The sequence below is a fragment of the Hippopotamus amphibius genome, chromosome X, assembly GCF_030028045.1.
Source record: "Hippopotamus amphibius kiboko isolate mHipAmp2 chromosome X, mHipAmp2.hap2, whole genome shotgun sequence".
NCBI classification, from domain to species: domain Eukaryota; kingdom Metazoa; phylum Chordata; class Mammalia; order Artiodactyla; family Hippopotamidae; genus Hippopotamus; species Hippopotamus amphibius.
In genome coordinates, this window is record NC_080203.1 from 101,286,384 (window position 1) to 101,358,185 (window position 71,802).

The following is a 71,802-nucleotide window of genomic DNA, read 5'->3' on the forward strand; positions in this document are numbered from 1 at the left end:
TCTGCCTGCTCCTCCCGGAAAGGCAGTCACCAGCCCAAAGACAGATGAAGTGGAGGGCTGTTTTTTTTTTTAAAGGGGGGGGCAGAGGTCATTAGCTTGGAGAATGTGTTATATTTGACATACGGAGGGTAGTAATTTGAGGCTGGAAAGCGCACTCTGGCCTGGGAGATGCAGTCCTCAGATACTATTTGCTGGGGAGAACAGGCAGGCCCTCAACTAGGAGAGTGGCAGAGAGTGAGATGTGTTGTGGAGGTCTCCTATCCTGCCAGCCATTCACAGCACCTCTGTCCATCCCCCCACCTTTCTGAAGAGGATACATCTGTGAACTCTCACTTCTGCCGTCCCCGGCAGCTCTGAAGTCTCATGGGACTGAGACCAGCACACAGTGACCTGGGTTGTAGAGCTTCCAAGACAGCCGTCGCCATCCCTGCAGGCTATTTGTTTTGTTTTTTTCTCCCGCGAGCCAGACTTTACTTGGTGGTGCCAGGCTGCAGCCCCATGGCCAAGGGTTTTGGGGACAGTACCTTTGGTCATAGGGCTGGGCGCGGGGGAGGGGGCGGTGACAAGGGAGATCTCCAAACCCTCCTCGGTTCCTAGGAAACCAGCCTGAAGTGCGCATCCCCTCTGAGGAGCAGGCAGGGTTATCTGCTGTCAGGGGACCCCTGGGCACTGTGGTTCTCCCCAGCTCTGGAGTGAAGACAGCCAGAGCTGGGGGAGAAACTCCTAGAGCACATGCCCATCTCGCGGTCCTCACCCACTCCTGCCTGTCCCCCAGACATCGGTTACAGATGGGAGGATGCAAGGGGACAGCCAGCCAAGCCTGTGGAGAGCTGGGCGAGCTGCCTCGGATTGCGGCGCGCTGGCCCTGAGCGCCTCGTCGCCCGGGGCCCTCTGGATCGAAGGCCGGCTCCTCCAGCCGCACTCAACTTCATCCACTTCTCCGGGCTTTTCCGGGCCTTCGCTTGGGCCGTGCCCTCAGCCTCAAACACTCTCATCTAACTCCTACCCTTCCTTTCACTTTCAGCTTAAGCTCCAGGAAGTACGGGCAACCCCCACGGTAAACAAAGCCAAACGTTTTCTTCATCTGGAGCCTTTACTATGCTAATGTACATTGTGAATCTTGGCGGGGTGGGACGGAGCGCCAATCTTTTCCAGAGTGTTTGGCCACAAAAGGCCTCCGCCTACCCCCTCATACCTATTAACACTCTCCCCGAACCGGGTGAGAGGGAAGAGATTGGGAGAGGGTCCTCTGAGAGAAGCTGAGGTCGGGGAGGGCCGTGGGTTTCTCTGCTGGATCCTACTTCTTAGGTAGTGGCCCAGAAACCTCGCTTTCCCCTCAAGATGCCGGGTGGGGAGAATAGAGTCCCAGTCCCACGGCCTAAGCATTCAGCTTTATTAGCGTCAAGGTAAAATCCACACCTGTGCAGAGGCTTAATTATAGGCATATGTGTAGCTAAGACACGCTCGTATGTTAAGCATAGGTCAAGTGCGTGGTCTTGGACAGCTCTTCTTTGGCTCTTTGGTGTATCTCTGCCAGGCCACTGCCAGCCTGCTGTCTCTTCTGCTGGGCCAGGCCTCAAGCAGGTGAGTGGTCTCTGGTGCAACCTTTTGGGGCCTGCAGCCTGGTGAGGGCAGCACCATTGAACCCCTCCCCCACCCCAAGATCTGCTGTCTGTGGATCCCAGGAGGCTGCTTCTTGTGGAAGTGGCCTTGGCCACCTCAGTTGGATGCCCTTGGCCACTGACTCCCGGTTGGGTTAAGGTTTGGCCGATGAGGTGCACCAATGGGCAACCTGGCTGGCACGAAGTGCCAAGAGGAGGGAGTGTTTCTTTCCCTGGCTGGGCTGCAGTTTCCTGGGGGCTACATTGCTATACCCACATCAACCTTCACCTATAGCTCTTTCCTGTTCTGCTATCATCCCCCACCCCTGGCCCCTTCAGCCCAGGGCCTGGTAGCAGCTTCCCACGGTTGCTGGTCTCAGGGCACTTCCCTATCCCTTGTGGTTTCTGTAATCTGCCCACACCTCTGTAAATAGCCCCTCCGCTAAGCTCTTGCCAATTAATCCTCTTGTTGATTGTGCCATCCGCTCCTGCTGGGGCCCTGACTCAGACAGAGAGCGAGAGCTGTGCTGTGGGCGGAGTCAAAGTCATCTCACCAATCACAGACAAGATAGCTTGAGTTCCCCATTGGTCAATTTGAATATGCAAATACTAGGCGTCAATTACTTGGGGTAAAAGCCTTCCATAGCAGTCTAGAGCTTGGCCGTGGACCCCCTGACTCGTCCCTGTCGTGGCAATTAGCACCGAACCGGCTTATCTGTGCAGGGTCCTCACTCCTGCGTGTCTAGATGAGGTTATGGGAGGGACATGAGCCCTTCCTCTCCCAACTCTCTCTTTTTTTTTTTTGAGGTGGGGGAGAACATCGTCATTTTGGGGGAATGTGATAAAACTGTCCAAAGTACATGAAAATTGGTTACATAAATTATGAACTTAAATTCTGTTTTCAGCAGTGTGCTGGCAAATGCTTAGCTGGCTGCCCATCCACCTTTCTGATCTGTAGCATCTGTTGATTTTCATGATGTAAATACTGCAACCCCAGCCGGTCTCAAGCTACTCAGGCTCTGGCTCTGACTGTGGAGTTGGGGAGAGATATGCAATAGCACACCATTAAGTAGCATTTCCACCCCACAGATACAACGGATTAGCTAATCTCAGAAACACAGATACTAGAAAGGGCAACAAAGTCATCAGGAAGGCTTGAGTTTTGAGTATTTATCACCTTTCTTTTTAATATAGTCTATTCCATGTTCTGTTTTTAATTATTTTAATTGGAATTTAATTTTAGTGATTTTAATTTCATTTGTATTGGGGGCTGTGTTTAACGATTGACTTACAAAACTCCTGAAAATTTAATGATCGGCTCTCACAAACCGGTCCTATCCAGCTCCAGCACACCATGGAAGGCTTCTATTTGCTCTGTGGCAGTGGAAAGAAAAATTAATTTTCATCAAGATAGAAAACAAAAACAAAGAAAAGCTACGAGTATTTCAATTGCGCCACCTTGTGGCACAACCTAACACTACCACACCCCCACTGTCTGAACTCCCCCCACCTTGGTAATGTTGGATCTATACCTGAGGTGACCAAGGGTCCTGGTTTGCCTGGGACAAGTCCTGTCTTGTGCCTACAACCTTGGTTTAACTATTAATCGCACACTATGTTCTCAAAAGTGTCCTGGCTTGAACAATAAATGATGTGGTCACTCTCCCTATGTCCCGCTAGACTGTAACTTCCTTGAGGGTAAGGGGTTGCCTTGTTTGCCACTGGCCCCGTAAGTCTTCGACTGGGCTCTGTGGAATGAGCAGTGAAAGTCAGGGCTACAGAAAAAGTTGGTTTGTTGGTTCCATTGATAGTGAGTGGGATTTGGAAATCTTTTCGTTTTGCAGAGATTTTTATTGTAATGTGGTTGGCCCTGTAATCTCTGACCCTGCTGTCCTCCGCGCATAAAAAGCCAGGCGGAGAGACGTCAGAGTCTCGTCTCCCAGGGGCGTGTGGCAGCCAGAGGGTGTTGGTCTGGCCATCTGGTGCAGGAACAGTGGAGCCGTGTGGGAGCCCAGCTGGCACGGGAATCCTTGGCTGTCCCCGGGAAACAGCATGGGGAGGAGAGCTGTGGGATCAATAGTAATTTCCTTCAGAAGAACGGCGATGTAGCGTGGCTGGCAATGGTACTGGGCTTTCCCTGGCACGGAGGTCTCTAAATGCACTTGGTCCTCTTAGCTAGGAAATGGACTTGCAGCGGAACGCTGGACAGGGAAGGAAACAAGGACAGGACTTTCTTGGCCCGAGCCCAAGAGAGATTGCCAGGTTGGCTGTGGAAGCAAGTTTTCTCTGTGCCTGCCTGTCACGGGCAGAAGCCACGCTGACACTTTGAGGCATTGACAGAGTGGAAATCGTGGAAGCTAGAACATTCCCATGGACCTGCCAGCACCTTCCATGCAACATCCATCTACTCAGCACTTAGGAAGAGACTTCTGTGTGCCAAGAACAGTGCTCTGGGCTCAGGGGGTCCCTGGGAAATAAAGGCGATTCCTACTTTTCACTGTGTAGACACGGAGGGTAAGGAGTCATCTGACTTTTCTGAAGCAGGGCGATTGGTACTGAAATAGAAGCGAGTCCTAGGCACCTAGGGAGTGGCTAGAGTCTGGCAAGGATGGGGCAGGCTGGACTTAATGGAAGGATGAGCAGGTGTTTTGAATAGGGATGCGGTAGTGGATGCGGTGGTGTACCACCCAGATCCCTGCTTCAGAGGTGGGGGAGGGGAACTGCTGCCCACTCAGAATCGCCCTTAGCTGATGGGTGCTGAGCTGCCTTACCCAACGTAATGCCCCACCCCTGCCCCGGCAGAGGCCAACTTGTATTCAATAACTGGTCTTGGAGGGAGGGGGTACAAGGGCTTACCTCCTTGCCTCCATTCAAGATATCTCTGAAGGGCCATCCCAGCTCCAGAACTTTCCATAGGGTCGGCTGAGGCCTTTACTGCGGCTGCACGATAGTTCAGCTTCTCTGCCTCATCCTGTGGCCCTCGCTCCCTCACAGGTGTTATTCCCGAGAGCACCCTCCAGCTAACCTCCTGTACACTGGTCTCCATCTGGGGGTCCATCTCCCAGGCAACCTGACACAAGCCTGGGAGGGAGGGAGGGAAGGTGGGAGGGAGGGACGGACAGTCCTTCTGAGGGAGAGACACCGTATGCAGATGGGCACGGATCATGAAGAGTAGGCGTTACCCGGGGCAACGCTGGAGAGTCCGGATTTCTCCTGTGCATGGGGACCAGGTCAATGATGGGCTAGTGACAAAGACGGACAGTAAGTCCTAGGAAGGTCAGAGGAGGGAGGGAGTGTTAGGATGGGCATAAGAAAGATTGGGAAGGCGCTGTGCACACAGGAGATATCAGGAAAGTCTGCAGTGCAAATAGAAGGAAAAAAAGATAATCCTGGGAAGCAGATTCTCGATCCCTAAATTTTGGTGGTCAGTGAGGATTCATGGCCCAAAGAGCTTGCATTCCTGTGCTTCTGACCGAGGTGTGGCCTGTAAGCATTACTTTTAGCTGCCTAGTCAGACTTTGGGCTCTTCTTTTTAAGATTAACCTTTTTTTTTTTGAAAACTTTATTTTTATTTATTATTTTTTGGCTGTGTTGGGTCTTCATTGCTGTGCACGGGCTATCTCTAGTTGCGGAGAGCGGGGGGCTACTCTTTGTTGCAGTGTGAGGGGCTTCTCATTGCGGCGGCTTCTCTTGCTGTGGAGCATGGGCTGTAGGTGTAGTTGTGGCGCACGGGCTTAGTTGCTCTGCGGCATGTGGGATCTTCCCGGACCAGGGATGGAATCTGTGTCCCCTGCATTGGCAGGTGGATTCTTCACCACGGCGCCACCAGGGAAGTCCCCTGGGCTCTTCTTAATGTAATCTACACATTCCTGCAATGAGTTTTTAAGCCCAGCCTCTTACTTTCTTAGGTGGCTGCCATGCCCAGTTTGAACTGGAAAAGTGAGGCTTTGAAAGCAGGTAGGTGTGGGTCCAGATCCCTGACACTACAACACAGTAGCCCTCACGGAACTGGGGGCAAACGCCATAGCCCTTCAGAGTCTATTTCCTGCAAAGTGGAGCTAATGCCTACAAACGCTTAGGGCAAGGCCTGGCACATGATAAACACTCAATAGTTACCTTCATTTTCAGTCCTGCCATTTTGGATTCATTTGCTCTACTTTGTACTCCTTTATCAGAACTGTTTGGTGTGTAGGTCGGGGGAGTTGGTGAGGGAGGGGCAGAATATGCACACAGACCCCTAAATAAGTCCTTTAGCGATCCAGCCCTCTCCCAAAGCCATCTCACGTGCAGGGCAACCTGACAGGGGAAGCAGGCTTGTCTTTATCACCTCCATTTTCCAGAGGGGAAGACTGAGGTCTAGAGGGAAACTGACTTGGGCAGGTTACAAAGGACAGCTGGAAGCCTTGAGCCCCGGCCATTTAGGGCCCTGGTCCTTTGTCCATCAAGTCTTGTGACACGCTGTGCAGGTTTCTGTAATTCCTGGAGGCTTACCCTCGCTGTTTCTACAGCTGGTTCTCCCGGTCTCCCCAAAAGCTGTGAAAGAAGCTGCAGCTTTGGGGCGTAGGCGGGGCTCCCCATGGAGCCAGGACCTGGGCCAGGAACTACTCCTGTTTTTGCCCCCGAGCTCACCAGAAGGACACCTCCCTCCTCCCCACTGATGTCAGCCCATGACGTCTGGGCCGCATTCAGGCCATGCTGTCATTTGTCCCATGCCCATTCAGCTGAGTAAAAGTCATCAATTGTTTTTTAAGCCAGCAGCAGGCGAGCCACCAGGCGCCATTTGTTATTGCTCGGCCATGCTGTGAGATGCTGTTTAAACTCACGGAGCAGAGCTTTCGTCAACCAGAGGCCAAAAGCATTTTGGGGAGGAAAGAAAATAGGAGAGAAATTGGTGGGCCCACATCTCTGCCAGAAGGAACAATCAGGCCTGGCAGCTGAGGGGCTGGTCCCCCTTTTAGCAACTCCCATGCCGTTCTTTTCAGGGCCTTTCTTTTAGGGCCAGAGCCCCAGGGAGCCCCCTTCATCTCTCTTCCCGGCAACATAATCACCGCTGTGGCTTACAAATGGTTCACCTGGGGACTTTTTACCTTGTCGCCCCACCTCTGAGTTATCCGCTTGCTTTTTGGCCAGGTTAATGTTCCCCAAACACAGCTCAATGCCACCCCTGCTCCAACACCTTCAGTGGCTTCCCATTGCTTCTGGATGAGGAGTAAACCTGCTGCCTCGCACGAAGACCTTGCCTTCTCCACGGGGTCACCCAGGTCCCCGCTCCGACCTTCCCAGCCACTGCGCTTCAGCCAAGTTGCCCTGTTCAGCCTCCCCCAGACATGACCTTCGCATGGCTGTCATTGTTTGTACTGCTCCATCTATGTGAAACGAGGCACCTCTTCCCCACTCCCCTCGAGCCACATATCGGATGCCAGAGGGTCTTTTGAGGACTATTTTGGGAACCCATCTCTGTCCTGGTATCTTTACTGAGGTCACAACTCCATGTCTTCTCCCCTCTCCCCCCCACTTCAAACACGTGCAGCAGGTGGTACGCGTGCCTCACCCCCATCCCCTTGCGCTCACCTTTTTTTTTTCCAGCCGTACTGTGGCATGTGGGATCTTAGTTCCCCGACCAGGGATCAAACCTGCGCCCCCTGCATTGGAAGCGTGGAGTCTTAACCACTGGACCATCAGGGAAGTCCCTGTGCTCACCATCTCTGTTCTCAGCTGCCAGCACATGTGTCCCCACATCTGGGGGCTGTCTCTAGCCACCCAGGAACCAGGAAGTGCCAGGGGATTAATGCTCCGTGAGAGCAGCCCTCAACCAATGGTGTCTGGGAGCTGGTGGATAAACACCCCGGCTCCCTCACCCCGTGGTGGGATATTCTGGAGTGATTGTTCTGTGCCGGCTGTCCGAGGTCCCTAGTGGGACTGAGCCTCAGTTGTCCATAGGGTAACCTGCTCACTGGCTGCCTTCACTTCCTTGTCTCCTACCAGATAAACCACTTGTCTTTGTCTCAGTGGCGGCTACTGGGGGACCCAAATTCAGATGACATCACTTTGTTCTGGTCCTTTGTCCTTGTTTGGTCTGTCCTCGTCCTGCTGAACCCACCTCGGATCACCTGCAGGTCCCAACATGGTGCCTGGCCCACAGCAGGTTCCCTGTAGTAGGTGCCTGGTAGATGTTGAGTGGCTCCAATCTGTATCAGAAAATCCTCTAAATGAAATAAGCAAACCCTGTTTTTCCGCGGATGGTTCTCTCTGCTCACACAGGCCCGGGGCATTCCCACCATTGCCGGGCCCTCCCCTCTCAAGTGAGCCTACCCCGAAAGCTCTTGAATTGCTATTGAATTTAAATAGAGCCATTCAGTTTTGCCCTTGCCCCTTATTTGTCACACGTGTTAATTTTCTCTCTCCTCTGGGCTCTCCCATTCTCAAGGGTGAAGGCCCACAATCCCAAGGGTTTCCTGTTAGTCACTTCTTCTACACCCGCGAGGAATCAGAAGGTCTGACTCCCTATGAATCAGGGAAGTTCCGTGTCATCGGCAGAAACATCTGTTTTTCCAGCCGTAGCTCAGACTTTTCCTGAGTAAGAAACTTACAAGCCAAGGCAAGGCCAAGGCCGAGTTGGATGTCCATGGGGGCAGGGGAGGTGGGATGCAGAGAGACAGGAAGGAGGAAAGGGTAGAACAGCCAGTGGCCATGACCTGCCTTGGCCCCATGAGAAGTCATGAGTCCCAGGGTGTGGGTCTATCACCTGGCTGAACGCCTACCCCCCACCCCCACCCCAGCTGTCTGGCCAGAGCTGGGCTGGATTAGGCAGAGCAGAAAGCTGACAATCACAGCGGAGAAAGCCTTACATGGACAGAGAGGTTCCCAGGGCTCACCTGCGGGCCTCCCCCTTCATTTCCAAGTTTCCTTATCAGATGGGGGAAATGTGTCTTGTTCAGGCAAGGAGGACACTGATGTTTTATCTTCGCACCAAGGTCAAAGGGGCACAGTCAAGCTCTCCGGGCCTGGAGTCGCTCAAGCACCTGGAAAGAGCATTCTTTCCCCTTCGAGACACGGTTTTCATTTCCACCTTGCTCCAAACAAAAGCCAGGCGGCTGGCTTCGAGCTCCGCGGTGGAAAAACAAACTCTGAGCGGGAATCCCTCTCACATCTCTGCCGACTTTTCCAGACCACAAATGGGGACGTGCTGACGGACAAGAATGGGTGGATTTATGGTAAGACAACAGGAAGAGGTATGGGAGGCAGGAGGTGTGGCCTCAAGGGCACCGGGACCGGTGGTGTGTCCTCACCGTGGATACCAGCTCTTTGGTCAAAGACCAGGGGAAGTGTCCCTTGGGCTCCAGGCCTGTGTTTCTCCCCAGTGGCCTGGACTCTGAGCGGCGTGCAGGACAGGAAAGGCCTTGCTTCCTTAGTGTGGAGCTGCTGTTACCCTGGAAACGGCCCTTCTGGCCTACAGGGCCTAATAACATTCCTCAAAGTTTTTAGGAGTTGTGAGTTTTGGAATGAATACATAAACGTGGCTTTGTGGGCGCAGAGCTCTGCACGGGTAATACCCTGCCTCTGGAGTTGCGAAGAAAAACACAGCAAAACAAAGGAGAAAATGCAGCCTTGTGGTTTTGAAAGACTCTGGGGTTGCAGAATCGTAGCTGCCGGATGGGAAACTTCTATGTGTTTTTCTGCGTCTGAGACGGTAACTCTTTGAGGTGCCTTAATGCAGTCGGAACTGGGGTACAGATGTGGGTATTTTTTATTTTTGGCCATGCCTTGCGGCACACGGGATCTTAGTTCCACCCATGCCCTCTGCAGTGGAAGCGTGGAGTCCTAACCACTGGACTGCCAGGGACGTCCCCAGGTGCGGGTATTTTAGAATGGCTTTGGCCTCGTGCAGAAGCTCCTTATTCTCCAAGCGTTTGCTCTCTGGATCGCTGCAGCTGTATGATTGGGCAGGAGAGCAGAAGTTGTTGTATTAGAGAAATAGTCGGTAATGAACTGACCACATGAAATCGGTCCCCTTCTTAGCAGCTGAGTCCCTCCCGAGTCCCTGAATCTCCAGGGTGTAGGCTACAGTCCAATACAGTGCAGTGCAATTGCAAAGCGAAGTCAATAGCTGCTGGATTTCTTGAAGTCAACGAAAACGATGCCAGAGAATTGCTCCCATCACACAAGAAGCCACTAATTGGGGTCTGGTCGAGTTGGCTGGATTCTTCTCAACCAGAGAGACTATTCACAAACAGGGAGCACGATGGGAGTTTCCAAAAGAAGACCCTTTGAAGAACAAAGACTCAAGAGAGACTTGGGCTAACTCATGGAGGCCTTGAACCTTTTTGCCAAATGACCCTCTTGATGATGGTGTGTAAAATTCAAGGGTGAATTGGAGGCCGTTGTGCCACTAGATGTTTTGGTGGGGGCGGTGGTGGGGAGGGGCGGGGAGAGAAAAGCTTTGAACTCCCAACCAAACTTGTTAGCGCTTTGCTACTGCTGAGAATTAGTGCACAGTGCACTTAGAAGCTCCATTTTGTTAAACTGAAGATAAAATAAATTACTTTTATGATTCAAGTGTCATTTTCGAGATCGAGTCCCAGTTAAAAAATTTTCCCATATGTCCTTGGGAATGTTGATCTCTATTTGAAGTGGTTTCACGGTAAGTGGGCTTTCCCCATGTTGACTGACCTCAGGTGACAAAGGTCTCCAGTATTTCTAGGAGCTGATGAACCTGGGTGCTCTGTTGTTCCTTGGCGGATGCGGGGTGGGGGGAAGAGGGCAAAGACTCAGGAGGACGGAGGGATGTGGGCTGCCTATGCCCCAACCCAAGACGGGAGGACATTTTAGGGTCCGAAGTTCAGAAACAGGCATGGAAACCGAATCATCCACCAACTTCCTTGACATCACCAATGGGATGTCAGAAAGGCCCCTCCAGCATGGCCTGGTACCCCCGTCCCCAGCACCTCTGATCTCCAGTCTCCCTCCATCTCATTAAGCAGCTACCCCTTCCTCGTGTGTCGAGGCCCAAACGCTTCGAGTTCCCCTTGCCTCTCTTTCTTTTCTACTCCACATCTGCTTGGTTAGTAAACCCTGTTGGCCTCACTTTCAAAACACCCCAAGACTGTTTTCATGGGTGCCTGCCACCAGCCTGGGTTGAGCCCTGATTCTCGTTCTGCTATGACTCCTCGCTGACCTCTCTGCTTCACCCCTGCCCCCGTGCAGTCGAGTTTCAATGAAGAAGCAGCAGACCCCTGTCAGGTCATACCATTTCTCTGCTCGAAGCTGTCCAAAGTTTCCCAGCTCACTCAGAGTGAGAGTCTTGAGGATGGCAATTCTGTTGTCCTTCGGTGGTATCCTATAAGGCCTGCACGACCCAGGCCACCACCTGTCTGACCTCATCTTCTAGTCTCTCTCCCTTGATATCTCTGCTCTGGCCACACTGCCCAGAACACAGCAGGCTGCTCCTGCCTCAGGGCCTTTGCACTTCCTCTTCCCTCTGCCCGGAATCTTCTCCCCACTGATGCTGGCTTCAGGTCTTTATGCAGATGTCAGCGTCTCAGGGAGGATTTCCTTGGCTGTCGACTCCCACCCCAACCCCAACAAAGCACACCCCGTTGGCATTTATCACCATCTGAACCACAATATAGTTTACTCGGTTATTCCGTTTACTTGGTTATCTTGTCTCTGGCCTTACTCTCACCAGAATGGCAGCCTCCATGGCCACAAGGATTTTTTTTTTTTTTTAATAAAAGGAGCTGTTTTGTGGTTCCTTACTGTATTTTCAGCATCTAATTCAGTGCCTGGCACACAGTAGGCTCTCAATATTTGTTGAATATGTGAATGTGTGGGGCTTGGGGCAAATACTGGAGTTGTGCCTTGGTGATAAAGTGGGGCCGGAGTGTGAGAAAGAACTATTCTTTCCCCACACCCAGGTCCCCAACCCGCTCACCCCCAACTCCTGTGTCTTTGATGGAGGCCTTGCCTGGCCATCCTGAGGGCCCTGGGGTTCTGTATGCACTGGTGTCAGGAAGGCCACCCTGCTTCCCACCATGGCTGGAGGGGCCCTGAGCAGAGCTGACAGCTCAATGCCGGCCACCTGGGAGGCCCTCTGGGGGTTTCAGGAAATACCCGGGGGAACTTTGGCTAGCACTCAGCTGAGGCATGGGGTGGAGGAATGACTCGGTGGCATTTTGCTGTTGCTGCTGAGGCTGATTTCTTTATGCATACTGGCAGGTAAGGCTAGACATATGCAGACCCTTTTATATCTACCGCAACCCCTAGACCAGCTGCTTGGGCTCTTGCAGATGCTTTAGCTCTGTTTTTGTTGAGTGAAAGGGAAAAAGACACAACAGCAGGTCTCTACACTGGCCGATCCCTGTGAAAGCAGGACAGGCCATCTTACTTCAGAGAGTTCCTAGAATTCACTTCTTATCTCTCTAGCCTGCTCCCAGCCTCCTGGCAGGTTTTTTCTTTTGGAGAGCCATCTTGCCCTGGAAGTGCCCCTCCCACGCCCACAGGTGGAAGAGGAAAACAGTTTTCCCAGTCTGCTGCCACAAGGCATCACTGCCGGCTGAGGTCCTTGGTCCTGGCCCTGTTTTCCAATCTTGGTGGGGGGGGGGGAGCAAAAAAAAAGGAAAAAAAATCCCTATGCCTAGAGCTGACCTCCCTCAAATTAAATCCGAATCTCTGAGGATGGGACCCAGGCCACCGTGACTTAAAAAAAAAAAAAAGAAAAAAAAAAAACCACCCCAGGTGACCTTGCTGTGTGGCCAGGTCTGAGGCCCAGGGCCTACTGACCTTTGCCATTGGGCCTCTCCCCTTGGCCAGTTTACATCTTGCCAGCTCTCAAGGCCCATCTCCGGCCCTTGTGTTTGCAAAAGGCTTCTGGACACAGGGTCTGATTCTACCGAGTGCTCCCTCTCACCACGTGCTTGCTTTGGGAAGTGGGTGTTGGGTAATTAATCACTCCTTCCTGGGCCTGATCTGACCCTTGTATTATTATTTATCTTCCCCGGTGTTTACTGCTTTGACTGGAAGCCGAGTTATATACTCTCTTCTTTTACTTAACCCTGCTTCCGCTGGGTGCAGAATCAACGCAACAAAGAATTTCTAGCCGCAAACACTCCTGATTGGGAATGAAGGGCGTTGAGAGATGAGAAGGACAGTTCTGGTCCTCCCAGGTCGGCTGAGGGAGGCAAGAGCTGCCCATAGATCATTCGATTGCAAGGCAGGCAGCAATAAGGGTTTTTGGAGTCGCACCAAACTCCTGGAGGGGAGCTGGCCAGGAAGGAAGTTGTGCACTTGGGGCTTTTCGCTGGCTTTCAGGTTCAGGAGGGGAGGCCCGACTACATTTGGGAAGCAGAGGGGCGCCCCTCAGGGGTTTCCAGCCTCTTAGCACAGGGTGAGCCCACATTAAACACGTGCTGTTGGGTTGAAGACAGCCCCAGAGGCAGCCGTGGAGCTTCTGGGGACAGGCACACAACCAGAGGCTGCGAAGAGTGCCTAAGTGTGACCTCCTTTCTTCCCCAGAGGGGACCAGAGCCAGAGGGAGGAAGTGAGCTCTGGAAGGCCACCCAGTGAGCTCCTGATAGAGCCAGGCCCCAAATCCAGCCCAGCTGCCCCTTCTCCTTCCAGAGCCTCCGGCTGCTTCCTGGAAGGCAGGATTATTGAACTGATAGACACCAGGAGGTCCGTGAACTTGGATGGGAAAAAAATTTACATCTTTATTTTCACTAACCTCTAACCAAAATCCAGCGTTGCCTTTAATGGACGTAGGAAAGAAACCACAGTGAGATTGGCAGTCGCTATAACTTTGTCACCAACAGAAAGCACAGATATTTTCATATCACGTTACGGTTATTGCAGATAGCTCCAAATATCATTTACACTCATCATTATTTTGGAATTCTAGCAGTTATTTTGCCTTGCTATTTAATACATTAAATAAGCACATATACGGCTATCACAAAATATTTGGTTGCCTGTTTCAGTATAATTGGCTTGCTTTGCAATCCATGGTGTTTTATTGTATGCAGTTAAAGCAATATTCTGAGAAGGTGTCCATAGGCTTTGCCAGCCTGTGGATGCCACAGGGGTCCATGGTGTTAAAGAGTCTTACCCCTCCTTAAGGACCACCGTCCATAAAACACACAGGACATCTCATGCTGCAGACTTAGTTTGATGGAGGGTTAGCCCTCAGCCTTGGTGATAAGAGGGCTGGGTTCCCTTCTCAGCTGTTACGCAGCTTCCTTGTCCGTGAAACAGGATAATGATTGTCCCCACATTTCCAGGCTGTTATGAGGTGTGGGCACACAGGAAGTGTTGGTGGGGGCTTGGTCCAGGGTAAGCATTCAATACACACTAGTGCTAGTGGCCAAACTCCAGTGTGCTGGCCCGCGGGGTCTTGGGTTGACGAGAACCATTTCTTTATCTTGGCTGATTTAAGAAGAAGAAGAATAAGAAAAAATCTTTGCTTATTTGTCAAACATTTTTAACCCTCACTTCCCAGGTATCAAAAACCATCGTCTGAGGTCACGTGGCCTAAAATAGTTTTTTTAACTGAAACTTTAACTATGTCATAAAATGCACTAATCTTAAGTGTACAACTCAATACATTTTTACATATGTCTAGATTCATGTCCTCACTACCCAGCTCAATATACAGAGCATTTCCAGCATTCCAGAAGTTTCCCTCTTGCCTCTTCTCAGTCAACACTACCCCATCTTTTATTTTTTATTTATTTATTTTTAACACAAACTTCTTTTTATTTTATTTTATCTTATTATTTATTTACTTACTTTTGGCTGTGCCACGTGGTTGCAGAATCTTAGTTCCCCCATCAGCGATTAAACCTGGGCCACAGCAGTGAAAGCACTGAGTCCGAATCACTGGACCTCCAGGGAACTCCCCCTATCCCGCTTTTTAAACCACTGTCCCGAGTTCTATCACCATTGATTAATTTTGTCTGGTCTGGAACGTCACGTAAATTGAATCAGAATGTAGGTGCTCTTTCATGCCTGGCTTTTTTCAGTCCGAAAGTCTGTGAGGTTCATCTATGTGGTTACACGTGTCACTAGCTCTTTCTCCTGCATTGCTAGGTGGTACTCCATTGTATGAACACACTAAAGTTTATTTATCTGTTCTCCTGTTAATGGCAATTTGGGTTGTTTCCATTTTTTGGCTCTTATGAAGAAAGTTGCCACAAATGTTCATATCTGTGACTTTGAGTGGGCGTGTATATTCCTTTCTCCTGGATATACCTAGGAATGGAATTCCTGGGTTGGAATATTTGTGTGTTTCTGTTTAATTCCAGTTACCTTTTTAAAAAAAATTATGTATTTTTAATTTATTCATTTTATTTTTTATTTATTGGCTGCATCGGGTCTTCGTTACTGTACTCGGGCTTTCTGTAGTTGTGGAGAGCAGGGGTCACTCTTCATTGCAGTGTGCGGACTTCTTATTGTGGTGGCTTCTCTTGTTGTGGAGCATAGGCTCTGGGTGTGCAGGTTTCAGTAGTTGCAGTGTGTGGGCTCAATAGTTGTGGCTTGCGGGCTCTAGGGTGCAGGCTCAGTAGCTGTGGCTGATCTGAGGCATGTGGGATCTTCCCAGACCAGGGATCAAACCCGTGTCCCCTGCATTGGCAGGCGGATTCTTAACCACTGTGCCACCAGGGAAGTCCCCAGTTACCTTTAAAAAGATGGATTCTATCAAGAACGAGGCTTAGGTAGTGTGGTAGGTGGGACAGCTGCTCACGAACCAGGAGTTTCCCCATACCTGCCTCCCCAGTCTCACCTGACGATTTTCCAGACAAGGCAACAGCAATTCCAGTCCCGAAGTTTTTAAAAAAAGTTGATATTATCATCAATAGCCAGCATTTGTTTGCCAAAGCATGGCTCCCTATTTTCGTCCAAGCAAGGGGCTGCGGTGCAGAAGTGGATGAGGGTGAATTTGAGATAGACAAGCGAGAAAGAACTTCCAAAGGGAGTTGAGAAGCCAGGTCCAGGGGCCTGACGTGCCCTTGCAGGGGATTAGAGCAAGCCGGAGCACCCAGCTTGTGTATTCAGACAATGGAGTACCACCTAGCAATGCAGCAGAAAGAACTAGTGACACGTGTAACCACATAGATGAACCTCACAGACTTTCAGACTGAAAAAAGCCAGGCATGTAAGAGCACCTACATTCTGATTCAATTTACGTGAAGTTCCAGACCAGGCAAAAGTAATCAATGGTGATAGAACTCAGGATGGTGGTTTAAAAAGTGGGATGGGGGTGTTCCCTGGCGGTCCAGTAGTTAGGACTCTCCGGAGGGAGACAGCCCAGCTCCCCCTCTCTCTGCTTCTTCTTCTGCTTCCCTGCTCACCTGGCAGCAAATCCCTCAAGGTGACCACATAGGGCTGATCAACCTGGCCTCCTTCTCCGGGTATGCATTTTTAATTAAGCAGGTGGCGTGTCACAGCTCAGTCGCCTTTCACTCCCAGGCTCCTGCCTCTTGCTCTTAACGAATAGCTTCTTCACAGGAGGGAGGCGTTCTTTAAACCCCAACTCCAGGGCCTCCAATTAAGTAACAGCTTTATCCCTTGCACCTTCTTAATCAGGGTGAACCCCAGGTGGTTGACGCCGGCCAGGTTTTTCTAAAACGCTGGATCTCAAAGTGTGGTCCCTGGACCAGTCACCTCAGCATCACCTGGGAACTGGCTGGAAATACCTATTCCTGGGCCTTACCCCCGGCCTCAGAATCAGAAGCTCGAGGCACAGGGCCCAGGATTGGGTGTTTTGACAAGCCCTCCAGGGGATTCGGAGGCACACTAAGGTTTGAGAACCACTGATCCATTGAGGTTTACAACCTTGGCCTCACATTGGTATCACCTGGGGATTTAAAAATACTGCAGCCTGGTCCACCCCCTGGGATGCTGATGTAATTGGTCTGGGATGTAGTCTGGGTCTACGCATTTTTAAAGCTCCCTGGGTGATTCCAGCGTGCGGCCAAATGGAAAACCTTGCATCTCGGAGAAAGCTCTTTTGTTCTATTATCTCCCTGGGCTTCCTGGGGCCCTGGTTTAGTGCCTCAAGGATTCAGAGGCTGAGAGGCATGGCATAGGCAGCACCCACCTGCACACACAGCAGATAGTGGGCTTCTCTTCTTGAAATTGCCTGTGGTGGGAGTTTTTACATCACCAAAATGGGCACATGCTACACATCAGGATGACCATCCCTGGAGAATCTTTGTTAATCACCTGCAGGTCACCACTGGGCCGGGACCCTGATTGGAGAACCCGGGCATGGCTGCGGACCGGGAGGGTCAGGGCCCAGGCCAGAGGGCCCAGTACTGATGGAAATCAGTGAGGGACAATCTAGAATGTGTGTTAGCCCTGAGGGTCAAAGCACGGGTAAAACATGGGGACAGGACTAGCTACACAATTTGGAGGACCTAGAGCAAAATGAAAATTCAAGTTTCCTTGTTCAAAAAGCAGCAAAAAATGTGCCATGAAAGGTACTAACGTGTGAAACTTTTCCCTTTCTTCTGCAGCCTCCCTTTCAACCAATCATGTTTTTTCTTTGCTACTTCATGTCGTGTCCTCTTCGGTACAGGGATACTCCTGGGGTAAGTGTATACCATCACAGGGGACTGGGGGGTCCCGCCTCACCGCCCTACACCCTGTGCCCACCAGCTGCTGGGTTCTCCCTTTCTTCAGCCAGACCTATGTGGTCTTTAGGCAGGGGAGTCACTGTCCTCTTCACACAGGGATACCCTAAGCTGCATCTCTGCTGGGATGTGCTCGGTACCGGATGTGGGTGGTGCTACCAGCCTGGGTGGGCGTGGCCTCCACTGTGCCCCTACTGTCCTGGGAGAGCCCATCCCACACGGGCCCCCCTACCAGGGATGGAGAGCCACCATGGTTGCTGGGTAGATGGGCCAGGGGCAGGGGAGACTGTCGTGAGCTGAGCCTCCAAGTCCCCTTTATTGTCCTATTAGACTTAACGTACCAAACAAAAATCCAAAGATGAAATTGTTCAGCATTTCAAGATGGTCACTGCAGAGCATTAAACCCCCAGCACAGGACCCTCCTGAGCCCAGGGCCCCGTGTGGCCAGCCATGGAGCTGGCCCTGCCTGATAATGCGACCAGTGCTCGAAAGGCTTGGTTTGGCCTTGGTTTGCCTCTATCTCCTCAGTATTTGGCCTCCAAGTCAGAGTGCAACCCAGCCAGCTGGACACCCACCCTGGGCGGCGGGGGTCCAAGAGAATTGATTCAGCTCACGCCTGGACCAAAGTAGGACACAATGTAGCCATTATTGATTTTCCTATAGAGAGTGAACTTTTCATTAAAACAATCACATAAATTATTTAACGAACCCCCACATAGCAGTCTCTGGTAGTGTATAACCAAGAGGGACAAGATCAGGCAGGGCCTTGAATAAAGACTCTGGAGCGGGACTTCCCTGGTGGCGCAGTGGTTAAGAATCCACCTGCCAATGCGGGGGACACAGCTTCGATCCCTGGTCAGGGAAGATCCCACATGCCTCAGAGCAACTAAGCTCGTGTGCCACAAGTACTGAGCCTGCGTGCTGCAACTACTGAAGCCCAAGCGCCTAGAGCCCCTGCTCTGCAACTAGAGAAGCCACCGCAATGAGAAGCCTGTGTACCACAAGGAAGAGTATCCTCCACTCTCTGCAGCTAGAGAAAGCCCGCACGTAGCAACAAAGACCCAATGCAGCCAAAAAAAAAAAAAGCTCCAGAGCATGTGGTCCATGACTTGAGGGGGTTGGGGTCACGACGTAATAAATCTTTTTTTTTTCTCTCTCTCTAGAGCATTGGGATCACGCATGATCCTATCCCTTCCATCTCTGGAACTGCTTTAATGGCAGGGAGGGTATCAGGAGCCACTCTTTTTTAAACGAGACCGCCTTCAACTCCATCCTATCTTTGTCATCCCTGTTTCAAAAGAGCAAAGCGCTTCTAGGCGCTTTGTCAGTTGCAGGCCGCCCCCACTCCCTGTTTTCTGTCTTGGTCAGAAGAGGGTGGGGCTGGGACCAGTGAAGCACAATTGGTAAAATGCTACCCTTTTCCTAAATGTTGCATAAACCCTCTAGAAAGCGGCCTTCCAGCGAGAAGAAAGAATGCCTTGGAAACTCTGTTCTTAACTTCTTTCAGTAACTCATTCCCCACTGTTGTGCCAGCCTGGATAGAAAAGTCATTTTTGCATTGAATAGCTGATTATGATCGTTAAGGAATCAACAGCTTCAAACCTGCTTTGGGCCTTTCGGATTTTTAAAGAGATTTTTACTATTTGTCCTCTAAAGATTTCGAATTACAGTACATTTGCAGGAAACAATTTTTTTTTTTTAGACAATAGGTTATATGCAGTAGTTCCCTTGCTTGTATGCTTACTTTTTTGGAGATCCTGGTGTGAAAAGAAAAGCCGTTCACTTCTGTCCAGGCGGGGGAGGGTGGAGGCCTGCCTGTTGACTGAACGGTCTCCATCTCTGCCTTTTGTCTTCAGCTGTCCTGGGTGGAGGGCTACCGCACATGGGGTTAATTGCCCAGTCGTAACTCTGGTCGTTAAAATTCAAGAGGTGTGCGCTCTAAGACACTTGAGGTAGATGAACTGTCCCGTAACTTTTTATATATGGTCCCCCTCCCCCCCCATTTGTGTTCCCACACTACTGTTGGCCTAAGCCAATTAGGACTCAGTGAGGAGGCCTCAGCCAGTCCGGGAGGCCTCAGCCCCGTCCCTTCTTATCTTGTGTTAACTCTTGTTTCCAGCCCCAAAGGGTTTGTGTTTTCAATTATAAAATACAGCCACCTCCTCCTTTCCCTCTAGTCACAGGTCTAACTTAAATTAAGATCTAATTTTTTTATTATCGTATTTTTCTCTTTCCCAGTGCCTTTCACGCTCCTTTTGGAAGGTTCCTTTTGAAATTTACCTTCTTTGGGTCAATAGTTCACAGCAGTCGAACTGGAGGATTTTTCACCAACGCAATATAACAAAAGCCCCCCCCCCCCCGCCCCCCCAAAAAAAGAGCCCAGAAGATTGCCCCTTCTGGTTAAGATTCTTCAAATTGGCCAGCAAATGGCTTCCTCGTTGGCTCTGTTGCTTGGAGTCCTCCGCTTCCTCGTGGTACCCTCTTGTGAACATTTGAGGACAAAATGGAGAATGAGGAAACGTCCTCTGCCAGGGCCATGGAGATGGTCCCTCATCTGTGGGGAAGCTCGAATTTCCCTGGCTGGGTTCCTTCCCTCATGCAGGACTACGAGCCACATAGATCAGGCTTGTAGTCGTCTTCCAGGGATGTGCTTAGCACCCATTCGCTATATCTTCTGTTCCCTGCTGTGAACTCTGTCATCCCCCTGCCTCTGCATTCTGCTCCTGCCATCCCTCCCCTGCCTCCTGCCCCGTTAGAATGTTCTGTCTTCAGTTTCTCACATACCCCCAGACTCTTTTCTCACTTGTAGAAATCCTACCTCTCCTTTACGACCCTTTCCAAATTCCAACTCCTTTCCGGCATACAAGCAAATCATCTTCCTTAATAGACTGTAAACTTCTTGAGGGCAAAGACCAGAGCCTTTCTCACAGCGTAACACACCAGGGGAAGTTCTAGAAAGGACCAGCGACGGTGAACCAGGCCAAGCACGCTGCTCTTCTTCCGCATGGTAACCCTCGGGTCAGCCTGACTGCCCCCTGAAGGGACTGGAAAAGTTAGGGGAGCAGGCTTCTGGCATCTGTAGGAGACCCGCTGCTCTCTGAGAGTTATTTCGTCCTCTTCCTACTTTGAGAGAGAGAATTGTTCCTGCCCTTGAATTGCTGGTAGCCAGGCACGGGTTCAGGGCCCTGTTTTTATAAATGAGGGACTTATCTGGAGCTTGTTTGACACAGTTTACCAAGAGCTAGAAACACTCCAGCTGGGTTAGTGACACCACCTCCTGCATCAGCGAAGAAGGTTTCAATGAAAATTGATGGGAGAAAGCTACCCAAACTTCTTGGGCCCTCATGAATAAAAAGTCAACAAGGAGAGTGGGTTTCCAGAGCAGCCAGATTCAGGGCTAGGATGCGACCACCACCCCAGTTCTTGGCTTTGCTCCCTTGGGCAGTGTCCATCTCTAGCTCTCTGTGTTGCCTTTGCTGGCTTCCAGCACAGCCCTCCATTGGTTTTCCCATGGTGGTACCTCCAGACCTCTACCCAGATAGCACCCAATCCTGAGAAAAAGTTCCTTCCCCAAATCCTGGGCAAATATTTCCTTCCATCTCACTGGCTCTGGGCTGAAGCTGGACATCAGGGACATTCATTGGCCTAGGACCCTCAGGGCCTACCCCCGGGGTCTGGGGATGTAGTGAGTTGAATTTCTAAGAATGGCCCTTTAAGATCCCATGCCCTCTCAGAAGCTGTAAATGTAATGAGATTTCACTCCTATGATTGTTATGCTATGTGGCCCAGTTGACCTTTAAAAGGGAGATAATGGGCCTAACCTAATCACATGAGCCCTTAAAAGCAGAGAACTTTCTCTGGCTGGTGGCAGATGTCAAAAAGGAAGGAAAAATCCTAGAGATTCGAAACAGAAGAAGAACTTGACGTACTCTGGCTGGCTTGAAGATGGAGGGAGCCGGGTAGAAAATGTGAGGAGGAACTAGGTTCGGCCAACAACCTGAAAGAGCTTAGAGTGGATTCTTTCCCCGAGTTTCCAGAAAGGAAGGCAGTTATGCCGACACCTTGATTTCAGCCTTGTGAGCTTCGAAGCAGAGAATCTGGCTGGACAACTCTGTGCCAGGGTTTCTGACCTGTGGAAACTGTGAGCTAATAAATGGGTGGTGTTTTAAGCTGCTAAGTTTGTAATACTTTGTGATGCAGCAAAAGAAAACTAACACGGGGTTAAAGCCAACGGCATGCCAGACACGTAGTTGAGAATGGAGGCAGAGTGGTCTCCTGGGTGGGGTTGCCAGAGAAATCAAAATACAAGACTCTCAGTTCAATTTGAACTTCAGATAAATTGCTAATATATATATATATTATTGAAGTATAGTTGATTTACAATGTTACGTTAGTTTCAGGTGTACTGCAAAGTGATTCCGTTATGCTGAATATGTATGTATATATATACATGTATAATATATACATTCTTTTAAAAATTCTTTTCCATTATAGGCTATTACAAGATTACTAATATATTTTAAAGTATAAATATGCTTCCATTTTGAATTTCAGATAAACAATGATTTTTTTTTTTGTTAGTGTTAAGTATATCCCGTGCAATATTTGGGATATACGTATACTAAAAATTGATTCATTAAACAACAGAAAAATTACACAATTAATTGAACAAACAATTGAAATTCAAATTTCACAGCCCAAGTCCACCTATAGGCACTCTGGTCGACAGCTGACCTCCTGGGTGACAGCCAGCAGCCACTGTCGGGCCTGTGGTGTACCATCTTGGATGTCAGCCCCGTTGACTCTCCAGAGGACGCCACCTCCAGGGAGCACCTGATTGCAATCATAAATTGGTTTCTGTGACCACATTGTGGGGTGGTTTATTACACAATAATAGATCATTGAGACGGGGAGAATGTTCTCTTCATGGATAAGACAGTCATTTTCAGGGGGATAAGCAGGACTTTCTTCCCCCTACCACTGCCCCCTCCCCGCCTTGAAACTCACCCCTTAACCATTCCATACCGCTGTTGGTGAGCTGAACTTTTCACAGTCACACATGTGGCAGCAAAGGCCGATCAGACAAATCCTGGCTTCTAGTTGACTTTCCGCAAATTACTTCACCTCTTTCAGCCTTGAGTTACCCATCTGTAAAATGGAAATGATGGGCTGGTCACCCACAATTAGAGCACGATTGTGAGGCTCCCGTGAGAACATACAGTGCCTGGCATATAATAAATGCTTAATAAATGTTAGCTATTGTTATTGTGAGTAATGACACCCAGCAATGATTTTCATAGAAACGTCTATCTATTATTGGCAGAAAGAACTCTAGTTTAATTGTCCTGAATCTGAAGCCATTGTTTGTGGTAGCAACTTCCCAGCTTGTACCCAGGGCACTCATCACCTGGGTCACCTTGGAGCACATTTGGCACTAGTTGAGCTTGGAGGATTCATTAGGAAGTCACTCTATCAAAGATTAATGATTTTCCTTTTTTAATGATTTAGGTGGGTGTTTAGTTATATTTGTCTTAAATTCGAAAAAAGTTCTCCTGGTAGAGATTATTGTAGCCCTGCTTGATGGCCTGGAACTGTGGTGGCACCTTGGTCACTCTGTCATCTCAAAGTTACCCTGCCCCTGAGGGATCCCCCAGCAAGTCTCTGAGCAGGGGTGGAGGTGTGGTCTTCTAGTTGCAAATGGTTCTGATCAACTCAATTTCACAGGAGGATCCCGGTTCTATCCCCAGTTCCACTGAAGATTAAAACTACACTTTCACCCCTCACCAGCAACCTGAAAAGTTACATGCCAGGAGCCTGAGAGAAGCAACACAGAAACAGTTTATGGAGAAGTTTTTTTTAATTGAAGTATAGTTGATTTACAATGATGTGTTAGTTTCTGGTGTACAGCAAAGTGATTCCGTTATACATATACACATATGTATATATATTCTTTTTCATATTCTTTTCCATAATAGGTTATTACAAGATATTGAGTATTGTTCCCTGTGCTATACAGTAGGACCTTGTTGTTTATTTTATTTATTTATATATTTATTTTTAAAATTTATTTTGACTGCATTGGGTCTTCGCTGCTGCGCGAGGGCTTTCTCTAAAGAGCGGGGTGGTGAACAGGGGCTACTCTTTGCTGTGGTGCATGGGCTTCTCTTGTTGTGGAATATGGGCTCTAGGGTGTGTGGGCTTCAGTAGTTGTGGCGTGCAGGCTCAGTAGTTGTGGTGCATAGGCTTAGTTGCTCAGCAGCATGTGGGATCTTCCCAGAGCAGGGATCAAACCTGTGTCCCCTGCATTGGCAGGCAGATTCTTAAGCACTGCGCCACCAGGGAAGTCCTTTGTTTATTTTATATATACTAGTTTGTATCTGCTAATCCAAAACTCCTAACTTAAACCACCCCCTTTCCCCTTTGATAACCATCAGTTTGTTTTCTATGTCTGTGAGTCTTTCTGTTTTGTAAGTTCATTTGTATCATATTTTAGATCCCACATATGAGTGATATCGTATGATATTTGTCTTCCTCTGCCTGACTTACTTCACTTAGTATGATAATCTCTTGGTCCATGTGTGTTGCTGCAAATGGCATTATTGTTAATGGCTGAGTAATATTCCGTTGTATATACACGTACAGTACCACATCGTCTTTATCCATTCATCTGTTGATGGGCATTTAGGTGGCTTCCATGTCTTGGCTACTGTAAATAGTGCTGCAATGAACACTGGGGTGCATGTATCTTTTCAAATTACAGTTTTCTCCGGATATATGCCCAGGAGTGGGATGGCTGTGCCAATTACACATTGGCACGTGCCATCTGCCTCTATAAGGATTAAATCCTGAGCTGCTGCAGCTGCTGGCCTTCAACACCGTCTGAAAGGAGTTCAGGGTGGAGGTCAGGAATGAGGCACTCATGGTCTGGGAAAAACTGGTGGAACAGGTCTTTAGATAGTTAGATATTTTCAGGAGAAGATTTTATGAGCTCACTTCTTGCATCTCTTTGCATCCAGAAAAGCACTAAAATCATGAACGGTGACATCTGCTCCTCATGACAAACAGCAAGCCTCCGCCAAAATGTGTGCTTCACGGCACGTCCCCCCTTCACTACAATCATATATAACACTGACCTTCCCCCGCCTCTGGAGCAGTTCCTCAGGCCTATCTGAAATGTGGTCTCCTGGGCTATACTCCTCAATTTGCCCCCTCATAAAACTTAATGCACAGTTCTCACGTTGTGCATTTTTTTTTAGTCGACAGCTGGATCATATGGTAGCTCTAATTTTAGTTTCTTAAGGAACTTCCATACTGTTCTCCATAGTGGCTGCACCAACTTACATTCCTACCAACAGTGTAGGAGGGTTCCCTTTTCTCCACACCCTTGACAGAGAAGTTTTGAAAACTGCTGCCTCTTTTGGGGGGTGTTCGTCACTTCCTTTTGCAGTCACTTACATCTTTGCGAATCTAATGAAAGCTATGGACCCATTCCCTGGAAAAAATGTACATGTGCATGTGCTTTTGCTGATAGTGCCAAGGAATCCTGAACCCCCTGAATCCTGGTGCACGGCTTCTAGGCTACAGATCTTTGCTTTGGATATTCTGAAGTCTGTCCCATGGGAAGCCATCCCAGTGCGGAGGTCCCTTTTGGTCTCCACAGAATGATTTTCCTTGAATTGCATCTAGAGGTTCTCCATCATCCTCTTTTGAAAGAAGTTATGGGACAGTCCCTAAGGTTGTGTCGAGGTGTACCTTGCTCGCCCCCATTGCCATATAGCAGTGTGCATGCGGGTAGAAAGCCTCGTGTTCTGTTGCTGTGTGTAACATGAGAACACTGTTCATGATATCATATTTATGACAATCCACGGTGGAAACGTGCCTCCTTGATCTGTATGTTAGGAATACTTGTGCTTCTCCTGATTGTCAGCTTTGTTTTTACATCACCAGCTCTGTAAATCACAGTGTCACCTGGCTTCCTTTTTTGCATGGGTTGCTAGGGAACTCGGCCTCGAACTTGTGTTCCACTTCCAGCGAGTACAGTGTGTTTCATGACAAGTATTTTTGTATAGTCATCTCACTCTTGGCACCATCTTACTTTCCTATCATTGCTTTCCCTTTATCTCCTTTGTTCTTATTTGTTTCTTATTTACTTGGAATTTATTTTATGCTGTTCTAGTGTATGCATCTTTGCAAATCTTAAATACATCTTTGGAACAAGGCAGATATAAATCAATAAAAATGCATAGAGGCTAATGGAAGCTCTGGACAGCTTTCTCCTTGTGAAAACAACTGTCCCTGAATATAGAGGCCTGTTTCATGGGGATGTGGAGGACAGCTGAGGAGGGAGGGGAGAGAAGAAATGAGGAGAGTCTTGAGGAGTCTTTAAGCAGAGAAATCTACCCTTACTGGACTAGAAAGAAGTACAGGGCATTGAATTTGGAGATTTTTCCCCTCTCTTCCCATTAAAAACAATAATCACAACCCTTCCCCACCCCTTGGGGGAAGATATGTATTTAAAAAATAAGGTGATTTTAAAAAAGTTATCTTATAATGGAGAATTTCAAATACACCTGGAAGTAGATTAAACAGAATAGTGAGCCCCCACGTATCGCTCACCTGGCCTCAATAACCATCAATCCACGACCAGTCTTGCCCTATCCACGTGCTTCTCCTGTGTGATTATGATTTTTAATTTTTAAATGAAATATATGTGTGTGTGTATATATATATATATGTGTGTGTGTACATCCTGAGTAGACATTGAGTTTTCTATCAAGTAAGGAGCGTGGCTCTGGGTTCACAGCAGCCACTGAAGGCTGGAGTGGTGGTCCCAGCCCTTTACCTTGGCATCCCAGCTTCCACTGTCTTCACCTGGACAAAGCACTCCCATCCATAAATTGTCTCAGGCGACACCGCGATTGTCAATGACTCTTTCAAATAGGGAAAAGGAAGGCGCCGCTCTCCCTGCCCGGCTGTCTGAGAATCACTGGGCTAGAAGACAGCTTGCAGAAAATACTTTATTCAGTAGCATTTAGTCTTCAAACACTGATTTTTACTTTCTTTAAAAACTTTTAATTATGCAATTTTTCAAACATACTCAAGAGTAGCGAGAAGAGTGTAATGAAAGTCCGTGAATCCGTGACCCAGCTTCAATAACTCCTTCCCCCAATTTTTTTTTCTGGCCGCGCCATGAGGCATGTGGGATCCTAGTTCCCCAACCAGGGATCAAACCTGTGCCCCCTGCAGTGGAAGCGTGGAGTCCTAACCACTGGACCACCAGGGAAGTCCCTCCTCCAGCTTTTGTGAAGAAACGAATTTGTTTCAAGATGGTGAATTTATCATTTGTCTTCCCTTTTCAAACTCCATCAAAATGATTGAAAAGTAAAAATTAAAAAAAAAAACATACGGTGCAGGGTCCTGAGGGGAAGTGGGATTACAGATGCACCAATTTGTAGCAGTTAAATCTGGGCGATGGGTCCGTGGGGGATTCATTACAATATTAAATACATTTAATTGTAGTAAGACACACAAAACATAAAATTTACCATCTTAATCATTTTTTAAGTGACCAGTTCAGCAGTGTTAAGTACAATCACATTGTTGTGCAACCAATCTCCAGAACTTTTTTTCATCTTGCCAAACTTGAAAACTTTTCATCTTGCAACTCTATTCCTGTTAAACACCAACCCCTGCGACCCCACCCCCAACCCCATTCTCCCCTCCTGCCCAGTCCCTGGCAATCACCTTCTTTCCACTTTGTGACTCTATGATTTTGATTACTAGGCTCCTCATATAAGTGAAATCTTACAATATTTGTCTTTTTTGTAACTAGCTTATTTCACTTAGCATAATGTTCACTATGCATTTTATCTACTTTTGTACATACATGAAGTTTTTCATACTGAAACGTTACATGAAGTTTTTCATACTGAAACGTTACATGAAGCCAAGAGCTTAGCTGGGAAGCTGGGAGAGGTGTTACCAGTTGCTCAGAAATTTGGGGAAGATGTAAAAGAGGTAGGATCCTCACAGTGGTACTGAAGATCTCAGAATTCTACACAGGAGAAAGAGAGCTCTCCCTCTCAAAGGTGAGTTTTCTGGAAAACTCTGGAAGAATCCCAAGACCAGAGGCAGTAGGGGCTGGAGGAGGGAGGATGAACGGTGGGACTCTTGGTGAGGCTGTGAGTTAAAGGCTCTGCCCCTGACCCCAGCTCTCAGAGAGCCTGCTCCAGATGTTTGCATCCAGGCTAAAGCCACGAGGACAATTCTTAACCTGAGGGCTGTCACCCAGGAAACCGCGCCCCCCCCCCCCCCCCCCGTGGCTGGAGAAAAGGGCATACATGGCCCCAGTTGGTGGCCAGTAGGGAAGGCAGTCCCCACGCTTGGAGAACTTGCTAGCAAATGTCAACAAGGAAAGGTGGCTTGATCCAAGGCCTTCGTCACCAAAACAGTCCTGAGAGTCCAGGCTTCCATAATCAGAACTGGTTTTCACTGTCTTGAGAGCAAGCATTTTTCACTGGAGCTTACAAAATGCCCACCAGCCTCCACTGTAGAGAAGCCTACAGCTTCATCTATAATAGGAACAGACAGTACAGAATTATCAAACGTATTCGAGGAAAACCAACATTGTGAAAGAGAGGCACCAAACTAAACAAACAGGAGAACTAATCCCCACAGAATTCTCCCAGGATATGGAGAGAGATTTCAATTAAGTAAAAGTGCTATCCATAAATAAAGAGCTGATTGCTGTCAAAAGAATATATCAGAGTTCTGGGAATGAAAAACACTCAGTTGCTGACATCAAAAGCTCATTGGATGGAGTAGCTGACTGGCCATGGGCAGAGACTGAACCAATGCCTGGGCTGAAAGATTCTCTCAACAAGTACAAAAAGACAAGGAGATTTAGAAAAAAAAAAGTATCAGAGAAAAATTAAGAGACATGGATCAGGACCTGAAATTCACATATCGATCTAATAGGAATTTTCAGAAGCAAAGAACAGAGAGCTTGTGGGAGAGGAAATTATCAAAGTAATACTAGAATAAACAGTTTCCCTGAGCTGGAGAAAAACTTTAATCTTTAGATTTAGAGAGCAGACCAAATGCCCAACAGGAAGATTTATAAAAGACCTGTCCCTAAAGGCACCACGATTTTGAACTCCGAGGGTAATTACAAAAGAAATCCAAATTTTCCAGAAAGATAAAAAACAGTGACCTAGCGTGAAACACCTCAGCTGGAAAGCCAGAAGACAATGGTGCATTGTCTTGAAAGTTCTGTGGAAAGATTATTTTGAGATTTGAATTCCATACTTGTATCAGTCAGGGTCCAACCAGGGAAAAAGAGACCAGGGGCTGCATGCCGTTGGAGCCAAGAACGTCAGGTTTCTTCCTTTCTCCTGCCTTCTCACCTCCTGCCAGTGCCTCCTATTGGCAGAACCTACCAGAAGGGCAGCTGGGAAAAGTCGTTTGCAGTCTCCCAGCCCCAGGAGTATAGAGCTGAGTTTAAAAGGGCAGGTAGGACTTCCCTGGTGGCGCAGTGGTTAAAAATCCGCCTGCCAATGCAAGGGACATAGGTTCAAGCCCTGGTCTGGGAAGATCCCACGTGCCACGGAGCAACCAAGCCTGTGCGCCACAACTGCTGAGCCTGTGTGCTGCAACTACTGAAGCCCACGCGCCTAGAGCCCGTGCTCTGCGACAAGAGAAGCCACTGCACGCCACAACTAGAGAAAAGCCTGTGCACAACAACGAAGACCCAACGCAGCTATAAATAAATAAATAAAATAAATAAAATCCAGAAAAAAATTAAAAGGGCGGGTATCGTGCTGAGACAAGTAAGTATTTAAGTGTGGGGGCAAATGAAGAATGTTTCTGGATACAAAAGGACTAGGGAAGTTTAACACTTTTTGAATGAATTATTCGAGATGTTCTCCAGCAGACCAATACAATGAACTGACGGAAGAAAGAAGACAGAACTGTCAGACACAGCAAAGACCAAGACAAATGTCCCCTGTCTATGGCATCCCCTGTGAGGGAACCAGTGTCATGGCACACAGAGGTGGGCTGGGGGAGGCAGAACAGCCCAATTCAACTGCCTGTTCACTTCCTGTGGAGCAGCTTGACCGGTTGGGGAGGGAGAGCAGGTGAGTGAATGTGTGGGAAGGTAGCCCCTGAATGTGGTTTCATCAGAGGTTGAGATGGGGTGGAGGTGCCGGGTCTTCCCCAGGAAAATATTTGATCCTGATCCCAGCACCTTTCCCCTTTTAGCAAAGAAGGATGAGCCCAGCAGTGTTCAGGGACCCCTCTGCTGGTAGCATCCCCAGTGCTCTCATTCTGGCCTCTGGCTCTTTGGTCCCCACTTCCCAGCCATCCCCTCTGGCCCTGCCCTGTGCTCTCCCCATCACAACCCGCTCTGGGCTGACCAGAGCTACATCATTTGCCATTTAATGTGCACTTTCATAGGAAATAATAGATTAACCAAAGGAATGAAGCACCAACTTTAGACTTTCAGGCTATTTATGGCCAATGGAGGAAGGGCTATTTCAGGACTTTGCAAATTGGTCCAGAGAGGCCACAGTTTTATATAAGCATTTCCAGGGAGGAGAGTCACACAAAGACAAGAGAGCAATGGAGGCTGGCAGAGAGCTGGTTAGGGAAGGGTGGGGATGGTACAGGCCTTCTGGATGCCACCTGATGAAAACTACCTTAAAAAGGATCTTAAAAAGCTCAAGTAATAAAAGCACGGATTTCCCAAACGTGCTAGGAATTGGTAATTGCCTACCCCTGACCATTCTTCTTTTTTCCTTACTTCTTGTCTTAGTCTGCTCAGGCTGCCATAACAAAGTGCCACAGACCAGGTGGCTTAAACAGCAGCAATTTATTTTTTTACAGTTTGTGAAGTTCCAGATCAAGATGGCGACACCTTGGCAGGGCTGGTTTCATTCTGAGGTCTCTGTCCGTGGTTTCCACACGGCCACCTTCTCTCTGTGTCTCCACTTGGTCTTCCTTCTGTATGTTGTCTGTGTCCTAATAGTCTCTTCTTCCAATGCAGTCAGATTGGATTAGGGCCAGCCCTAATGACCCCATTTAACTTAATCACCTCTTTAAAGCCCCTGTCTCCAAATACAGTCATATTCTGAAGCACTGGGAGTTAGGACTTTTAACATATGAACTGTAGGAAGATACAATAAGCCCATAACTTTCATAGAACTCCGATTTTATGGATGGAGGTAATGTACCCGGCGAAAAACTTAGATTTGCCAGACTCCCTTGTAGCTGCTGGTCAATGAGATGTTAAGCTGGAATTCTTGGTGGGATTTCTGGAAAGCTCTTTAGAAGGGAGGCCGAATCAGCTTGGGAGCCCCCTTCTGCCCTCTCTCTTTACCCGGCCTGAAATTCTGATGTGATGGCTGGAGGTCCACTGGCCATCATAAGAGCATGGGGTGATGGTAACCCCCTCAGAGTGGAAAAGAAAAGGGCTGGGTCCTTGGTGGCTGTATATAGCAGCCGTACCAGCCTTGATGGCCCATCTCTGGAATGATATTACAGGAGAGAAAAAGAAATCCCTCTTTTTTTTTTAAGCCACCAGTTTTCAGGCTTGTGTTACTGCAGTTAAACATAATATCTAATTGTCAGGGCAATAAGTACTTTGATTTTCCAGTCCTAGAAACGTGTTCCCTGCAGCTTGACAGGGCAATCTGTAAGGTGGGGCCTGGCTGGAGGAGGACCAGGTTGGGAGATCGTGTTTCTGCCACTGATGGGAAAGAGACAGAGAGAGACGCTCCGCGCTGATGACTCTGTAGCTGAGAAATTGGCAGGCGGTGTTACCCCTCTGAGGATCTCGAAACAGACGGTGTTTGAAGTGGGGTGGGGATGCCATCCTGTGTCTTCTGAGAAGCACCTGAGGATAAAAGCTCTGGAAGCTGAGGTGTCTGTAAAAGTGACATGCCGAGAATCACTAAATGGCTGTGAAGGCTCCTCGGGTCCTTTATGTTCCCTCCGTGTGGAGCAGAAGGTCCCTCCGCTTAGGCAGACGTTGTCCTAGTCTCGAGGGGTCAGTGTGAGTGGCGTTCGTCTGGTGGGGTGTCACCGGTGGGGAGGCAGGGCTGTCGCTGCATGGAGCACGTGGGCAAGGCTTTCAGCGGCATCCTCTCCCCGGGCACGCACTCAACATACCAAATGAACCTGAAGCTGGGATTCGTACATGACAGCAGGGAGATAAGCAGGGAAGAAAAGGCACACGAGGGGGATGATGAATATTCTATTTGTGACATTTTTCCTGTATTCAGTCAAATAGAAGAAAGTGTTCAAATAACGAGCAGTCACTTTGGTGGCTAGTGTGGCAGTTCCTTGGTAACGCAGCACTTAACTCGCTCCCTTCTGAGGAGAGGAGGCCTTTCGTGGGGTGCTGGGCGCAGATGGGGGGTCATGGGAGTGGGAACAGGGTAGAGATTCTGGGAGGACGTTCCACACCCAACTCTGCCCCTGACTTTTGCTGCAGGGGCTCCCTGAGCCTCTTTTGCTCTGCTCTTCCTCCCAGGGAAGGAATGGAAAGGAAGCTGTTCTGCGGTGGGTGGGAGCAGCCAAATAAGGCTCTGGGGTGTGTGTGTGTGTGTGTGTGTGGTTATTAATCCGAGGGATGGATACAGGGGTGCCCGGTCCTGGGCCTGCCCCCTGGCCCTGACCCCCGGTCTATTCCTGCTTTGCCTCAAAGGCACACGTGCCAGGTGTGAGTTGTGTTGGCGTGTCTGTCTTAGCTTGGATGAGGGAGTTGATTTGTAATGGGAGTAGGTATGAGAGAGAAAGAAAGGAAGTCGGCACGCAATGTGGTATAACAAGCAGATTAGCACTGGGGGCCATTGGGGCTCAGTCCCACGAGAAGTTTCTAAGAGACAACCTAAAGCTTGCTCACAGGGTGAGGGGTACGAGCCACCAATTCTGTCTAGCGGCAGGAACACCAACCCTGCAGCCCTTCAAGCCTGCCCAGTATGCAGCCCATGCGTGCTCCCGTGCACAGGAAAAGCCCTTGGCAGAGCTGCAGGCATCTTCAGTAAGACACTGATGGTGTGGGATCAGTCAGTGCCAAGGGGTATGGATGGGGCTCTGGGAGTGACTGCGGCCGTGCTTGCGCAGTGTGCTTCCTGAGTGTGCGTACAGGTCTGGGCAAAGTAAATGCTGTCATATACACCAGTTTGTTTCCAGATCCATCTCTGCCTTTTCTACTCTGCTCTGTCTCATGGGGAGCTGCATTTCCCTGCTCCCTTGCTTTCTTACTTCCTGGTATGTTTGGTCAACAGGAGACACTGATGGAAGTCCCAGGCAGGAAGAGGGAAGACACCAGCGTATTTCTGCCCACATCCCTGCAGCAGCTGGGTCTGCTCCACAGCTTCAGTTCCCTTTGATGGGCTGTGGCTGCAGCTTTTGCCAGGTGGCCGCAGCTTCTAAAGCTCTATTTCTACCATCTCTTCCTTTTGACTTTCTAGCTGGAAATGCGGTTGCATGGTTGGGCTTGCCCTTTTGCACCTCTGCATTGCCATGAGAAAGCACTTTCCCCTGTAGCTGCCCCTCACCCTGGGACCCAGAGTCAGACTTGGCCCCAATCTGTGATAAGGAGCCACACCCAGGCAGACTAGCAGCCAGAAGCAAAGCTGCCCAGTCGAGCCCAACTGAGATTAGCTGATCTAAAGATGTAAAAATAAGCATAAATGAGTGCAGTGTTAAACTACTAAGCTTGAGGTGATTTGTTATGCAGCAAATGCTGACTGATACACCACCCATTCTCAGCTTCCTTTATAACAAGCACTACTGTATCATCAGGGAAAGCTGAAGCATGAGAGAATCATCCAGGGTAGTTAGAGAGTTCAGGGAATAGGAGAAAACATTTTGTTGAGGAGCTATTATGTGCCAGGCACTGTGCAAGAGACTTCGTGTGTGTTTATGTGTTCTTGAATTCTCATGAAAACTTTGTGAGATATGTACTGTTTGTACCATTTTACAATGAGGGAAGATGACGTTGAGCACCATTCATTCTCATCACCTCTCATCTGCTTGTCACGCAGATGCCCCTTTGTTCTTTGGTCCAGGTCTCTGGTCATACCCATTTTTCGTGGCCATGCCCCAGAACCACCCACCATCCCTCACCCTCTGTGGGTGGGGGATACTCAGCAAACATGGCTCTGTTAAAGCCTCTCCCTGAGAGCTGCCAGATCAAAACTGCTTCCCAGGGATTCAGCCATTTCTGGGAACCTTGAGTGAATTTATTTCACCAGGATGAGGTCATCATCCCTCTCTTTTAGGACATTTCCTACAAGGATCAGATTAGGTCCATTGAATGCTAATCACATCCAGTGATGTCTGCATGACATCAAGACTGTAGCTTTGTTTGATGCTTCAAATTTATTGGTAACTCAAATTAATTCATTTGGCAAATAATTACTGCTCTCCCACTTGGAGGCAGGCACCATGCGAGGAGCCGGGAAGGCAAAGATGCATAAGTCATCATCTAACCGAAATTAGAATTTTAAGGATATCAGTCTTCTTTTGGTATGGCTACCTAAAATATTCGTAAGGTTTTTAGTTCCCTCTGAAGAAGTAAAACCAAGTGGCATTTTGGGGCCACCCATGTGTCTTTTGGGAATGATCACCCAAAGGAAGAGGCTGATGCAGATAGAAGATGGGCGTTTTCTCTCTCTCGGTTCCCATGCATGGTCCTCTGAGTAATCAGTAATGGTTGGATGTCTTTCCTGAAAATTCTGCTTAACCTGTAATACGAATAGTTTGTTTTCTCCGTTGGTTTTCAAACAGAAGATGAGGCAAGCTCTGTGATGGGAAAGTCTATCTTTATTCCAGGTGACCCTCCAAGGCCATCAGCAAGTTCTGTAATTAGGGGCTGGGGAGGGGATTATGGGAACCTTCTGACCCTGAAATCAGCAGCCTGTTGCCACTGTGGATTAATACCTCCTGAAGCAGCAGTCTGCAAACTGCAGTCCACTGAAAGCCTCCTCCGAATGATGAGGGGAAGGCTTGGAAAAGTACAGATGCCTTGGCCACACCCCAGATTTACTGAATCCAAATCTGGGGGACTGGAGTCAGAAGAGCTGCATTTTTAATGGGTCCCCAATCCCCACCCCCACCCCCACCCCAGTGAATCTTGAGCACACTAAACTTTGAGGTCATACTCCCCTGCTTCATTGCAGCTTGTGTCTCAACCTAATATTGTCCACTTAGTGTTCTGGTTCTTGGTGAAGAAAATCTAGAATTTTCTCTTTAAGATCTAAAAGCACACATTATGAAAGGGGAAGGATACTGTTGTAGTTATCTGTTGCTGCTGAACAAACCATCTCAAAGCTAAGTGGAATTAAACAGCAGTTTATTATTATCTCTCATGATTCTGTGGTGGTTTTTGCCTGGGGTCTCTCACCAGGTTGCATTTAGAATGCAGCTGGGGCTGGAGTCATCTGAAGGCTTGGCTGGGCTGGACCTTCAAGGTGGCTTCTGCACTCACACGTCTGGTGCCCCAGTACTCTTGCACATGACGTCTCTCTTCAGCAGAGTAACCTGGGGCTTCTTTCCTGGTGTCTTGGGACACTAAGAAGAGGAAGTGGAAAGCTCTGGTTCTGTTAAAGGTGAAGTGTACAACTAACAAAGCTCACTTCTACGGAACTCTACTGGTCAAAGCAGTCACAGGCCAGACTAGATTCAGGAGGTGAAGGAATAGACTCAACCCCTCAGTGGGGAATGGCACGGACATGCCTGGCTCCACTCCACAATTTGTGGAGCTCAGCGCAAAATAAAAGTGCAGGGCCCTTTGTTCGAAAAACCAGGAAAAACTGCTGTTACAAATACTTAAATATAAAGCTTTTCTCCTTCCTCTTAGGGTCTTTCTCTTGACTTGTCATGGTGTTTTAAAATTTTCTATTTAATGCGGTCTTAAGTAAAGAGAAATTAAACATTTAAATTATTAACATGAATTTACCATTTATCTATATATTGTGCAATGTCAGTTTTACGTGCAAATGTAAGAGCATTGAACCCTTACGCAGAATCGCTGAAATTACACAACTTGTGTTTCGAAGCTTGTACACCCATATATATTTCGTTCTTAGCAGAACAGTGGAAACGCTGCACAAAACTAACCTGACTGTTTTATTTGACTTGATAATTTATCTGACTTGATAACAGTGCACATTCTGCCAACACTCTACCTTCTGCTCACCGATAAATAAGGAAGGGGAGGGAATGAAAGAAAAGGAACTCCGGGGTGCCCTGTCTTTCCCGTTTCTTCTACATACATCACCATTTTCAGTGTGCGTGGTTGGCTAACGCAGGGAAGTAACGCAGGAAGGAATATGATAGGGCTCTTTGGTCGTTTGTGTTTCTTCAAACGCCATTGCTTTCTTTCTGCATTTGGAGCAAATACCGTTTCAAATGGAAAGCGTGGCCTCTTAGGGCCATCAGCTCCCGCACTTACTCAGTGGTAGACATCACACCTTCACTTTGCATTTGCCTTGAGTCTCACTGAACTCTCATGCCTGTGGGTTCACCAGAATTCTGTGCTTACGGGGTATCGTGAACACCAAGACCAACGAAGCAACAAGATATGGTGGACACACATCTCGTATATATTTCCTCCTGTCACATGATGTTCCATCATCCCATCAGACTTCACTGACAAAGCACAATTTCAAACATAAAGTTATTAATAATTTCAAAGTGGCGACAGCAGTGCATTAAACTAAACACGAAGCCATTTTGATTAGGGGGCCCCGTGCAACTGCTCGGATTGCATGCCCATGAAGTTGGCCGTGGGTGTATACATACACAGCGATGTGCTCGTTAATGTTTAATAACCGGATATCTGGGGGGAAAGAAGCCCTGATTGATAGCATTCACCCCCATGGCTGATTTTAAGCTATCAACATGATGTCACAACACAGAGTTGAGAGGAAATGCCCACAATCAGCTCTGGAGAGTTGGTATGAGCTGCTTCCAGAACAGGAGGGCTCCAGAACAGAGGGGAGGGGACGTCCCTGGTGGCGCAGTGGTTAAGAATCCACCTGCCAATGCAGGGGACACGGGTTCGAGCCCAAGTCCAGGGAAAATCCCACATGCGGTGGAGCAATTAAGCCCGTGAGCCACAGCTACTGAGCCCAAGCCTGTGAGCCACAACTTCTGAAGCCCATGTACCCTAGAGCCCGAGCGCCACAACTACTGAGCCCACACACTGCAACTACTGAACCCCGTGTGCCTAGAGCCCATGTTCCGCAACAAGAGAAGCCACTGCAATGAGAAGCCCACGCACCACAACGAAGAGTAGCCCCTGCTCGCTGCAACTAGAGAAAAGCCTACACGCAGCAATGAAGAACCAACATAGCCAAAAAAAAAAAAAAAAAAAAGAGCGGAAGGAATTGATGATGGAGACAAGCTAGCACATATACAATGACCCTAAAAAAATAGAGATTGAGAGATGCATATACGTGTCTGTGTGTACAGAATGAAAAAAGACTGAAAGGATATATACTAAAATGTTAACACTGATTATTTCTTGGCCATAGGATTAGAGGCGATAATAATATAATAATTATTTTTGCTTATCTGTAGTATTCACATTTTCTAAGATAGATAGGCATTACCTTCGTAATAAAAACATCCACAAAATGTCTTGAAAAAGTTAGTACCATCTTTAAAGCATAGGTTTGGGGAGTGCAAGTCTGTAATAGTTGCTACATGCCATGAATAATTTACAAATTAAATTGATTTTAAAGCACAGCTAAAATAAATTTGATAAGATGGGCCACAGTTATGTTCTTTCTTATCACTCACATTTGTACATTTTATAGTCAATGAGGAGTGACAGCCATTATTTAGAATTCCAGCAAAGAGCAACCATAACTGTTTGTCACCTACTCAGCATCTAAACAATGGCCTGACTGCTCACCTGCCCGGCCTGGGCTGGAGCGAAGGGAACCGGAGTCCACACTAAATAATCGAGTTTATGACCACCAAGGCAGAAAAGAGGAGAGGATGGTCTCTTCGCAAAACTGATGAGAACAGTGAGGAGGGTTGAAATATGTCAGCGAGACCTAAGGGGAGGGGAGAATGAAGGGGGTGTCAGTGTGTATCAAAATCTCTCACCGAGGCCGTGAAATAGAGTCTCATAAAGATGAGGAGACAGGGAAACATTTCAGGCCGCGAGCCGGGGAAGGAGAAACAAAGCAACGAGGGGTGGAGGAAAAGGACTCAAATGACAAATCCTGGAGAGCCCCCGGGGAGTAACCGGTCTGTAATGAGCCTGAGTCCTGCGTCCTTGTGAATGTTGGATGAGTACAGGACGGGCCAAAGATATTCCTAATTATCTTGGGGGTGAGTGGGGAGATGCAGCATTGCAGTAAAATCAACTGTGGTCACAAGCAACCCAGCTGGATCCTGCTAAGAGGTTCCTTTCTCCAAAGGAGAGTCCCTGGGAAGAAGCCCCTCAGCGGGGGAGGGGCTCACCTCTGGTTTGTTAGAAGGGAGGAGAATTGAGCGTCTGTTTGGTGCACTCAGTACAACATCAGGGACTCTGTCTGCTTCTCAAACTCCCGTGTGCCCATGAATCACCTGGGGAGCTGGTTAAAATGCAGATTCAGATTCAGCAGGCCTGGCTGGGGTGGGGCCAGAGAATTTGTATTTCTAAAAGGTTCGCAGGTGATGCTGACATAGCTGCCGGGCGCGTGGACCACAGTTAGCAGCTGGGTCACAATGGCCAGATAGGACAGTCCCCTCCTCTGTGCTCCGGTTCTAATGAACTGGCGGAGCATCCTGTTGGCTTTTGCTGTTGGCTTTTGCTGCCCGCCTGGCTGGGCATCAGTAGGAAGGAAGGAGCCAGGGCAATTGCCCCACATCCCCTCTTCCTGTTTGGGTATTCAGTATCTCTCCCCCCTCCCTCGGTCTTTCCTTCTCTGCACGCCTTCCTCTTTGCAACAGCCTCGTCATTATTGCAGGAGATTTATTTTTAGAGTCAAGGCCACAGAGTTGCAGATTCGGCAAGGCCTAAAACAAATCGACAAACGGAAAGTGTCTTTGAAGCGGTGTGAATGAGGGGCCGGCTAGCCCGGCCTGTCGAGAAGCTCTTATCTCTGCCTGTTTCCCGAGTCGCCCACGTGGGCTGCCTCGTCCCCCCTCCCAGATCAGAAAAGAGGTTGAAACACAAGAAGCAACTGAAATCTCCTCATCGTTGCCCTTGACATCTTGCCCAACCCCCCTTTCAGCTGGCCACCCCGACAGAGGTGGCGGTTTCCAGAAAAGGGGCAACACGAAAAAAGACAGAGTCGGGCCCTGTCTGGGCCCCAAATCCCGAGTGAAGGGATCAGGGTCAAAAAATAACGTTCATAAAAATAAGTAAGTACGAGATAGCGAGGTTCGAGGTGGAAATGATGGAGGTTGGGAGAATTTTCTTTCATTTTCCTTGAGCTCCTAAGTGGGGACCTGGTGAAGGACATGCGGAAAAACAGCCTCACTGCATGACAACAGCTGTCGCAGAGCCTTTCCAAGCCCCGCCCTTGGGGACTGCGAGGCAAATGGGACAGAAGAGCAGCTCAGCTGACTCATTCACCCTCCCAGAGGCCCTCCCAGTAAAGCTCGCCTTGATTGCCTTGATTCCCTCCTTGGGGTTCCGGGGCCAGGTCCCCCCACCCCCACCCCCCGCTGTGCTCATCTTAGGTGGTAATTACACGACAGTCAGCGTCTTTGAAACCCGAGACCCCAGAAACCAGCTCAAGGCTGCCTTTCCCAGGTCCTCCGTGCCACATGCATTCTGATAATACAAAAGAGTCCTAAGCTAGCGTGTATTGAAGGCTGTCATGCGGAGTGTACGGTGCTGAGGGCTTTTATGTGAATTTAATTAGCTCCCTTAATTCTCATAGCAGTGCTCTCAGGTAAGTATTACACCCATTTTACAGAGGAGGAAACAGAGGCCCCGGGTGGGGTTAGAATGGATTCCTTGTAATTTTTGGCACCCCTGCTTGTGTGCGCTTTGGACTGGGGGTACGGAGGTATTCCCCCTACCCGCACACACAATTTCCCAACTCAGGATTCGGAGTTCCTGGTTTTTAGATTGCCTCTTTTGGGGGGCCTGGCCTGAGAGTCCCAGAGGTCAGTGATTGGTTAAGTGAGAGGTTTGTGGGGAGTTGGCAGGGTACGTGGGAGGGGGCGGGAAGCAGTTTTAAAGGCTTTCCTTTTATGAGTCTGAGCCTGCGGGCTTGGACGAACTCCTACCCCCGCACCCCACCCCACTTCCAATTTCCTCTGCTTCTACTAAAGTCATATCATGATGGAGGTGGAGGTGCCCAGGTCTGTTCTTTTAACCAATATTTCCTGAGCACCTACTATGTGCTCAGGAAAGCAGTCCCTGTCCTCAGGGTTCGTCCACTGAATGGGAAGCCAGGCAGCAAACAAGTAAATGAATGAAAGTCTCATGTAACTTACATGAAAAGGAGTCATGTTGGGTAAGGAGAGGATGCGGGGAGGCTATTGTAGACACGCTGGTCAGGGAAGGGATGTGGAGTAGAGACCCAGACAAGGTGAGGAAGATGGGGGACAGTGGGGAGCAGCTGCGTGGTGGGAAAAGCAAGCATCTAGAGGCAGGACCAGGCTTGGAGGGTTCAGGAAACAGGCCAGCACAGCTGAAACTGAGGCTGCCAGGTGTCAGGGCAGGGAGAGATGGGGCCTGACCGGTAGGCAGGACCACATTAGGAGGGTCTTGCGAGCCATGGTGAGAAGTTGGGATGATTTTCTTGAGTAGTGGGTCACAATCTTTGGTGGCCATCACTTAGCTAGAGAGTGGGTAAAAAGTGTCCATTCCAGCCCCTCCTCAGGTACCCAAGCTGAAGGTTTGCACGCCTGGCAGAAGGCATGAGTCACACTGGTGATTCCCAAGTGAAGGGTCTTGGACCACACTTTGAGAAGCTTGGCTCTGAGCTCTGATCCCTGGTGGAGCAGTAACTGCTAGTGCCCGGCCCATTGCTTCCCAAGTCTTTCCTCTCGAGGGAGTCTGTGATTGGCTGCCTGCACTGGGAGTTAATCCCCTCAACCAATGACCACCAAGGAATTGATGGATGGGTACTTTGCTTCCTTGCCCCTTGGTGGGCCAGTTCAGAGGCGTGTTCCACATGGTCCCCAGTGGTTTTGAGCCCCAATGGCCCACAGTGGGAACCAGCTTATAAACTCACCCTGTATTGCCTTTCCTCCTTTCTCCACCTCACTTCCTCATTTCCCTGCTGATGCTTCCTGGGCTCACCTCCCAAATAAACCACTGACACCCAAATCTTTGCCTCCAGGTTTGCTTTTGGGGGAACCCAAATTAAGACATCTGGTCTGTGTGATAAGCAGGAAGCCCCCATTGAATAGTCCCTCTCTCACAAGTGACGGCACAAACCGGTTGTCCAGGTATCTTGTAGGTAGAAGGTGGGGGCCGTTACTTGGGGGAAAGGACAGAAACAGCAGTGGGGAGAGTCACAGGCCAGCGCTATCTCATCCCGTACAAGGACCACAGTGGACCTCAGGAACATGGGCACAACGAAGAGAGAAAACAGTTTGTATAGAAAATTGAAAATAATGTCAGCTCCATGAAAGCCGGGATGTGGTCTGTTTGCTTCACTGCAATAAAGCTTGGTCTGGCATCTAGTAGGTGCTCAATAATATTTGCTGAATGAATAGATGAAGCAAAGAAAAAGAGTCGAAAACCATGGGGTCCCCACTTAACCTAGTGTCACATGCAACTCAAAGAACTTTTACTAGAACAGTAGTATAACATTGACGACCATGGCCATGCCAACACTGTTCCCACCGTATCTATTTCCTCATCTTCCTGAGTCCACAGCTAGACTACATTTCCCAGCCTTCCTTGCAGTTAAGTTAGGGCCATGTGACTGAGTTCTAGCCTATGGAAACTAGGTAGAAGGAGTATATCTGAACCATAAAAATCTCTCACTCAGGAGCCTCCATTTTCTCATCTTGTTCTACTTTGACCTTGGAAGCCACATATTGAAGTTTGTAGTTTTGCCACAAGATGGAGGGATCCTGGATCCCGGAATCACCATGTGCAAGACCGCCCCTGGAATGCCTGATTGGAATGTGATGTGAACTAGAAATAAGCCTTTTACACATCCTGTTAAGCCACAGAGATTTGGGGGATGTTCGTTACAGCTCTTTGCCTGTCTCCACTAAGTGAAGGACCTTGTAGCTCAGGCGTGACTGTTGACCTGAAAGGCAGAGGGGAAGATTTCTTGGGCAAAGGAGCCGCTCCACACTAGAAGCATCCTGAAAGCATTGCCTGATGTTGATGGAACATAGGAGGGATCCACCCTTTACCCTGCACTTCTAGAACTCGTCAAGGGATCTTTGAAAATAAAAACAAATGAGAATTCTGCACAGAACCTTCGGTTGTGCCAGGTACAGAGAATCCACTGGGAACAGAGTCCCCCTGGAGTGGCAGCAGCCCCGATTCCCCCCACTTCATCAAATGGTGATTCTGAATAGGGATGAATTTGCGATTTGTTTCCCTGACCTGAGACAGATGGTTACGATGCCAAAATCTTACATTATTTATGAGTCTGTGCAACATTGGGGGAAGGACTGGCCGGGTGGTTCCAGGTCTGTGTCACAAGGACAGGTCATGCTGCCTCTCCCAGCCTGTGTCCTGGTTTGTAAAGTAAAGGGCGGGGCTGAGTTGGGGGTGGGGGGTGGGGGGAGGGGCGGGATGTGGGGAACAGACAATTTTGGGAGGTGTCTTCCAGGACAAATAGCTGAGAATTCAGCATCTGCATGCCCAAAGGAAGGAGAACAGATGCAGTTTGAAAATGAAAGGAAAACAGCAAGGTGGACCCGAGGACCAGGACCGGTGATGTAGCCTGTGCTCCGTGATGGAAATCTCCAGGCTGTCTTTCTCCCCCGCCCTGAGGCTGAGAAACAGGCAACCAGACGCAGCAGTAAGATATCCAAGAAGCCGGCCTTTGAGGCTCCTAGGGGACAGCGTGGCAGAAGGGCAGGGTTGCTATAGGAGAAAGAAGGCTGGAGCCAAACATTGAGCTGCCGCGTCTGTGACCCAGACTGGCCATCGCTGTGGAAGGCCAAACCGGGGAGGCCTGGCACAGGGCCAGAGCTGTCACCGTCTGGGCATCTGAGCCCAGGGAGCCCCCGAGGTCAGCTGTCTCCCCAGAGTGGAGAGCGGCCAATTTGCACTATCTCAGCTGCCAGTTGCGGCCAAGTCACAGCAAAGCATACGAGGTACCAAAGACAGCCCGCGCTGGCTGCCCACATCCGCTCCTGCGACTGAAGCTGAGGCTGGGAGGGGCCCTGGCACACAGGACTTGCCAGCAGCCAACTTCGGCAGGGGGGGTTTTAATCTTTTGTGGACCATGCACCCCTTTGGCATCTGGTGACGCCTATGAGCTCCTTTTCAGAATAATGGATTTAAATGCATAATATAGGATTACTGAGGAAACCAATTCTATTGAAACGCAGTTATCCAAGTATTTAAAAACAACTTCGTGAGGGAGTCATATATGTGCTTCTTTATTAATGCATTCAGCAACAAGATTTAGTGGCAGATCTAATAACTACTCTCATTTCACCCTAGTGTGGAGTGTAAGCGATTTTTAAAGATATCTGCAACAGCTCTGATGTGCTGTAAAGATAGCTGTGGTTTCTACTGGTGACAGTCACAGAGGCCGCCGACGCTACTATGGTTTCTTGCCTACGTTCATGATGGAAGGAAGTGCTTGATTTCAGTTAGAGGTTAGTAAAACTGAAGATGTAATTTTTTTTTTTCCCATCCGAGGTCACGGACCTTTGAATGTTACGCACAGACCCCTTTGCCTGGTACGGCTGCTAGGGGATGGGAGTGCGCTGGGGACAAAGACAGGGCTATGGAGCAGTTCTTTTCTCATTTGTCAGTAGGGCAGGTAGGACTAGATTGGGATTGGCTAATCGGTGCAAAGTGCTGCCTCCCCGCCCCCCTGCTCGTGGTAGGCTTCGCTAATTGATCGTGGCTTGGCTCCCCACAGAGCCCAGAGATGGGCAGCCCGCTTCTCAGCCCAGTGCTTCAGGCAGCCATCGCTAAATGATCGGAGCTGGCACCAAAATGAAACCGATTTGCCATTCCAGGGCTGGAAGCTCTCTAAGGCCCATTTCTGCCCTGACATGATATGATTACCCATGATTAAAATATGGTCCCTGCCCTCAAGGAACTTCTGAACCGGTGAGCATCTTAAAGGTCGGTGCGGAGCGAGGAGGGGGGGTATCCCTACACAGTTCCTCACCAGGCATTCAGTCATTTCACAGTCAGGGCATCGATTTTACTTTTCGACTTGTAATTTCCACCTCCTGGATTCCATTATCACTCGCTCAATATCCGACGACTCGCCATTTCTCTGGCCACCGCTCTGAGACTCGTGCATTGCTGAGCATAAGCAGAAGACATTGCCTAAAACGCATTACTACCTGGAAGTAATGATTGGGTTTTACACAGCTAAGACCTTGATGCTTCTGTACATAAGCAATCATTCCACTTTCCTCTTTCCTAGTCACGTGGACTCCCTGGAAGGAACCCAGAATTAACCCCCTGTGCTCAAGCCCCATACCCGGGACACCCCAGCCTCTCTCGTCCAAGCTCCTTCCCTTCATGTGTGAAATACCCCGCAGCTCGAGGCGGCTGCTCCTGCCTTATGTTTTAGATATGCTGCCATTAACAGATTTTTTTTTGGAAAACACCCACATCTGTTCATCCGTAGCTGCTAGAAGCATTTCTTTATTAACCCGATGGGGAGGTATAACGTAGTGGCAAAAGTTTTAAGCCCGTGGTTCTCCAAGTGTGGACCCCAGCCCCGAAACCTCAGCATTGGCTGGAAGCTTGTTAGAAAAGTGAATTCTCTTCTGGATACTGATTTCATTTCCTTTGGACGATTGTGGCGATTATTTCACAATGTGTACATATATCAAAACATTAGGTGTGACACCTGAATATATGTACACTTTTTTTGTCAATTCTACCTCAAATAAAGATGGGAGAGAAGAAAAAAGCTAATTCTCGTCCCCAGGGAAGATCCACTACTCAGCCCCTGAGGTCCCCCAGGAAATCCTAATGGGCTAAAGATGGAGAACCCTAGGATTGAGACCCAACACCAGCACATCCGGACACATATGTTCACCTTTTTGGGCCTCAGTTGATTCCTCTGTAAAATGGGAGCAACAACGCTCACCTCCCTCGCCTTGTGAGAGGAATGACTCAAACAGTGAGTGTGAGAACTGTTTGCAAAGCCAAGGCAAGGCCAGCTATTTTTATTATCAGGCACTTTGTTGCAGGATTTTGGGGTTGGTGGGGGAGAGTTAGGGGAGATTTCATTTTAAGCTGAAGGACTTGGACTCCACCCCGGTTGGAAGAATACAGGGATCATTGTTTTCCACAACTGGGATACTCTGGGGCTCAGCCCCAAGGGCTTGCTGAGCTGAGGCCATATCACTACTCCCCATTGACTGGCTCTCTGGGGACTTGACTTCCCCACCCAAAAGTCACAGGCATTTGAATCCCCGTCAGATCTTTCTCCAGTGACTCTGGTTCACAAAGTTTCCAATTCAGGTCAATTAAAATTCCTGGGTCTGTGCCGCCTTGTGGGGAGGGAGATGACAGGGCAGCAGCTTTGGCGGTGGAGACCGAGTGACCAAACAAGCCAGGCTGTTTGCATCTGCAGTCACCCCCTCAGGGTGAAAAAACACAGACAAATGACAGGCTCTGGGCAGGTAAGCCGGCAGATGGGATGAGCTTACCGCCCCAGTTTAGCGGGCCAGGTGGTCTGTCAACCTCAGATCAAACCAAACAGAAGGCAAGAGAAAGAAAAGCTGGCAGAGAAGCCCCATGAGCCCAGCCGGCTGTCCTCGCTGGCTCCCGACTGAACCAGGCTGGGACCTGTCAGTGGCCCTCTCTTTGGGCGGGACCAAAAGGAATACCCGTCTCATCCTTCTACTTTACTTGCCATGGCAGATCTGAGGCCCTGGAGATCCAAAACTTTACTTAGATAAACTTAGATATGCTTAGGGTACCATTTAATTTTCTCAAAGACCCTATGAAAGGGGTACCATTATTATCCCCATTTTACAGATGAAGAAATTGAGGCATAGAGAATTAAGTAACTGGCCCACTTAACAGAGCTGGGATTCAAACGCAACAGTCTGGCTCCAGAGCCCAAGCTCTAAACTGTGAAGCTAAACAATCTCCCCTCCCTGGAAGGACCTTGGGGACAGGAAGAAACCAATGTCATCTAACCTGTCAGAGGGATTTTGCAATTTCTTATGCGCTAGAACATTTTCTCCTGAAGAATCTCATCTTGAAACCATGTTCTGCCCCCAGGGAAGGACTTTTTAAGTATGGATGTGTCGGAAAGAATCAGAAAATAGAAAGTAAAAGTTAACTGCACAGATAATCAAAGATGCTTAACAGAAAGACAAAAATCTCAAAACCACATTCCCATCAGCTTATGAAGAGAAAGCAGACTGAGGACAAAAAATATGGTTGATACTCTTATCTTAGGAAAGAGCGCATCCGAATTGAGAAAATATTAATAAATGAGCAAAATACACAGATAACTAAAAAGCTATCTGTGTGTAAGTATTGGTATACCAATACTTAAAAAGTTAGAAGGGCAAAACTGTGTACATATGTAGCTTGTGGTGGTTTAAAAAGGGGCAGTGACAAGAATTTCTGTTCTCTTTGTCCAGGTGATCTGATTCCTGGGAATTCATTCAAAAGAAGGGAAAAAGTACAGTGAGTCCCCTACAAAGGAATGAATTCTGTTCCGAGAACAGGTTTGTAAGTCCAACTTGTTCGTAAGTCCAACAACGTTAGTCTAGGGACCCAACAAACACAATCGACTATACAGTACTGTACTGTAATAGGTTTATAATACTTTTCACACAAATAATACATACATAAAAACAAACACAAAAAATAAAGAAAATATTTTTAATCTTACAGTATAGGACCTTGAAAAGTACAGTAGTACAGTACACCAGCTGGCATACAGGGACTAGCACACACGTTTGCATCTTTGAAAGTTCGCAACTTGAAGGTTCGTATGTAGAGGACTTACTGTAGATAAATTAGCTGATATGTGCCCCTCCTCTTCTGTCTGTGGGCTACCAATGGAAGCCACTCCTCCTAGCCACCACTCTGTCCCCACATTCTAGACTCTGGAAGTCATCTAGTGACTCTGATGTCTGACCAAGGGATGGAGACCCAGGGAATTCTGGAGTCCCGAGTCCAACTGGCCTCAGCCCACTCTTGTGTATTGGTTTAATTCCAAGGTAATTATTACTGGGAATGTTTGACATCTTAAAAAATATATGGGCCAGTGAGCACATGAAAATATGCTCAACATCATTAGTCATTAGAGAAATGCAAATCAAAACCATGATGAGACACCACTTCACATCCATAGGATGGCTATAATTTTTTTTTTTTAATGGAAAATGGCAAGTGTTGGTGAGGACGTGGAGAATTGGAACTCTCCTACATTGCTGGTGGGAATGTAAAATGTATAGCCACTGTGGAAAAGAGTTTGGCAGTTCCTTAAAAAGTTAAACTCAGAGTTACCATATGAATAGCTATTTCACTCTTAGGCATATACCCAAGGGAGTTCAAAATTTTTCCACACAAAAAACTGTACATGAATGTTCATAGCAACACTATTCATAATAGCCAAAAAGTGGAAGCAACCCAAATGTCCATCAGCTGATGAATGGATAAACAAAATGTGGTCTCTTCACATAGTGAAATAGCTTTTCATCATAAAAAGGAATAAAGGACTGACACATGCTACCACATGGATGAACCTTGAGGACATTGTGCTAAGTGAAAGAAGCCAGACACAAAAGGCCACATAGTGTATGATTTCATTTATATGAAATGTCTAGGATAGGCAAATCTATGGAGACAGAAAGTAGATTAATGGCTGCCGGGGTGGGGGAGGGGAGAATAGGGAAAGGCTGCTGAATGGGTACAGACTTTCTTTTCTATTTATTTATTTATTTAGTTTTGGCTGCGTTGGGTCTTCATTGCTGTATGTGGGCTTTCTGTAGTTGTGGAGAGTGGGGGCTACTCTTCGTTGCAGTGCGCAGGCCTCTCATTGTGGTGGCTTCTCTTGTTGCAGAGCACGGGCTCTAGGCATGCGGGCTTCAGTAGTTGCGGCACACAGGCTCAGCAGTTGTGGCTCTTGGGCTGTAGAGCGAAGGCTCAGTAGTTGTGGTGCACGGGCTTAGTTGCTCCACGGCATGTGGCATCTTCCTGCACCAGGGCTCGAACCTGTGTCCCCTGCATTGGGAGCTGGATTCTTAACCACTGTGCCACCAGGGAGGCTCCAGAGTTTCTTTTGGGGTGATAAAATATTCTAGAATTAGATTGTGGTGATGGTTGCACACTATTGTAAATATACTTAAAGCCACTGAATTGCATACTTTACAATGGTGAATTTTTATGGTATGTGAATTTTACCTCAATAAGAAAAAATATGACCCACAACCCCTTCTGTGGACTAGGTACTGTGGTAGGAAGACCACCTTGTTACTTTTAACTTTTAGACCAGGCCTTTGGGGATTGAGGCGGGTATTAATATCTTCATTTTATAGGCACCGAGGCATCCAGCAACCTGTCCCGGGCCCAAGTTCACACGGTGGTAAATTTGGAAATTGGATCTACTTTGGGAATCCACTCCCAAAGTGTGGGACCCTTCTGAGAGGGTCCCCACCTACTTAGTCTGTGTGGCATCAGGGATTCTCAGGGGTGCCCCCACTCTGAAGCTGACACAGAAGCCCAACCTCATTCTAGTGGCACGCACCGTGTACATGTGGGTGCACACGTGTGTGTGTGTGCACGCACGCGTGAGGTGGCTGTTTCTACCCCCATATCCCCCCATCCCCACCACCCCAACTCCCAACAGGCTGACTTCCTCACAGAGCAGCTGGAGGGCCTTGAATATCCTGGTCTCAGGTGCCAGGAGGGACAGCTAGTGCAGGGAGCCCAGTAAGACCCTGGACTAGTAGAGAACTGTGGTCAGCCTCTACAGCAGATGCTCCTGGTGCCAGGCCCAAATTCCCTTGGCATTCATCAGTCCAGAACAGTCTCGAAAGGCATGAGATCCCCACCTGAGGGAAGCATCTCCCAGGCGCTGATGATTGGGAACAAGAGGATGAAGACTCCAGCTTTGTCGCTGCCCAAGTGGGGTAATGCTGAGGCATCTTCTACAGGGTCTCTCAGAGAAGCCCAATGCGTTGACCCCCAGTGTCTCCCTCTGGGGACTGGCTTGACAACACCTTCCTTACTGCCCACTTCCCTTCTGCGCCTCACTTCCCTGCTCCCAAATCAATCACTAGGCCCCAAATCCTTGTCTCAGGTCTGGAAGAGCCCAGTCTGAGACATTTCCCCCTGGTCACTCTTGTTGGATGTCCTTGGGCAAGTCCCTTAATCTGCTAGAGCTTTTTGGGGTGAAGAGGCCGACTCAGGGGACAAGCTCAATGACATGTGGGTTAGTCATCTGACCAGGGAGGACCTGGAGGGAGGATTAACTATGATCAATTCTACTCTTATGCCTCTGAGGGGTTAAAGATAAGCCAGATCACAGCAGCAGGGGGATTTTCCAACCTACATCTAACTACTCAGGGGCTGTAATTTGGAAAATTTAGCTGCAGGCTATGTCTCCTTTTCACCCCTTGCCCAGCCCCCGGGATAACTTCTTGGTCAGCCCAGGAGGTTGGTGAGGGGTGTGGGTGGGAGTGGGTATCAAGAGTGCCTGGAGAGACAGATTCCCTTTCCACCGCAAAGACAGTGACTTTGAGGCTGGCCTTACTTGGACTCCCTCTGACCTGCCCAGAATATCCCAGAACAAGGCTGACAGCTCTGGGGGCTACAGCTGGACCTCCGGTGTAGCAGATGGCCTCCCTTGGCTGGGCTGGGACTAAGCTGGCCTTGGGGCCGGGGTTCCTCTCACACCCCTCCCTGCCCCTTCTTTATCTCCAGGCCCACTGCAGGCCTGGCTGTAAACGTGTTCGCTTTCGGTCCTATGTGCTTTCTCCTCGTCTACACAGCTGACTGACCTCCTTCTCAGAGGGGGTGTGTGTGTGTGTGTGTGTGTGTGTGTGTGTGTGTGTGTGTGGTGGGGAGTGGGGGGTGTGGGCTTGTCTGTAAATGAGAAAAAAGCAAATAAAATACTCTAGGAGGGTGGGTCCCTGTTCCGTGCACTTAGGCCTCCAGCCTGGCACCTGCCCGGAGGACTCTGGGCAAAACCCTGGCCCCGGAAGAGCGGGGCTGCCTGGGGAGGGGAGGGTGGAGGGTGTCTCTGTGTCTGTGACCTTGGCCTCTAGGCCTTTAGGTGACTCTCCTGGGTGTCTGGCTGGTTTTGGCCAGGTTTGTAGCTGCTGAGGCTGCCTGGGCTGCCCGGGGCCGCCTCCCGCCTCTCTACCACATTCTTTTTTGCAGACAAACAGATTCCTTTGCTCACTGGAACAGGCGAGCGGGAGGAGCAGCTGTGAAAATAAACACACAGCAGCTGATTGGAGGGCTGTGGGCTGTTTTCTGGGGTCTGCCTGGGTCCAGAACTCCCAGCCTCAGTGGGTGCCCTGGCTTGAACCCAGGAAGGGAGGGCGGGCCTGTCCCTTTGCTGCCTGGGTTTTCCTCGCAGAGACAGTCGTCAGGAGGCTCTTGGCAGGCCTGGTCCGCTCTCCAAGCCCCCTGACCGGCTGTGACCATCTCCAGCCAAACCCGGAGAGAAAATATTTCGAGAAGGGCCTTTCCTAAGCAGAGTTGGCTCTTGGGTCACTGGGAGTAGTCCTAGGCCTCTGTCCTGAGACACCCTGGGGTGCCTTGAGTGGGCAAAGCAGGCCGCGTGGATATTCCCTGAGTTTGTGGGCTGGGAGGACAGCTCGTTATATCTCAGATTCTATTCCACAGTGAGTCACGGGCCACATGCATCCTGGAACTGGGAAACTTTTCCTCAGAGGTAAGGAAACAGATGCAGACGGCGGCAGTGGCCCAGAGCTGGTCAGAATATTCTCTCTCCTCCCCTGCTTGGCATGGCGCATCCACAGCGTGGGGCTGCCAGCCGCACCGTCGGGGCGCCAGCCCACAGCTCTTGGCTTTGCAGTCAGCTCGCACCTTTGCTTCCTGTGCAGCCCTCGCAGAGCCCGGCTGTGTGTGTGTGGTAAGCGGGAGGCTGGCCCGGCCTGGAGCCCGAGCGTACCAGCTGCAGGTGCTCAGCCAGGAGCCCCTCAGCTGTGCCTGAGCCTCCCCGTGTGGAGCAGAGCCTTCCAAGGCTAAGTTTGGAACCGTCTATACATTTAATCGACCAGGGTTATGAGTCTGCCCAGGCTGCCATTACAAGAACCACAGTCTGGGTGGCTTAAACCACGGAAATGTGCTGCCTCCCAGTTCTGGAGGCTGGAAGTCCAAGATCAAAGTCCCAGCAGGGTTGGTTTCTTCCAAGGCCTCTGTCCTTGGCTTACAGATGGCCGTCTCCTGCCTGTGTCTTCACGTGGCCTTCCGTGTATACGTGTCTGTATGTATAAGGACTCCAGTCAGATTGGATTGGGGCCCACCCATGTGACATCATTTTACCTGAGTCACCTCAGTAAAGGCCTTATCTCAAATGCAGTCACATTCTGAAGTCTGGGGGGTGGGTGGGAGGGGGGGTAGGGGGGCAGGACATCAATGTATGATTTTGTTTTGCAGGGGGAATATTCCGGCCCTTAACAGCCAGACAGCCACTGACCTATTGAAAAGGAGAAAGGCCACCTCCCTCGGTAAATCCTGCTGTGTTTTCTCAGATCTCTGGGCCACATGCTCAAAGCCCAGGGCCACAAACTTAGCCTAACGTGAGACTGGAATGTTAGAGCCAGAAGGGCTCAAAGGCCACCTGAGCCACAGGTACATGCTCCTTATCTGGCAGGTGAGGGTTCGGGCCTGGAGAGAGGAAGGATCTGTTCGGTGGCCCCCAGCCCAGCCCAGCCCAGATGCGAGGGAACTGGTGTCTCCCGATGGCCAGGCTGCTGTCCACTCCTTGCACTGTGCCACTTCTCCCCACTGAATCTCTTCCTCGCACTCCAGCTTACAGGTGTGTCTCCCGCCATGATTCCTGCCCCTCCTGCAGTTTTTCCAGTCAGGGCCCCCCAACCTCCCACCTAGCAGATGCTACTTCCACTGCTTTTCTCCAGGGAGAAGTGGGGGGAGCAGAGGCCCGTCTTCCTGGAGGGGTGGCTTCCCCTTCCACAGTGGTGGGAATGATGCCTAAAGCTCAGCCTCTGCGCACTGGTGCCAAATGGAGTCTTGGAGACAGAGTTTTGGGTGAAGTAGACAAGAATAGCTTTATTGCTTTGCCAAGCAAAGGGGGACACAGTGGGTTTGTGCCTCTCAAAACTGTGTCCCAACCTGGGGGGATCTGATGAGGAGTTTTATAGCAATGGTTCAAGGGCAGGGTTGCTGATAAGGATTAGGGTGTGTGCAGGGCCTGCACGCCTTTAATCTGGTCTCAGGAGGTCTCCTGCTGAGCTTCTCTGGTTCCTTTAATCTGGTCACCGGTGGTCTTCTCTGGAATGAAGAATGCTAACATCTTCCATTTTGTTGGGGGTTTCAGTTCTGTAAAGAGCTCAAAGATATTGTTATGTGTATCCCTTGAGGGGAAACCAGGACCCTTCCCCAAGGCTGCACTATTGTTTCTTGGCTGCTCCTCCCTTTCTCTGCATCCCCTCCCTTCTCTGATTAGCAACTGTTTGGATCTGCCCTTTGGAGCTCAGGGAAGGTCAGGGATGCTGGAGTCTATTCCCTACAAAAAAGGAATGGGAGACACAGAAAGGTGTCTGTGTCAAGGAGCCCCACAGGGTCCTGCTCGGTTTTAGAAGGGGCAGGGTGGACCCCAGGCCCAGCCTTGTGTCCCCACCTTTCTCAGCACAGGCCCAGGGAGAGCTGTGTCTTGCTTTCCCGTCTCCCTGTCTCCCCATCTCCCAGGCCTTGAGGGTATTGAGGGTTGTGTTCTCCGAGAAACAGACTCTGAGATGGAGTTTAGCATGCAGGGTGTTTATTAAAGAGGGCCTTTGGGATTCACACCTGAGGAAGGGAGAAGAAGGAAGCAGGAATGGGTAAGGGCAGAGGGAGGAGCTGAACTGAGATTTGGACCAACAATAGTCTTGGCTGAGCCCATAGGGAGCTCTGGAGCTTGATGGCCCATCAGAGTGGCCCCCAGGTGATATCAGTGGGTGTGGGCTGTCCCAGCAGGGTCCTCCCTTGGCCCAGTGGCTCTCAGCAACTGAGGCAGACCCTGCCTAGAAGGGGTTGGAGCTGAGGGCTGGGAGGTATGTCAGCGTGCCCACCCCAGGGGATGATGATGATGTCATCACCCTAAGCTTGTGAGTGCTTTGAAAGCAGGATCTTGATGACCTGTCTCCCTAGTCCTCCTCCCCCTCCAAGGTACCTAGCACCCAGGAAGTGCTGACTAATTCCCTGCGCGGTGGTGGAGGCATCAGACTCCCCAGCTGCAAGCCTCCTTAGGAAGTGTGCTCCATTTCCAAGTTGCCAAGAGACTGGCCCTTTTGTAGATTCTCGAGTCTAGTGAGAGGATTGCCTCCATTTCCCACAAATCAGCGATCGTTTGGGGGTAGTATTTTTCGTGTGGATTTCCAGCGGATCTCTGGGTTCAAGAGCATCAGGAGATGACTGTGACTGCTCGTCCAGGAAGCTATTGTCTAGCTTTGGTCAAATTAGACTGTGTCTGAATCTACAGAGAAGAAATTGGGTGGAAGCCGGGCATTGTCTGGAGAGACCGTTCCTGTAGTTCCTATGTTGTGTCAAGAAGGAAGTCATGACCAGAAAGCAAGAAGACTGCACAGAGGCCATTCCCTCTGCTTTAGGAGGATGGTGGGAAGATGGAGGCTGGAGCTGGGGTGACAATCTGGGGGAGTTCCAGTCACCCACTCTGGGGTCTGGCTGGAGAGAGGTACATTTGAGAAGTGAGGGGGCATGTTTGCCTCCGGTTGAATTGGGGGCTCTGGGAGGACAGTTTGGAGGCTGCACCCCACCCTCATCTGGTGGACTCCACATTAAAGAAAACTCGGAGAGTGGCACTGTGTGGTGAGCCAAGCTGCCCTTGGTTCCTGGGGGCCGGCAATGGCACTCGGCAGTTCTGTCTGTGTCGAGGGCCAGTGGCCCTAGGCCAGGGTCCAGATGGGGGACATCACAGAGTTTTCAAGGTTTCATGGCACCAATGAGAGCTGAGGGGAGGCAGAGCTGGCTGGAGTGATGGTGTTGTGACTTCACCCAGAGAATCGGAGTTGGGGTTCTCCAGGCTCACACTTCAGTCAGGGAGGCAGGGCCACCCACTTCAGCAATCACCGTTCCAGGAGCAGCCAAGACCAACCACTCTGCTGCAGAGACCTGGAAGCTTCCGGTGGGGGGTGGGGGTGGTGAACGTGGGAGGGAGTGTCTTAGGACCCGATTCCTCCCCCTGCATGAGCCCCCTAAGCCCTTCAGAAGCTATTCAAAGTGCGGTCTCAGGACAAGCAGCCTCAACATTCCTTGGGAGCTTGGTAGGAATGCCGAGTCTCGGGTCCCAGCCCAGACCTGCTGACTCAGCATCTGCCTTTTAACAATCTCCCCTTGATATTTGTGTGAGAAGTGCAGGGTAGAAACCTGAGAGAGCCCAGGTGTTTGCTGGAAAGGACTATTTATACAATTGCACTGCATTCCATCTCCTGGATCCAACTGAAATCTCGTCGCCCCATCCTGTCCAGGGATGTCGAGAAGGAGCGGATGGGGTATGGACAAAGAAGAAAACCTGGCATCTTTCTTCGCTCATCTGACTGTAGTGTGAGTTGATTTGTGGGTCTGCTATGTGTAAGTGAAGGTGGCGGCTCAGAAGGGGAAGCCACGTAGCCAGTTGATGACGGAGATGGCATGAGAACCCACACGCTTTGACCTTGACTTTTCGCCGCCAACCCTCAAAGTGGGCCAGTACCACAGGCCAGTGCCCATCCACAAACTGGTGCCTGTCCATCGTAAGCTGAGTACAGAAATTGGGCTTGAGTATTTAGAAACTTTTTTAAAAAAATTATTTATTTATTGGCTGTGTTGGGTCTTCGTTGCTGCACATGGGCTTTCTCTAGTTGCGGCAAGTGGGGGCTACTCTTCACTGTGGTGCACAGGCTTCTCATTTTGATGGCTTCTCTTGTTGCAGAGCACAGGCCCTAGGTGCATGGGCTTCAGTAGTTGTGGCACGACGGCTCAATAGTTGTGGCTCATGGGCTCTAGAGCGCAGGCTCAGTAGTTGTGGCGCACAGTTGTGCCCTGTGGCATGTGGGGTTTTCCAGGACCAGGGCTCAAACCCGTGTCCCCTGCATTGGCAGGTGGATTCTTAACCACTGCACCACCAGGGAAGCCCCTGTTTAGAAACTTTGATAGCAGCTTGATGGAGTATGTTTATGTCTGTTAAATGGAATGATAAAAGCTGGGGCTTGTATTTTATAGCTTGTATTTCCTTCTCATTTCATTTTTTCTAGCAAATCATTTTTATTGCACTTTACAAAAGTATCCATCCATGGCAGATTGAAATTAATTAACAAGCAAACAAACCCAAACAAGACGGGTCCTACATTCGTAGATAGTTTGAGAAACCCTGCTTGATGCTATGCCCTTTCAAATCAAAGGGAGAAATTCTGGAAAACAGGAAAGCGTCATAAGCTTGCCCCAGCCTGGGTAAAACTTGTGCGTGCTGCAGCCTGAGGGGCAGGCTAACTTGGAAGGTGACGGTCAATTGTAGCTCTATGTCCCCAAGTGCCCCAGAGGCCTGGCGACCATAGGGAAGTGGAAGTGTGGGGAGGCAGGTTTTTTGGGGGGCCACAGGCTAAGTCATTCCATCTCCCGGCGCCCCAGTTTCCTCACCTGCTACTGGGTCACCTGCAAGGGGACCAGTGCATCCGTCCTCCCCCGATGCTGCTACCACCTGCGCTGAAGAAGCAACAGATGTTCGCCAGTCTCCGATCTAACGGATGACACTGCCTTGGGCAGGAATGTCCCGGCACTAGCAGCGCCCTCCTTTTCCCACCGAACCTGGCGCGTTCTTGTCTGGCAGAGGGGACCAGCGCTTTCATTTTATGAGCCTGCAAACCTCCAGCCTCCCAGCTGGCCCGGCGCCAGGGGCTGGGCCTGACACACAGGCCAACGGCCCTGCTGCTCCCAATTCTGGAGCAATTGAGTCACCCCACCTCGGCCGTGTCTGTGAAAGACTTTGCAAGAATAAAGGAACAGACTCTCCTAGGGGCCTGCTGATTACAATCTATCACCGCATCTACATTTGGGCCTCCTTTTCCTGCAGGCCATGAATGCCTCTAAACCGGCAAAGAGGGTTGTGGGTGTCAAATTGTGAACTGTTAAACCAGGGGAGGAGGCCCAGCAAATGTGGCATGTGTAAGCCTCTCTCGTCCTTCCCAACAGTGCTGTCTGTTTCTGTGCGCTATAAAGGAGGGCGGCGGGTGCCGGCACAATTGTCCAGACCACCCGGCATCCCGAGCGCTCAGGGCCGAGGCGCACCCGTCCATCTGCGGGAAGCGGGCGTCTGGAGGCGGCCCTGTCAGATGCGCCCCACGGCTGGCCTCTGTTTAATGAGTGCGGCGCTTGGTGTGCCGAGAACCCCTTGCTTGTTTAGACAGCCTCACTAGCCGCGACACGCGTCTCCCGCACTAGACCGGGAGGGGCGGCCCCTGAGGAAGCCGGATCCTTTATTCTTCCAGGACCTGCCCTGGCTTGGGGCAAAAGGATCTTGACCAAGGCCTACTGGGGCCCAGAGAGCCTTATTTCCTGAGGCGCTGCGGCCAGCCAAGAGGGTGACAGGCAGGGAGGGATGCTCGGGGTTGCAGGGGATGCTCAAGGTTGCAGGCGATGTGGCAGCAGCGGCTGCAGCCAGTCCCTCCTTCACCTGATGGGCCTCCTGGAGCCAAGGGCTGGCCACATTGCGCTGGCCTCCCTGGGCTTTCACATTTGATTGCCTTTCAGCATTGGCGGCAAAGGAAAATTGCAGGAGCTGTTTGGTGGGCACTGGCTGGGTCCCTTATTAGCGGACTGATGGGGGACCAGGTGGCTTCCCCGAGATCCTGATTTCTGAATCGGGTCTGAAAGCCTTGGTCCTTGTTCCCTCCTAGGCTGGGAACAGGGGCTTTCAACCTTGGCACTGCTTCTCCTCCTGCCCCTGCTGTTTATACTCTACCCAGCAGCCAGAGTGAACTTTTCAAATTTTTATTTTATAAACATTTGATTTTGAAATAATTTCATATTTGAAAAGTTGCAAAAATAGTGCCCAAATTTTCTGCATCCTCTTCACCTAGATTCCCTGAATGTTAGCATTTTACCAATTTTCGAGCTCTTGCTCTCTCTCTCTCCACACACACACACACACACACATACTTTTTCCCCCCTGAAACTTTTAAGACTAATTTACAGACGTGATGCTCCTTTGCCCCTGTATATTTCAGGGTGTATTCCCTAAAAAAAAGCAAAAACAGAACAAGGACATTCTCTTAAAATAACCACAGTATCGTTTATCAAAATCGAGAGATGAACACTGATATAATACTATTTCTTTTTTGACAGATCTTATTCAAATCTCATTAGTTGTTCCACTTCTGTTCTTTATAACAAAAGAAATAAAATTTTTTTTTTGCCCAGGAGCCGATCTAGAATCATACATTGTATTCAGCTGTCATGTCTCTTTAATCTCCTTTAATCTGGCGGGGTCCCATAGTCTGTCTTTGTCTTTCGAGACATGAATGCTTCCGAAGAGCACAGGCTGGTGACTTTGTAGACGGTCCCTTAGTTTGGTTCTGCTGTTTCCTGACTAGATTCAGGTTCTGCATGTTTGGCAGGAACCCCACTGAGGTGACATGTGTCCTTCACGTGATGACCATTTGATCACTGACTGGTAATGTTCACTTTGATCATTTGGTTAAGGTGCTGTCTGCCAGGTTTCTCCAGTTTGTTACTAGTTTTTCCTTTATAATTAATAAGTATCTTATGGGCAGAGCAACCTTTTAAAAACTTGAAATCTGATTACGTCTCCTCCCTCCTCTAACCTCAGTTGAAATCCCAACTCCTTACCTTGGTGTCCCCAGCCCTAGGTCGTGGCCCCTGTTGAGATCCATGCTATCATTTCCTATCACCTTTCTGGGAACTGCAGGCACACTGACCTTCCTGCTCTTCCTAGAACTCATCAAGCTCATTTCCACCTCAGGGCGTTTGTACTACCTGTTCTCTCTTCCTGGAATGCTCTTCCATCCAGTCATTACATGCCTGGTTTCTTCTTCTTCTTCTTCTTTTTAAGGATTAAAAAAATACACATATTCTTCATGCCTGGCTTCCTTGAGTATTTCAGATCCCCTGAGGGAGACCTTACCTGCCCACCCACCTAAAGGAGCTCCCAGTAGCTCCGCCACGACACCTGGTTTGGGTTCTTAGCCTAGGACTTGGTACCATCTGCCACTTGCTCATTTGTTTGCCATCTGTCTCCCCCAGAAGAAGAAAGCAGGGACCCCATGTACCTTGCTCCATGCACCTAGCACAGGGCCTGGCCCATGGCTGTGGGATGAATATTGATTGAGAATTTGCTGAATGAACTCCTGATGAAGGATTGCTTAGTAACGCGTTGCAAGCTGGGGTCCTAACCCGGAAGTCTTGGAGTTCTGCCAGATCGTCTATGTTGGCCGCAGTGCAGCTCTGCTGGGCTTGTGAGCAAATAGGGCAGATGGCAGCCCGGTGGCTTAGGGGTCCCTGCACAGTGCCCTTAAGGGGGAGCTAGAGGAAACAACGAGAAGGCACAATGAGATGGGGTAGGGGGATGGATCTTTCAGCCGTGCAGTACAGATCCATCCTCCCTTCCTTCCTTACTTCCTTCCTTCGTTCTTTCCATCCCTGTAAAGTGTTGACAGTGGGGGGTAAAGGCTGGGACATCAGTCATAAATACACTTACATTTAAAGCACAAAGACAGCCTAGAGGGAAGGCTTACAGATGTTGGCAGTTGCAGAGCAGCAGGAATTACCAGGCCAGCCGGGCCGCTAGAACAGAGGTGCATGGGCTCGTTCTGAGCGGAGGAGATGCTGCCAGGTTGCCAGCTTTGGGGAAAGATGCAGGGGAAGTCAGGCAGTTGTCTTCAGATGTTGTCTCCCCTGTGTTCCGGCCAGAGGGTTCACCCAGCCACCCCTAGCTCCGGCTGCCTGGTAGATAAATGGGCACACAGGGAGGGTGTGGCGCCCCTCTGGGAGAGTTTGCATCTGAGTGCAGGACTGTGAGGAGAGAGTAATGACTGCCACCAGAGGCAATTTCAGGGGAAAGCTGTAAGGATGGGGCTTTCCCAGCAAACATCCCCTCGATCATGCTGCCTGCCAGGGACCCATGCATGGGACTGTGCTGCTGAAGATGTGCCAGGACAGAGCCCTTCCCTGTGCCACCAGCAGCCAAGCTATGAGGACCTGGGGTACTGTGCCTCTCACACTCCTTCCCTCCTCGTTTCTCTCAGAGAGTGTCTTAGTCAGCTCGGGCCTCCATAACAAAATACCATAGACTGGATGGCTTCACCAACAGACGTTTATTTTCTCGTAGATCTGGAGGCTGGAAATTCCAGATCAAGTAAGGCTGGTTTCTCCTGAGGCCTCTCTCCTTGACGTGTAGATGGCCACCTTCTTACTGTGTCCTCACATGGCCTTTCCTCTGTGCACACGCAGAAAGAGCAAGCTCTCTGGTGTTTCTTCTCATAAGGACACTAATCCTATTGGATTAGGGCCCCACCCTCATGACCTCATTTAACCTTAATTACCTCTCTGAAGGCCCTGTTTCCAAATATAGTCACATGGGGGTTAGAGCTTCAACATATGAATTTGGGGGTGGGGGTGGGGGGAGACACAATTCAGTCCATAGTAGGGAGGGGCCTTTGACTCTCAGTAGAGAGTTGTGGAGATTTTCCCACTGGATAGGTATCTCAGGAGGCATCTCATCCCTCTCTTAATGCTACTAAGGCTCAGGGATTCATTTTGAGAAATCCTCCCAGAAATGTCAGGGTCCACCTGGGTAATACCACTGACCTTAATGAAATGAAACCCAGGTCCTATCACGTGGCCCTAGAAGGAGAAGCTTTGGGTGGCAAGATGAGGAGTGAGGAGTGCTGCATGTGGGCCCCAGGGCTGGGAGTCCTTCCTGAAGTTCATCTTCTCCCATGTCTCTGTATGTGTAAGTGCACTTCTGTGCACACACAAGCATGCACATACTCTTAGATTAGAGCTGCCAGGCAGGGAGGGGCTGCTGGCTCCCTTTACCCTGATGTCCCTCACTTTGGATACTTGACACCACCAAGCTGTGCTCCTTTTAGCCCTCTAGCCTAGGTGTGGCCCAGGACCTCTGCTTTTTTTCCTCAGGAGCCTACTAAAATAAAATTGGAACTTTCCAGAAACCTCTGTGGTTGCAGGGGACTCATATAAGCTGGCAAACAGGCTTGTGGGGCAGAGCTGGTGGCTGTTGCAATGATCTCTTACTATATAACAAAGCCTCCCCAAACTTAGTGGCTTGAAATAATGACATTAATTTTGCTCATGAATACACAATTTGGGCAGGGCTCAGCAGGGACAGCTCATCTCTGCTGCACTTGGTGTCAGCTGGGGTGGCTTGAAACTGGGGTTTGGATTATCTGAAGGCTTGCTCAATCATATGTTTGGTGTCAACGCTGGTTGCAGGCTGAGACATCAGTTGGATTATCAATCAGAATGTCTCCAAGTGGCTCTTGGCTTCCTCACAACATGGCAGCTGGGTTACCAGGGCCAGTGCCCTAAGAGAGACAGCCATCTGCAAGCCATTGCACCTTTTACAACACAGCCTTGGAAATCACCTACTGTCACTTCCACCAGGTTATATCTGTTAGAAGCCATCACTAAAGTTGGCCCACATTCAAGGAGAAGGGCTTGGGCTCTACCTCTTGATGGGAGGAAGGTCAAAGAATTTGCAGCCATGTTGCAAAACCACCACAGTGGTTGACAGCTGCCTTCCCATTCACACAGGACTTGGGATCTTGCCCTTTCCAATGCCTGGTCTCTTTCTTCACAGGGTCACCATCATACCACCTACCACCCACCAGTGCCTTCATGGAAGCCAGTCCAAGAGAGACAGCATGCTCTCGCTGATCAAGTTCACACTAAGGCTCAACAGCACTCTGCATGGGGGAAGAATTTTGTGCCCCTTCTGGATAAAAAATGGATTTCCTATCAGAACAGCATGGGCTGCAAGGCTCAGAGAGATGTAAAATGAGGGAGAGGTGTATTCCTCTTTCACTAGTGGTCCACACTTGGCATGGAAGTTCTGCTTTATGAAGTCCTTAGGAACCCACAGTTCTCTATCTTGCTGCTCTGCCATGGTCCAAGATGACTGTTGCAGCTGCATTTGGATCTGAAAGGATCAAGAAGGAACAGCAGAGGGTTCCCAGAACTGCCACATGACATTTCTGATTGTGTCTCATTGGCCAGAATATATCCACATGGTCACTCCTCGCTGTTGAGCTGGGAAATAGAGTCTATTCGGGGTGGCTGTGTGCCCAGCTGATATTCTTAGCACGGAGAAAGGATACTGTGGGCTGAGAAGCAGACTCTGCCAAACTTATTAATTAAAACATTTTATGCAGACAGATTTACTCACTAATTTACCTCCCCTGGCTGTAGAAAAAATTAATGGTCTAAAAATATGGCAAAAATCTCTTACACTTTTTGTAGTTCTTTGACTCATGTCAGTTTTCTATGGCAATTTCTCAAGGCAGACAATTTGGTGGCAGAAGCATATTGAAGGGTTTACAAATTATATGATAAAATGAATTATTGTTTGTGGTAAGTAAGAAAGTTACGCCATGATTTATTTGGTTTCAGAATTTCAGTGATCGCAGCTATATGTGTGTATTACAAAAATACCCAAAGAGAGGGGTCAGCGCCAGCTAGGGGTGTTTTTAAAATTTCCATATAAGGCTGCTGTTTACTTTGGTAGGAACTTGTGGAAACTTGCGTCAACGGGCCTAGGTATTTCTATTTATTCCAGCGATATTTTGGACCCTCTAACAGACTGGTGTTCTGGACAGCTGCCCAGTTGGCCTGCCCAGCTAGCTTGGTGTCTGAGGACACTAGGAGGCACTTAACGATTTAGAGAAGACCTGGGCTGTGTCTGAAAGGTATGGCCTTGGCCTCATGGTCCTCAGTAGGTAAACTCTGCCTCTGGATACCACACCAACCCTGATATTCATCTAAGAGACTGGACTAATTTCCTCAGGCTGTTGGAACAAATTACAAAAAACTGGGTGGCCTAACAACAGAAATGTATCTTCTCACAGTTCTGGAGGCTAGACGTCTGAGATCGAGGTTTCAGCATGGCCACATCCCCTCTGAAGGCCCTAGGGAAGGATCTGTTTCAGGTCTCTCTCAGTTCCTGGTAGTTCCTTGGCTTGTGGCAGCATAACTCCAATCTTCACATGGCATTTTCCCTGTGTACATGTCTGTGTCCAAATTTCCCCTTTTTACTGGGACGCCAGTCATATTGGATTAGGGTCCACTCCACTGCAGTATGACCTCATCGTAATTAATTACATTTACAATGACTCTTTCCAAATGCAGTCTCATTATGAAGTACCAGGGATTAGGACTTTAATATATGAATTTGGGGGGGACACAAGTCAATCCATAGCAAAAACACCCACATATGAGATGATTGTGTGTGTGTGTGTGTATTGTCTTTGCAAACTCCGACATAAAGTGTCCTGGTTTTTTGGTGGGGAGGGGGCTTTCCATCAGTGATTGTAAGATGGTGGTTGGGAAAGTGGTTCATAGGGAGGCCTTTGGTTCTTTCTCAACAAAGCAAAGGTGACTGGAGTCTAGGGAGAGTCTGAAGTTGGACAACCATGTACAATATCTAGAGCAGGGCCATTACCATCTGTTGGAATGGGCATCTCTCTGGAGGGAGTTTGAGTTTGAGTTGGTTATAATACAGTGGAGCAGGATGTTTGCAGTTATATTCAATGCTTTCAGTTCTAATTATAAAAAGCTCACTCAAAATGGCAGAGACAAGAGGGAGATTATCATCTCCTGTGACCCAGAAGCCCAGAGGCAGGACAATTCCTGGGTTGGTTAATTCACTGCTCATTGATGGCATCAAAGACCCAGGTCCCTCACACGTTTCTGCTGTGCCGTCCCCAGCATGCCGCTGTCGGTCCTCTGTCTTGCCTCCTGGTGTTCACAAGAGGACTTCACTGGTTCTAGGCATCACATTCTAACACAAGTCCAAAGGCTTGACGAGACAATGTTCCTTCTTCTAAAAGAGTCCTAGCAGAGTTCCTCTCACACCCACTGGTGGGCATTGTGTCACTGGGGCAAGAAATGGAGTCACCACAGCTGGCTTTAACTTATCAAGCTTCACCCTCTAGAGTTGAGAGGGGGCCAGTCGCCCTTGACGCCTATCGACGGCCCTTTCTTTCCCTGAACAAAATTGGGGCTAGGTTGGCAGGGAAGAATGGGGTAGGCCCAGGGGGAAGGCAACTCGCAGAATCTGCCACACAGGCCCTGAATCAGGCAGAGGGGCAGGAGGCTTTCTCCCTCCGACCGAGGTGGGGGTGGGGTGGGACGGTGGAACTGGGGAGAGCGAGGGAACGCCGCGTAGAGTGGCCAGTCGATACCTTCTTAGAATAACAGTTCTCATCAGGCACTGGGTCTGACTTTCAGCTGACAAATGATTTTCCTTCACAATAAAAGTACAAACAGAATCCTAATTAATGAATTTGCCAATAGCTGTTGCCTATTTTATGGGCCTCAGCCCAGATTCAGTCTGTGGACAGGATGAGTGAGTGTGTGCGTGTGGATGTGGCCATAAATCACCCTGGGCCCAAGACAAGGGCAGTCTGGTTGGGATCTTCCTAAGCAGCCCCTCCTGAGGGAGCTGAGATCACCGCGACAGCCATGACAGCCATGAAAGCCACAGCTGCCAGCCAAGTCAGCCACCGGAGCTGGACAGCCACAGCACCCACCGGAGGCCCGTGACAGCACAGGCTGGCCCCAGTTCGCTGCTGCTGTTGCCTCTTGTGACTGAGAGGACTACCATTTTCCTTAAGAGTTCACTGGCCCCATGTCTTGGTGGGGAGTATTTCACCTTTGACTCTTTCCACCTAAGGAGGGGCCATGGTACCTTCAGTAACCTACCTCCTTTTGAGGAAATTCCTGGAAGTGGTCGTTCTGGTTGGGTTGGGGATGTGCCTGTGTCATTCGCTCAATGACCTAGCATCTGACTATGTGCTGGGTGCCGTGAGGGGAGGGACAATGAGGCATGAGGCCATTTTGGTTTTATTCTGGGGCCTCCATGATCTTGCCTGGGTGCTGATCAGAGGGACCATGGAGGAGGAAGAACCTTCTGGCAGCCCTTTGTTTGACAAGACTGTAGGACAACAGATGTCAGCAAAGTGAACATGAGCTAGACATCCTGAGATATTTCTCAAGCTAGAGGTTGCATGGGCCACCTGTATTTTGATTCTGATAGAATCACCTTTCCCTATTAACCCAGCCCCAACTCCCACACTGCCTCAGCGATCCTCACCAAATTGCAAGAAAAGAACTAATCACCTCTCACACACTTAAAGACGGTTGAGTGTCTCCCCTTTCCAGAGCCTTCTCAACCCCATTCCCTTTCATCTTCCTGCACGAGCCTGTTTTCCAACTATTGTTAATGATTAATCATTTGTTTAGCATTAACTGAGCTTTCCAGGGTTTCTGGTCCATATTTTCCCAGCCATTTGCTCCAATTCTTCAAAACCAATTCTTTGCCTTCGCACGGCATCAATAAATTAATTTCCTTTATTTTTGTCTCTGATGTGGCTGGGAAAGCCCGGTGTTCTGTTAGCGATACCTGGCCCTTCGACATTTCCCTTGTCTTCCCAGGAATCATATAAACTCTGCAGGTTGGCACCTAGCGGGACAGCCCCTAGATGAACCCCCCAAAGTGAACTTACTAGGGTGACGTTCTTATCATTAGGAGCAGGCACTGTTGGATAAGTTTCTCATCTCTGTCTACATCAGCACCATTTAAATGCTTCATTTCCTTCTGAATCTTAGAATGACAATCACTCAGTCCTGCTGACTTATAAGAGTAGGGTTTCACTGTCTTTACTAACTTTGTCTTTCGTGAAAAATTATTACCCAGGAAGTTAAACACGGCTGCCATTACTATGGTTCTCGCAAGAGTTCTTTCTGTCTGCCTTCATTTCCTCTGGCTACCGGGAACTCTTGGGGCTGGAAGGTTCTGAGTCCTGCCAATGCCCTGCAAACACCATGGTCCCATGTCTTCTTGGCTGATCCCTCTGGCAAAGTGAGTCTCAGTGACCTACCACTTAGAGCTGTTAGTTACTACTCTGGGACTCTGTCTCCTCATCTTTCAAAAGGTTCTTTTAAGGATGAAACTGGTAATACTTGCAAGTATCTAAGGGTGCGTCTGGGTCTAAAAACATATCATTTCCATTCCATTTCCATGCATGGCTACCCACTTCCAATCATCAGAACCCATATCTCCTTGCTTGAGGGCTTTCTTCAGCCACCTGAGCGCTCTCTGCCTGTGTGCACAGCACCCGGAAGTGCCAAGGAATAAGTGGTCCCCAGAACAGCCCACAAGCAAGGACTGATAGGAGTCAGTGTGTAAAGACCCCACTCCCTACCCTTAGGTGGGAGCACTCTGAAGCGTGTGCTCAATACTGCCCCCGAGGGGTCCCCCGCAGCACTGAGCTTCAATTGCCTGCAGTATTAACTTGCTTGAAAACTCTCCCTCAGTTGGTTCCTTCCTTCCCCACCCACCTCACGTCTCTATTCCCCTCTCAGTGTTTCCAGAAATCATCTCCCTATAAACTGCCGGCACACAAATCCTGTCTTAGAGTCTGCTTCTGGGGAAACCTGAACTAGGGCATTTTTTTCTAGCTGTTCCCCTCCATTTCTGGTACTGATCCCCAAATCACCTCTGGACAACCTCTGATCACATCAAACTCTCTCTCTCTCTCTATATATATATATAAAATGATATTCTCTTCTCCATCAAACTAGCCCATTCTCCCGTCTTCCCTGCACTGTAGTGACACCATTTCCCCCAGTCATTCAAAGCAGAGACATGGACTTATCCCACCCTATCCAGTGGTTATCATCAACAAATATTTATTGAGCTCTTTTGGTGGGAGAGCTGCTCTGTGCTGACCTCCCGGCCATGGCTGTCTTTGCTTAGCGATACCCTTTCTCTCATCCTTTATGCCCTCCTCATCTCATACCAGTCTACTGGGCTCCCTGCTGTCATCATCCAGAAGACTTCTATTGACTCTTTATCACTCCTTGTCTTTGCTCAAAGCCCCTCCACCACTCCCCACTGGCCACTGCATAAAGTTGGAGCGCCACAACTGCGTAGGGAAGGGCCTTGAACCTCCCTGCCACGGTATAAACCCCCTGACCCAGCCCAACTGCTCCACCCTTCACCTCCCCCTAGAGTCATTGGAGCTTCCCATGGCCATGTCTTTGCTCTTATTAAATCCAACCTATACCTTAAGGTTCAGATTAAATCCCACTTCCTTCATTGCAGCCCACCCCCACTGGGAAGGAGGCCCTCCTCTGATTCCTGCAGCAGGATTGGAAATACTCAGCCATGTTTATTCAACAAAGCACTGTGTCCCAGGCACCTTGCTCATTACCCATGGGGATATATTGATGAACAAAATAAGCGTGGTTCCTGCCCTCATGAAGCTCACAGGACAGTGCGGGAGGAAACAGAAATAGAATAATCACAGAGATGTAAAATTGTCAATTGAGTTAAGGACTATGAGGGATTGACAAGGTGTTATCAGAAAGCCAAACAAGGTGGAAGCTGATTTAAATGGGAGACACTGGATGTTGAGATGAAATCCTTTCAACATGAAGTATGACTAGGAATTAGCTAAAAGAAGGGTTGAAAATAGTCCAGGTAGAATGAGTATCTCATGAGAAGACTATAAGCCTTTGAGGCACTAAAAAATGTCAGTGGGGCTAGAATTTGGTGAACAAAAGGTCAGTATAAAGGGAGATGGTGCTGGAAGGATTGGCAAGGGCCAGATTACTCAAGGTCTTATAGACTGTACTAGTCAGGTTTCTGCTGCATGAATGCTGCATAACAAACAGCCCCCAAATCTCCATGGCTTACAACATCAAGCATTTATTTCCTGCTCATAGGTCTTTTGATTGCCTGTAGTTCAGTGGGGCTCAGCTGTGGCTCTGCAGGTCCTGGCTTTGGGTTGGGTTCAGGACAGCTCTACATTTCTCTCCTTCTGGGACCAAGGATAAAGGAGAAACAGCTATGTGGAGCTGGCTCTTCTCACCGCTGAGGGTAAACTCAAGGGGGTAATTGGAAACAATGCTTTTTAAGGCCAAGGTTTGGAACTGATACACTGTAACTTCTGTCTACACTCCACTGGTCAAAGCCAGTCATAAGGCCTAAGTCAGTGGACAAGGAGACATCCTGGATCTCATTCACCAGGAAGCATGCAGTCAGATGGCAATGGGCGTGGGTGTGTAATTCTACCTCAGGTAGAGGGAAAAATTGGGCACAGTAATCCTATCTACCACATGGGCCAGGTTAAGAATTGTGCTTTTTATTCTAATACCAACTGGAAACCTTTGTATCTTTCTTTCTCCCTTCTCTCCCACTTTCCCTCTCTTTCTCATTTTTTTTCTTTCTATTTTTAGTTACCCAACTAACATGAGTCCATTTCCATTGTAAATTATTCAAGCTGTATGGATAGAGCCAGAGTCCCCTTTGTTATTCCTGGTGACCCCCAATCCAAGACCCTTTCCCAGAGTTCTCTTGGATGCTTCTTCTCTAGGATTTTTAAAAAAATGTATTTCCATACACATACATGTACATAGAAACCTAGGACTTTCGTGAATGGGTTTTAATCTGAACAATATCATATTGGATGTATTGTTTTGTATCAGCCTTGAATTTTAATGTTTTAACAAATAACTTCTGAGCTCCAAGTCAACATCTGGGAAGGTCACGCCATAACATTTTCAATGTTCAGGGTCTCCAAAGGTCTTACTTTGACCTTGGTTAGAAGGTGTGAATGTGGTCCCAAATAACAAGCCCTGGATAGCAATATGAATATATCCAGTACTGCATGGTCTTCCACAACCTTGACATACACGCCCCTATCAAGAGACAAGTCTATGTCCTCTCCCCTTGTACCTGGCTGGGTCTTTGTGGCTGTCTCGGCTAAAAGAGAAGTGGCAGTATATGACTCCTGAGGCTGGGCCATGAAAGGGTGATTCAGCTTCCACCCGGATCTCTCTCAGAATGCTTACCCCTGGGACCTGGGTAAGCCATGGTGTGAGGAAGCCCAGGCTACACGCAGAGGCTCAAGTGCCGGGAAACCATGGCCCCTGGTCCTCAGCTTTGACTGAGCTCCAAGCTCACTACCAGCCTGAGCTTGTCAGCTGTGTGAGTCAGTCAGGTGGAAGGTGACTCCTCCAGTCCTCAGGTGAACTGTCCCAGATGACGCCTTGTGGTCCAGAGATGAGTCTTCCCCACTGAGACCTGCCCAAAGTGCAGATTCAGGAACAAAGAGAATGATTGCCCATGTTTTAAGTCTCTAAGTATAGGGGTGGCTTATCATGTAACAAGAAACCCATCCTTGCTGGAACTGGGTTCCAGGTGGGTGGGAAAGCTGTGGCAAGGCTGAGTCTCTATGTTATGAACTGAGGAGCCCTTGGTTTCCCCCAAGAAGGAGGTTGATGTTCCCCATAGTCTAGGGCTGGGCTGAGCCTCAGGGTGGGGCTGCAGTGACCCCAGCTGTGAACATTGAGGGGCCTCAGCACAAGGAATGTGAGAGGCAGTCCCTGGGGAGAGTGCTGGGTTTGGTTGTAAATATTTGGAGTGTGAGGAGGTTTGGGGCTGGGGATGGGCGCAGCCAGTGAAAAGAGCACCACATGAGGCGTCTAGGGCCTTGGGCCCAGATCCTTGACTTTGACAAACCACCCCTGTGACTTCATAGGTTCCTATACTACCTCGGGCCTCACTGGTAGGGGTGCTGGATAAAATAGAGGCCGTCCAGGAAAAGTTGAATTTCAGAGAAACAAATGAGTAATTTTACTGTAACTGTGTCCCAAATGTTACATGGGACATCCTTCTTCTACAGAAGTATGCATTATTTATCTGAAATTCACCTTTAACTGGGTAGCCTGTATTTTCTTTTCTTTTTTTTTATGATTTATTTTATTATGATTTATTTATTTATTTTTGGCTGCATTGGGCCTTTGTTGCTGCGCATGGACTTTTTCTAGTTGTGGCGAGCGGAGGCTATTCTTTGTTGCGGTGCGAGGGTTTCTCATTGTGGTGGCTTTTCTTGTTGTGGAGCACCGGCTCTAGGCTCTCGGGCTTCAGTAGTTGTGGCATGTGGGCTCAGTAGCTGTGACTCGTGGGCTCTAGAGCACAGCCTCAGTAGTTGTGGCACACAGTCTTAGTTGCTCCGCGGCATGTGGGATCTTCCTGGACCAGGGATCGAACCCGTGTCCCCTGCATTGGCAGGAGGATTCTTAACCACCGTGCCACTAGAGAAGCCCCAGCCTGTATTTTCATTTGCTAAATCTGGCATCCTTCCCCAATGGCCACATTTGTAAAATGAGGGCTTAGACAGCATGGCCTCCAAGGCAGTGAAGTCTCGAGGCAAAGCAGCGCTTGAAACCACACTCTACCTGGCTGTGATCCCAGCTCCACCAGGGGCCACACTGGGACCCCTGGCAAGCTCCAAGTCTCATCTGTAAAATGGGAATAATAAAGGCCCTTCCCTCACAGGGTGGTCGTGAGGATTCAATGAGATCGTGTGTACAAAGAGCTTAAATGTGCCAGGCACACAGCAGGTGCAAAATCAAAGTGAGATATTATTATTACTCTCCAGTGCCTTAGTGCTGTGGTCTGCATGCAACCATTATTAAGCAAATGATGTCTTCACACCCTTGTGGGTAAGGCTACGTACGTGCACGCGCGCACGCGCAGCACAGGTACCTGATGCCTGGCCAGCAGTTGTGGCTGCCTATGGCTGTAGAAGTCCCATACCCACTGTGTTCAACTCCCACAGTTAATAACATTACAAAATGAGGGCTGTAGATGTATTCTCCCTTCCTCGGCATCTTTGCGGGCAGGTTTTTAATTTTAAGCAGGAAAAAACCCATCAGGTATTTGAGGCTCCTGGGGGGCAGCTAATGCTTCCTGTCAAATGCTCACCCTGGGGTGCTTTGTTACCCTGACACCTCCCGAACTCAGAGTCAGCGGCAAATTGCAGGACAAAATTCTTAGGCTGCAAGTTTATTGCATATTCATAGAATTTAGGCCATTAGGCAACATTAGCTTTTTTTTTTACGTTTTTATTGAAGTATAACCTACATTCAGAGAAGTGCGCATATCCTAAGTGTACTCTTGGTAAATTCTTACAAAGCCGAAAGTTCCTATCTAGGAGCATTCAGGTCAGGACAGAGAACATCACCAGCCCCCATGGAAGCCCCTCTCAAGCCCTCTCCCAGTCACTTCCCCCCACCCAGGGAGCTCTCCTGACTTTACACCGAGAGCAGTTTGCCTATCTTTGAACCTTACATAAATGGAATCATCCAGTGTGTCATCTTTGGGGTCTGTTGTCTTTTACTCAACATGGTGATGCTGAGATGTATACACTTTGTTGCGTGTAGTTTGTTCATTTCTGTTACCGTGTAGCGTTTGGTGGTGTGACCATTATACCGTTTATTTATCCATCTGGCTTTGGATGGGCTTTGGGGTGGGTTAGCCTTGCTGTGGACATTCTAGTACATGCCTCTTGGTGGATACCTCTAATTCCCACTGTGGGTGGATACCTAGGAGTAGAACTAAGGGTGTATGTATGTCCAGCTTTAGTTGAGAAGGCCAAACCATTTTCTAGACCGTCAGCTTTTCATTCTTGAACATAGGAAACATTCCTGAACCTAGTAGCGAGAAAACAATACAGTTAAAAACTTTTTGGATACTTTTTACCTTCTAATAAATTGTGGAAGAAATTAGCAAAGTAAACACGGCAATGAGAAAGGGAAATTCTGATTTTAACCTGTGCAGTGACAAGCTTTGGAAGTGCTTTTTAAAAGTGATCTGTTCCATCTGCTTCGCGGGCTTCCTCTGCCAGAAGCTTCCCCTGGCTCTTCCCCACAGAAGCAGGTGCCTAAAGCGCAGGCTTGCCTGTGCACACGAATCCCCTGGGCTCTTATTCAAATGCGGGTGCTGATGCAGGAGGGCCTGGAGAAACCTGAGATTTGGTACAAGCTCCCTGGTAATGCGGTTGCTGCTGCTCCGGGGACCACACTTTGAGAAGCAACAGCCACCCAGTCCAGGGGTCACTGTCAGACTGTCCGTCCCCTCACCGGCTCTATCTGCTTCACAGGCAGGGATGCTGCATTCCCTGGCCAGCACTGGGGATCAAGAAATGGGGATATAGCTACTGGCACCAGCACAGTGTAGAGAGAAATCGGTAAAAACGCTGGGTTCTGGAATCTAAAAGAATGATGATCGTGTCCTTTCCTAGCTGTGTGACCTTGGGAAGGATTCGTAAACTTCCTAAGCCTCAGTTTCCTCATTTGTGAAGTGGAGTCATCAGCGTTCTCTCCCCCCACTCCGCCCCGCCACCCCCCACACTCACCTCAGGGGTGTTGTGGGAAACAGCCGCCAGGTGCCTGGCACACACTGGGTCACTGAGAAATGCTGGTTATCATTCTTCCTGATGCCATCGCAACCAATCTTTTGGGCAGGCGAGACAAAAATACAATTATGCAAGTATATGTGCGTACAGAAAGGTAGAGGCCATATCAAGGAGCTCACAGTCCAGTCATGCAGGCCAAAGACACATTCTTCCAATAAATATAACTGCCACAAGTGACGTGTGTGTATGTGTGTGTGTGTGTGAGAGAGAGAGATATTGTGGGGAGACAGGAGGGGGCAAGAACCTCTCTCTGGAAGGAATCAGAGGCCTTACAGAGGAAGGGAAAAGGGGTTTTGAAGGGTGAGCAGGAGCTTGCCAGGCAGATAAGGCTGCGGGTAGGTGGGAGGCAGAGGGGTGGGGTAGGAAGGGACAGTCATTCTGTTATGGAGAATCGCATGTGCAAAGGCACAGGGCACGAGAATGGCCTGATTGATCATCAGTCGCAGAGTGCAGGGGGGAGAGTAGATGCGGGCCCTCACTTGGAGGACCTTGACTGCTGCACCAAGGAGCTCTGATCTGCACCCCAACACAACTGTAACGAATGGCATGGGCCCCTGGCCATCCTTTCTGGGCCGTGTTTCCCTCCTTCAAGGAAACCCTGCCCCTCTTCTAGCTTTGGTGTGCTTAACAGGCCGGCATTCTCCCTCGCCTCTGACAAAGCGTGCTGCTAAGAAATGAGCTGAAATGTACCCCTATGACTCAACCGGGGGTCCCTGCCTTCTGATCAGGGACCCCAAGATTGAATTCAGAATTGG